The sequence below is a fragment of the Euleptes europaea genome, chromosome 11, assembly GCF_029931775.1.
Source record: "Euleptes europaea isolate rEulEur1 chromosome 11, rEulEur1.hap1, whole genome shotgun sequence".
In the NCBI taxonomy this organism is placed as follows: domain Eukaryota; kingdom Metazoa; phylum Chordata; class Lepidosauria; order Squamata; family Sphaerodactylidae; genus Euleptes; species Euleptes europaea.
This window is the reverse complement of record NC_079322.1, coordinates 18,147,029-18,219,117: the sequence shown is the minus strand read 5'-3', so window position 1 is coordinate 18,219,117 and position 72,089 is coordinate 18,147,029. Positions and strand designations below refer to the sequence as shown.

The 72,089-nt window shown below is 47.1% G+C and overlaps 1 protein-coding gene across 1 annotated transcript; it reads left to right on the top strand.

Annotated features, from left to right (window-relative positions):
- Window positions 1-28,393: 28,393 nt before the first annotated feature.
- BLVRA (biliverdin reductase A) lies at window positions 28,394-71,535 on the top strand. The gene is made up of 7 exons (XM_056857761.1): window positions 28,394-28,415; window positions 60,727-60,853; window positions 62,037-62,156; window positions 63,206-63,303; window positions 66,048-66,155; window positions 68,688-68,859; window positions 71,262-71,535. The coding sequence occupies exons 2-7, from the start codon at window positions 60,735-60,737 to the stop codon at window positions 71,533-71,535; spliced, it is 891 nt and encodes a 296-aa protein (XP_056713739.1). The 5' UTR covers window positions 28,394-28,415; window positions 60,727-60,734.
- The last annotated feature ends 554 nt before the right edge of the window (window positions 71,536-72,089 follow it).

The following is a 72,089-nucleotide window of genomic DNA, read 5'->3' as shown; positions in this document are numbered from 1 at the left end:
AAAAAAAAGTTGAGAATTTTCCCTCCGTCTCCCAAAATACTAGAACTTGAAGGCATCCAGTCAAACTGATGGGCAGTAAATTCGGGAAGGAGAAATACTTCTTTACTCAATAAGTTATTAAAATGTGGAATTCGCTGCCAGAGGACGTAGAGATGGCAACAGGCTTTAAAAGGGGATTAGACAGATTCATGGAGGAGAGGTTTGTCAGTAGCTACTAACAATGATGACTAAAGAGAACCTCCACATTTGAAACCTCTGAATACCAGTGTCAGGATTCATCATCAAGGGAAGGGCCTCGGCCTCTAGTCCCTCTTGTTGACCCTTCTGAATAACTGGTTGGCCACCATGTGAGACAGGATGCTGGACTAGATGGACCGCTGGTCTGATGCAGCTGGGCTCTTCTTACTGTCTTATGATTTCTCCTTCTAACAAGGAGTTATAGTCTCTTTTAGTTATCAGACACTTCCATCCATTATCTTCACCGCAAAAGCCCCTTTGGTAGGGTTGCCAGGTCCCTCTTCAACACCGGCGGGAGGTTTTGGGGGCAGAGCTTAAAGAGGGAGGGGTTTGGGGAGGGGAAGGACTTCAATGCCATGGAGTCCAATTGTCAAGGCGGCCATTTTCTCCAGGTGAACTGGAGAAATTACCTGGAGGTTGGCAACGCTACCCTTTGGAGATATAATGGCTTGGATCCAAGGGAGGATTTCCCTGAATGGAAGGAATTCCCTTCTTCTGCTGCAGACCTCCGACTCACTTCGCATGGTGCTCCTGAAGGTCCCATCATCCAAGAGCAGCATTTCCAAGGAGCGGGCACTCCCTGCCACTTAAGGGATCCCACGGCTAGTAAATTACAAGCTTACTTGCAATCCTATCTATCAGTTCGCTGTTTACTGAGGCTCTACTGCAGTACATTTCTTTATTGCTGCAGTCTGTGCTCCAGTAACATAGGGGTCCCCAACGTAGTGCCTGCAAGCGCCATGGTGACTGCCAACACCTTTTCTGGTGCCCGCCAAGGGTTTTGGTACAATCTTTTGAGACAGACCTTTGGACACTGGGTGTTCAGGAAGGTATACATTTTTGCAGGTCTTGCAAACATACATCTCCTGCTGCTGACTCACCGCACAGTGTTTTTTCCCCAAGCTTTAAAAAAAAATGAAATCATGATGACAATATAAGAATCTGTCCCCAGTTCCTCTAAATTCCCAGCTTACTTGCTTTCTTTTTTTTAACGTGATAAACAACCACACCACCTCTATGTACAACGTACTGCAATTACAAATATAATTCACATAGATGAGGCAACCTCATAAAATAACATTCACAAAATCACAAGGTATGTATGCCAAAATATAATATATCCAACCAATACATACAACAATCATGCATTTAAACACATACACTAACATCGACTGTGATCCTAAATAACTATCTGCTATACAATGAAAATCCTAAAGTTACAGAACAATTCCACACAAAGTAAGCTCAGTGCAGCTGTAGTGACTTAAATTCACCAGAACTCAGTTCATTGGCAAATAGCTCAATCACAAGCGTGAGCAAATGATTCCAGGCGAAATACGGTCCTCTAGAGGCAATCTTGCTGTTTCGTAGTCATACTTCATCATACTTCCTTTGCCCTCTGGTATATGTTCCTCCACTCCTATTATAATGTAGCATGCAGCTTATATAGCCAGAGTAATATGTTGCCAAGTAAACTGGGTATCCGGTTGGAAGTTGGCAACATATTACTCTGGCTATTTAAGCTGCATGTTACACTATAATGTATTGTTGTATGTATTGGTTGGATATATTATATTTTAGTATACATACATCATGATTTTGTGAATTTTTTTTTAAAGAAAGTCTCTAGCCCTTTCTGTTGTGGAGTTATACCTAGATGCTTATTCACCAATGCTCATTGATGCTTATTAACAGAGATTGATGCTTATTAATTGAGGTGGTACAAGGCAACCACAAACTCTGGAATGCACGAGATGTGCAGAAATCTTATTTTTGCTACTGAATGCCAAAAATCACACAATCTAAGCTGTCACCTTCATTCCCAAGTCCTTAGCCTTCACTGCTGTAGGAAAAGGTTTAGACATGTGTGGGTCATGACTATGGTTGCCAACCTCCAGGTGGAAGCTGGAGATCTCCCACTATTACAGCTGAATTCCAGGCGAGAGAGATCAGTTTGCCTGCAGAGAATGACCACTTTGGAAGGTGGACTTTATGGCATTATACCCCACTGAAGTTCCTCCCCTTCCCAAACCCCGCCCTCCTCAGGCTCCACCCCCCCCCCAATATCTCCAGGTATTTCCCAACCTGGAGCTGGCAACCTTAATCCTGACGCAACTGTCCTCCAAGTTTGGATGACAAGTGGACAAGAGCATTCGTTGTTTCAGATCACCGCACCACAGAATATAATAGAGATGCTTATGCCAGTCAACGGGTCTCAGCTCTCTTTTATACTTTGCAAGCCTGATTTCAACAGCTCCACCCTATCTTCTACACTGTAAACAGTCCAAAACAAGGCCTATAATTCAACTGGGGGGGGGGGCAGGGAGAAAACTAGGCGGTTAAACTGAACAGATTTCAGTCAGCACAGGATAAAGAGGATTAAGGTCTGCTATGCAAAAGTGCATTGTACCTGCCTCCGATACGGTTTCAGGTTCTACTCCTTCACTGATATGAAGGCATAATTTCATTGCAAGAAGGGAATCAGCACAACTCCATCTAAATTAATTTGGTCTAACATATGTCTGGTGCAGCACAACCTCTCCGGCAGAGGTTTCGGCTTTGCTTTCTTGCCTTGGTCCCCTTAGAGATGAAGGGCAATATATTTTCCATCACCGCAGAGGAAATGTAAACGTTATATTTAGTTGCCTACCAAACCTAGGGAGGGAGGGGGGAAGGTGGCGTGTATAGGAGGCGAGGAAAAATCCATTACGTTCAATTCACCTCCCCACCCCCGAAACAAAATCCAAAATGAGCTCCCCATTTTTCACAACCTTACATATATGAACTGCAAATGAACATTCAAGCCTTTAGTTTTTGTTCAGATCCTCATTGGAATCAGCAACGGAGGGATGTCTCTATGGGAGAAAACGCACGGTCGCTTTATCCTCCTTTAATCGCTGTTTTAGCCAGGATCGAACGCACATTAGGCGAAATGCATGTGTTCGATCCTGGCTGAATCATGGCTGAAACAGGGATTAAAGGAGGATAAAGCGACCGTGCGTTCTCGCCCTATGCCTCTAAACACAGCGCGATTATGTTCCAAGAGTGAATCAGAGCCTGGAGAGAGGATATACCTGCACTTACATAATTAAGCTTACCTAATGTGGGTTTTCTACTTTTTTAATTGTCAAGGCTTCCTCAACAGAATCCTAGGAATTTCAGAGTGAAAAAAGACAAGCATTCTGACTGTGGATGAAACCGTTTCAGCATCCCCTGCCCTTAAGAAATGCCTCAGGGATGAGTCAGCGCTCGGCTCTTCTGGCCCTTTCTTCGGTCCCCAGGGTAATGCTGATCGTTAATTTGGGGACAGAAAGGAATTCTCCTCCGGGCCAGATTGGCCAGGGATCTGTGCCCCGTGGCGCTGAGTGGTAAGCTGCAGTGCTGCAGTCCAAGCTCTGCTCACGACCTGAGTTCGATCCCGAAGGAAGTTGGTTTCAGGTAGCGGGCTGAAGATTGACTCAGCCTTCCATCTTTCTGAGGTCGGTAAAATGAGCACCCAGCTTGCTGGGGGTAAAGGGTAGACGACTGGGGATGCCAATGGCAAACCACCCTGTAAAACAAAATCTGCCTAGTAAACGTTGGGATGTGACGTCACCCCATGGGTCAGTAATGATCCGGTGCTTGCACAGGGGACTACCTTTACCTTTTGTTTTACCCTTGGTATTAGGGTTGGTTGCCAGCTCTGGGTTGGGAAATACCTGGATATTTTGGGGTGTGTGGCCTGAGGAGGGCAGGGTTTGGGGAGGGGAGGGACTTCAATGGGATATAATGCCATGGGGTCCAGTTGCCAAAGCGGCCTTTTTCTCCAGGTGAACTGATCTAATTTCCTGGAGATCAGTTGTAATAGTGGGAGATCTCCAGCCACCACCTGGAGGTTGGCAACCATACTCAGCATGGAGCAGGGGTCACTGGGGTTGTGACGGGAGGTAGCTGTGAATTTCCTGCATTAGGCAGGGGGTTGGACTAGATGACCTTGGAGGTAAAACTGATCTGTTATGTGCCCCGTGGCTCAGCCCTGGAACCCATTTTCAATGTCAAAGGTAACTTGGCAGAGGGCTTAAATCCGCCTAGCTTTCCGCCCCACAAAGATGTAAATTCACCATGTTGCCAGTTCTGCAGGTGTCCTCAGTGTTCAGCATCCTCAGACAGCACAACGAAAAGGTCAGAGCAGAGAATGTTTCGTTTTGCCTGGAGAACAGAAGAACACCATCTGCTTCTCTGGTCCAAGTTTGCTACAGATCTTTGGCTTCATGCCTTATTTTATTTTCAAGAAATTATTCCTGGCATTTGGGAAAGGGTGAGACATCTCTTCAGGAGGAGCAATGCCGTGAGGAAGGCAACCGCCATCCCAGTTACAAACGTCAGTTTTCACGTTACCATATTTGCGTGATAATTGCAGTGGACACCTGACAACCTGCATGTGTGTGAAACTGTGAGCACCAGTCATTCTGCACATGACGCACATTGTGCACATGATGCACAAAACACAGGCTAGCAGTTAATACAAACTCTTCTGGACTACTGATACACAGGCCTTCTTTCCTCCTGATAGGGCACCTAACAGTGCCATAGGGTTGCCAGTTCCGGGTTGGGAAATGCCTGGAGATTTTTGGGGTGGAGTCTGATGAGGGCGCGGTTTGGGGAGGGATTTCAACGCCACAGAGTACAGTTGCCAAAACAGCCATTTTCTCCAGGTAAACTGATCTCTATCGGCTGGAGATGAGTTGTAATAGCGGGAGATCTCCAGCTAGTACCTGGAGGTTGGCAACTCTACCGTGCCAAGAACAAAGAGGAAGTTAACAGGTTCTCTCCTCACTGCATGTTGGTTCGTGGACTGCACCTCTCTCTGTTGGGCTGCTGTTAAACACAAAAGAGACTGATGTGGAAAAAACGATTGTGACCTTTCTCAAACTTTGCTTATTGGGTACTGGAGAGAAGAAAAAGCCCTGCTGCTGATAGCCTTCCTCTGCGAGGTCTTGAATGGTGTACAGGAGCAGAAAGGGCATCGTGTGAACACTTTGTAATGGTTTTCCTGTTCCATCAATCAAAAATGGGCCACACCGCTGAAAATAAGTAGTAGTAGAAGAAGAGTTGTTTTTTATATGCCGACTTTCTCTACCACTTAAGGAAGAATCAAACCGGTTTACAATCACCTTCCCTTCCTCTCCCAACAGACACCCTGTGAGGTAGGTGCGGCTGAGAGAGCTCTAAGAGAGCTGTGACTATCCCAAGGTCACCCAGCTGGCTTCATGTCTGGGGGTGTGGAAACCAACCTGATTCACCAGATTAGTGTCCGCCGCTCATATGGAGGAGTGGGGAATCAAACCCAGTTCCCCATTAGGTAGGAACAGGTACCCCACAAAAGCTTAATCATCTAGCACATGAGGAAGAGGATCCCTTTATAGCAACCTGAGCACAGGTCCGGTTGTCGATATTTTGCTGCTCTGGGCAACTCATTCAACACTGCCACTTAGACACCCAGCTTGAAATTGAGGCAATTGTGAACAGGAGGCTTCTAACGTACTTTTAACTACTGTTTATATGCCACACAGGAATGTTATTAGATGATTATACATTAGAGAACATAGTTGGCTCCGGATACCTGACTTAAAAGCAGACTGTCCAACCTGAGCTGAGGACGAGTAGCACCTTTGGGAACAACGTTAAGTCATTTGGTAATTAAAAGGAGCCACTCTAATGCACACATGGAAGATGGTCAAATTAAGGTATTACGAGAACCGACAAGTCCATCGTTTCCTAACTTTACTCAATCTTGTGCCAAATTCTACCTTTAAAATGTTCTCATCATGTGCTGGGTTAAATAAAAGCAAACAACATCATCTCCACAATAATTGTTGCTCGATACCTACCCATCCGTAACATGTTTGTGGGGTGGAACCTAAGTTGCCTCTCTTGAGGCACGCCGAAAAGAATTCCAGTCCTCCAGGATTAGAAAGTTGGCGCTAGAAGGGCTGGTTAATGTTAACGTTGTGGTGTGTTCATTATGAAGCGCACAGTAATATCTAGGGCAAGGAGAAGGCATGGGCCCACTAGGCTGCTTAGGAGGGGTGTGCCATGTTAGCAATGAGGTGTAAGCCCTGACTTGGATGGCCCAGGCTAGCCTGATTGTGTCAGATCTCAGAAGCTAGGCAATGTCAGCCCTGGTTAGCAGGGTTGCCAACCTCCAGGTACTAGCTGGAAATCTCCCGCTATTACAACTGAGCTCCCGCTGATAGAGATCACATGAACACATGAAGCTGCCTTATAATGAATCAGACCCTTGGTTCATCAAAGTCAGTATTGTCCACTCAGACCGGCAGCAGCTCTCCAGGGTCTCAGGTAGAGGTCTTTCACATCACCTACTTGCCTAGTCCCTTTAACAGGAGATGCTGGGGATTGAACCTGGGACTTTTTGCATGCCAAGCAAATGCTCTACCACTGAGCCACGGACCCTCCCCTCAGTTCACTTGTTGAAAATGGCTGCTTTGGCAACTGAGCTCTATGGCATTGAGGTACCTCCCCTCCCCAAACCCTGCCCTCCTCAGGCTCTACCCCCCAAACCTCCAGGTATTTCCCAACCTGGAGCTGACAACCCTACTGGGTTAGTATTTGGATGGGAGACCACTAATGAAGTTCAGGGTTGCTACGCAGAGGCAGGCAACAGCAAACCACCTCTGGTCGCCTCTTGGCTTGAAAAACCTACAAGGTCATCAGAAGTCTGACGGCACTTTCCACCACCACAGACCAGCTTGCCCGAAAAGCAGCAGCTGCAAACTGAACATAATTGATGTTTTAGTGCCCCCAGCCAAGCCAAGAATGAACAAAGGTCTCGGCACAGACAACAATAGAGGGGAAATGCAAAAGATTAGCACACCAGCTTGGACTTTTTTCCCCCCCTGTCGCCCACAGTCAAGGCTATGAGTGGTGGGAGGGAGAGAATTAATAATGGAGAATTAACAACAAGCAGTGGGGAACGGAATGAGGAGATGAAACCTGATGAAAAGAATTCAGAATCAAGGAAGAGCCTTCGAACGAAGCATCTCATGAAACGATGACATACTGGTCAGGGCCGCATGCCGTGTCCTTTCTGCCAAAAACCCCTGACCCTGACGAAGACGGAAGTAAAAATTTTCAGTTTTAAGTCCAGATTTCATCAAGGGGTATTTAATAACAGGGCTGCCTAAAGTTAAAGATTTGTTGGAGTGAAACTCTAAATAATGGATCTCTTGCATTTCTTAGCAGGCCACCCTGACCACAAGGCATTTCAGAAGCCAAGCAACAAAACTTCTATTTCATGGGGGCGGGGGAGGCAAAGCCCTCCTATGCATCAAATAAAACTTTTGAAGAAGAAGAAGAGTTGGCTTTTATGTGCCGATTTTCTCTACCTTTCAAGGAGAATCAAACCAGCTTACAATTTCCTTCCCTTCCCCTCCCCGCAACAGACACCTTGTGAGATAGGTGGGGCTGAGAGCGCTCTAACTAGCCCAAGGTCACCCAGCTGGCTTCATGTGGAGGAGTGGGGAATCAAACCTTGTTCTCCAGATTAGAGTCTACTACTACACTCTACACTGTGCTCTTAACCACTACACCAAGCTGGTTCTACACGCTGGCTCTACATGTTCGGCTCTACAGTAAAGGTGAGAGACAATAGCCCACGGTACAGGGCAGCCAGGTACCCCATGGCAATTGGCAGAGAGCTGGGGACGACGACTAAGAGAGGCTTAGGCCAGTGCTGCTGGCAACGCAGCAATGTTACTTCTGGCACACACCGGAAGTGATGTCATCACATCGCCAGCAATGCAGGGACGCTGTGGTATTTGGGCAAAAACTCTATGGTAAAAGTCATTTTTACCATCGAGCTTTTGCCCAGATATCAGAGCGTCCTGCATCACCGGCGACGCAATAGCATCACTTCCGGTGCACACCAGAAGTGACATCTCTGCGTTGCTAGTGACATGGCCTAGGTCTCCCTTTGCTGCCTCACCCCAGCTGATTGGCACCTGGGGGAGGGGCTCCGGCATGGGCAGCCCTACTAAGGTGACAGATTTTGGGGAGAGGCACTCTCTGCTGCTGTCTTTGCACCAACCCCCCTCCGCCCCCCACCCTCCGGAGCAGAAGCAAATGAGGCTCCTTGCCTCCTCATTCTCTACCTGTCTTCAAACACACCCTGGCTAGCTGTGCATGCCCAATGGGGCAAGAACTCGGGAAGCCCCACTGGGAATTCGCAGCTTGCCCCACAGCTTTTCAAGAGCCAGTGTGGTGCAGTGGTTAAGAGCGGTGGTTTGGAGCGGTGGACTGATCTGGAGAACCGGATTGGATCCCCCACTCCTCCACATGAGCGGCGGACGCTGATCTGGTGAACTGGATTTCTTTCCCCATTCCTCCACATGAAGCCAGCTGGGTGACCTTGGGCTAGTCACAGTTCTCTCCTAACCCAGCCCCACCTACCTCACAGGGTGTCTGTGGTGGGGAGGGGAAGGGAAGGTGATTGTAAGCCGGTTTGATTCTTCCTTAAGCAGTAGAGAAAGTCGGCATATAAAAACCAACTCCAACTCCTCCTCCTCCTCCTTCTTCTGGGGCTTGAGCAATGTGGAGGAAAAGAGCAATTTTTAAAGAACTACAACTGGATGGACCTGTGGCTGCTGTCATGTTTAGTTTGGCTTCAAGATGCTGTCTGGGCTCTGCCTAACATTGGTTCTCCCCACCCCCAATCCCATTGTTAAAATATTGGCACAACCTTTTTGAGCAAAGAACAGCTTATCAAAAGAGCAAAAATTCAAACCGGTGAACTGGTTTGTTTTTCTGCAAATCCCAGGAGAACAGCATTTTCCACATTTCCCCCCTTGCAAACAATGTGACGCAAAAAGTGATGTTTTGGCCCCTGTTGCAAATGCTGTCAGAAGAGAAAGGGAATTCATGCAAACACCGTCTTGTCTTGTTTTTAAAACCCTATACGATGTGATAACAAAACTATAAAACAAACACATACAGTAATAATTTCAGAGCAAAAAGAAGAATTCCTACATCCCATCCCAATATCTACTAAGGGCTTTCTCTTTCTCATTGTCAGCTGTGCAAGAAAAGAAAAACAGGTGGCGTTTCTACATTTAGGAACCATCTGAATTGAAGCCGAAACTCTATTGTAAATGTAAATAGCAGTACAAAGAAAGAAAACAAAGACTTAATAGGGCAGACAGGGAGGAGGAATCCCTAAGGGACACAAGGAAAAATTCATAGTCAACATATGGTGCGTAACAGGCTTTACAAGATTAAAGGCTGGAATCCAAAACAGGCTTACAAGGCAGTAAGTCCTACCGAGTACAGTGGGACTTAGGTCCAAGCAAACATGTTTTAAGATTGGGCTGCAAAAAAATTGCAGGGGAAAAAGACCAGCTTCGGTTTTGCGGTGGAAATCTCCCTCTAGTGGTTATTTGCTGGAGTTTTAAGATACAAGCCAGGATCAAATACACTTCCTCTTCAGCCCAAAAAATAAACATAAACATATGTATTTGTTCCTACAGTGAAACTAATAGCAATCCACTGCAAAAACAATAACATGTCAAATTGAACTATGTTCTAGACCTGAAACTGAACTATTTTCTAGACCTGAAACTGAACTATTTTCTAGACCTGTTGCCAAGGGTTGTTTGTTTATTGTTGTTACAGCCAATGGCCAGCATAAACTGCCAAGGGTTGCCAACTCCAGGTAGAGAAAATTCTGGAGATTTGGGGATATATCCTGGGGAGGGGAGGGTTTGAGGAGGGGAGGGACTTCAATGAGGTATAATGCCATAGAGTCCACCTTCCAAAGCTGTCATTTTATCCAGGGCAACTGATCTCTATGTTCTGGAAATCAGTTGTAATTCCAAGAGAACTCCAGCCCCCACCTGAAGGATGGCAACCCTAGGATTTTGTGCAATGGCAGGTGATGGGTCTTTAGAATAATAAAGAGTATGCCCGAATCCAACACAGAACTTGAATGCATTTAAGACCATTGCTTTCAGCACCCAACATTTTCAGTTGTGGCTTCTTATTTTTAAAATAATGACATTTCTCTAATTTTTTTCTTTAGCTAAACATGTTTTTGGATTATGCACACACACAGAGTTAGTGTCACATACATATTTTGTTAAAGTCAGGAGGGTACACTTTTGCCACTTAATGAGGCTATGTATGATCACACAGACACAAAGAGCCAATGTGTTGTAGTGGTTAGGAGTGACGGACTCTAATCTGGTGAACCGGGTTTGATTCCCCACCCCTCCACATGAGCAGCAGACTGTTATCTGGTGAACTGAGATGGTTTCCCCACTCCTCCACATGAAGCCTGCTGGGTGACCTTGGGCTAGTCACAGTTCTCTCCGAACTCTCTCAGCCCCACCTACCTCACAAAGTGTCTGTTGTGGGGAGAGGAAGGGAAGGAGATTGTAAACTGGTTTGATTCTCCTTAAAATAAGTTAGAAAAAGTCAGCATATAAAACCTAACTTTTCTTCTTCTTAAGATCCCAAAATGTTTTATTTATTGATAATGAATCTTCTTTTATGAGAACTGAATACATGTGTAATTTAAAGCCCGATTTCAACGTGGTGCTGGTGAGGAAAAAGAACTTACTTATGTGCATCTCAATAAAGTGACACCTGCTAACAAGGTAACAGGTAAGCTAACTAAGCATGCCAGGCAGTAATGCCTGCTTACTTAGCTCACCTGTAGAACAGCAGGGGTCACTTGGGCCTGCTAACAAGGCATATATAGATGTTTGGAGAGAGTAGATCCCCTATCAACTGTCTGGCAGGGGAGGAGGGGGAGCTGGGAGTACCAGGCAGCAGCAACGGCACTAGGGTTGCCAGCCAGGTGCCCGCAAATAGCAGCAGCTTTCAGGGGGCAGAACCTTGGGGGGGGGGAGGTGACACACACAGCGTCACTTCCAGCAAAATAGGTGTAATAGCAATTCCTTGGTTTGGCTGGAAGTGATATTGCAACGCTGTACCCCCCCCTTTCCTCCTCCTCCTGCCTGGAGGAAAGCAGGTGGAGGGATGGCAGTATAACTGGGAGAATGCGTGCCACCGTCAGGTAAGAGGCCAGCCTAGGTGGTGCCCGGATCGGCTATCCAGCAGGCAGAGGAGGGAGCACAGAGCCGCTTTCCAGTGGGAAAGAAACATGGGAAATGGAGGCACCCTCCCAATCCTCCACTTGAGTGCAGCAGGAGGAAGCCAAGGGCTTCTCCTCAAAACTGGGGCAGGGAGTAAAGCAGAGAAGTGGTTGACTTCCTGTAGCTCCCAGATGGCTGCCAAGGAGACAGAGAGAGACAGATGTGGAGCAGGGAGTAAAGTACAATGATTCACTACGTGCCTCAGTGGTGTAGTGGTTAAGAGCAGTGGTTTGGAGCGGTGGACTCTAATCTGAAGAACTGGGTTCGATTCCCCACTCCTCCACATGAGCAGCTGACTCTAATCTGGTGAACCGGGTTGGTTTCCCCACGCCTCCACATGAAGCCAACTGGGTGACCTTGGGCTAGTCACAGCTCTCTTAGAGCTCTCTCAGCCTGACCTAGGGTTGTCAGGTCCCTCTTCCCCACCGGCAGGTTTTTGGGGCGGAGCCTAAGGTGGGCAGGGTTTGGGAGGGGAGGGACTTCAATGCCGTAAAGTCCAATAGCCGAAGTGGCCATTTTCTCCAGGTGAACTGATCTCTATTGGCTGGAGATCAGTTGTAATAGCAGATCTCCAGCTAGTACCTGGAGGCTGGCAAACCTACACCTACCTCACAGGGTATCTGTTATGGGGAGGGGAAGCGAAGGTGATTGTAAGCCGGTTCGATTCTTCCTTTAGTGGTAGAAAAAGTCGCCATATAAAAAAGCCAACTCTTCTTCTTTCTCGTTCTCCCCAGCAGCCAATTAGGCATAGCAAAAGCAAGTCAAGCACTTCTCAAGAGGTGCCTCTTCCTTGCTCTGCCTCTAAGGAGAAGAGCTTGACTTCCTCATGCTGCACCCAAGCATCTGCTGTGGGCAGTAAAACACTAAGATTTGTTTCTTCCCCCATCCCATTCCATCCCTCAGTCTTGGGTGCATGCATGTGTGTGTTTTATCCCCCTTAGTAGCCTTCTCTGTGTTGGTATGTTGTAACAGTACAAATCCGTAGCGTGCCTGTGCAAATAAGATTTGAGGCAAGCGCTGAGGGTACTTCAGGGCTAGCACTTCTCTATCAACTAACAAGTGTAGTAACACGTAGTTAATGGCAAGAAGTTTAATGGGGTGGAAAATAATAACTGGGTTCCAAGGGTGAGTCTTTAACTAGGCCTTTGGGCATGCCAGTTAAGTAGTAAGAGTCCACAGGTTCCAAGTCCTCTTTCCCAGGGATCTCCTGACGCAGTCAAAGTTCAACAAAGTGAACTTCAGCGGGACAGCAGAACTCCCCAAAAGGTTTTTGCTCCAACTTCTGCAACCACTTGGGTGCCCTCCCAGCAGAGTTGCTGACCTCCAGGTGGTGCTAGAAAAACAGGCACTTGGTACTTGTATGGAAATCAGGAGAAAATTAAGTACCAATCAACATCAATTTTAGAATGCAAACAAAGCTTTAGTGTAAGTGAAAACAGGTGCAAAAGTGAGACAACACAACAAATATCACATCACAACTCTAGAATGCATTGCTCCCAAAGGAGTCTCCAATGATTGCTAACGCTGGAGTCTTCAATGAAGTAGTCTATGTCTTATTGCAAAAAGTCCCAAAGACTTCATACATAGAATTTGAATCAGAAGACAATGGAAAAGAACAGGTCTGGTTGAAACGCAGTCCGGATTAACTTAACGTTTTCACCGCCGCAGCGGCGGCTTCATCAGCAACTCTGTTCAAAATATCAGGAGACAAGGCTCCTAAATAAAGCTCCTGAAAATGCAATAAATACTATAAATATTTTTAAACTGAGATACTGAGATCACAGGTGGTGTTAATTTATACAGTACTCTGATCTGATCTCCAGGCGACAGGGAACACATCACCTGGAGAAAATGGCCGCTTTGGAAGGTGGACTCTATGGCATTATACCCCACCAAAGTCCCTCCCCTCTCCAAACCCTGCCCTCCTCAGGCTCCACCTCAAAATCTCCAGGTATTTCCCAACCCCGAGATGGAAACCCTACCTTCCGGTTCCCCCTCAGAACTCATCTTTCTCTTCTCCACCCTTGCCTCCTCAGGAAAAAAGGTCAGAGTTCCTTAGATGCAGTCCCTTAGGGCCAAACTAGACATGACATCATCCTCATGTCTGACATGGGGACCCTGCTACCATTTTATAACCTGACATGCTGCGTCCAGATTGGGCTCACTGCCTGGTAGAACAAGATGTTGTTCCCCCCCTACACCTTTTCAAGCAGTGAAATGGCTCCCCCATGTGTTTTATCCTTCCTTCTATGTTTCTGTGTGTTTATATTCCCCATCTCCCTTTACCTCTCATTTGTATTTGAAAGCCAGCGTGGTGTAGTGGTTAGGAGAGGCGGACTCTAATCTGGAGAACCGGGTTTGATCCCCCACTCCTCCACGTGAGCAGCGGACTCTAATCTGGTGAACTGGGTTGGTTTCCCCACTCCTCTGCATGGAGCCAGCTGGGTGACCTTGGGCTAGTCTCAAGGTGTCTGTTGTGGGGAGATGACAGGAAGGAGATTGTAAGCCAGTTTGATTCTTCTTAAGAGATAGAGGAAATCGGCATATAAAAACCAACTCTTCTTCTGTGTGTGTGTTTGGCTATTCTTCCTGGAGTAGCCATTTTGTGCTTGGTTCCACTTCTTGAAATTATAGTTGCTATCTCTGGGTTGGGAAATTCCTGGGTTTGGGAACAGAGAGAAGAAGAAGAGTTGGTTTTTTATATGCCGACTTTCTCTACCGCTCAAGGGAGACTCAAGCTGGGTTGCAATCACCTTCGCTTCCCCTCCCCACAACAGACACCTTGTGAGGTAGGTGGGGCTGAGAGATTGTGACTTGCCCAAGGTCACCCAGCTGGCTCCATGTGTAGGAGTGGGGAAACCAATCCAGTTCACCAGATTAGCCTCTGCCGCTCATGCGGAGGAGTGGGGAATCAAACCCGGTTCTCCAGATCAGACTCCACCGCTCCAAACCACCGCTTTTAACCACTACACCACGCTGGCATACAGATCCTAGGGAAGGCAGAGTGTAGGGAAGTCAGGGAGCTCAGTAGGGATAAGATGCCATACAGTCCACCTTGTAAAACTGCAATTCTTTCCAGGGAAACTGACCTCTGGAGATCTCTTATCATTTCAGGAGTCCCCGCCTGGAGGCTGGCAACCCTACCAGCAATAGCCATTTTATGGCAGTGCCTGCCACTCTTTCTCAAAACTCGAAAGGTGCCCGCAGGCTTGCAAAACTTTGGGACTTTGTACATGTCCATTCGTAACCCATGCAGATCCTTCTGTCCCCTACATGTCTACAAAATGGATTACTGTAAACCTCACAGAGAATATTCCCTTGGTTACAATAACTGAGAAACAGCTCTACTACTTGGCAGGCTATCCACCAAGGCCAATATACTTGAAAATCATTCCTGGAGGTAAGAGTGGTGTAATGTTATGTCACAATTTTATCAGTTCTCATTCTGAATTATTGATTTGAAACATTTTTATGCCACCTTTCCACCTAACGTAGGGTCCCCAAGGTAGCAAACCATAAAAACCATAAAAGCGAGCTTTAAAAAAAATACCTATTATTAAAAAAATTAAAAACAACAATTAAGCAAAACAGGTAAACAATTCAACAAACAGACGGACAGGAAGGATAATCAATGAGGGTGTGACAATGAAGAAAGTTGGACAATGAAGAAAGTTAACAGGAAGAAAGTAGATTCCTTTGAAATGTGGTATTGGAGGAGAGCTTTACAAATACTGGGCCGCCAAAAAAGACAAATGAATGAGTTCTAGATCAAATCAAGCCTGAACTCCCCCTTGAAGCTAAAAGGACTAAACGGAGGCTATTGTACTTTGGTCACATCATGAGAAGAGTCACTGGAAAAGACAATAATGGTAGGAAAAGCTGAAGGCACCAGGAAAAGAGCAAGACCCAAAATGAGATGGATTGACTCTACAAAGAAAGCCACGACCCTCAGTTTGCAAGACCTGTTAACGATAGGACATTTTGGAGGACATCATCTTTTACTACTCTCCATTAACACCCCCCTAACATTTTAGGTTTCTAAACGTTTATATCCGAAACTCCTTTAATACTATAGAACATTTAGTAAAAGGTTGGAGAAAGGCATTCGCCAGTAAAGACTTCCATCTCAAGTAGGGTTGCCAACCTTCAGGGGCCACCTGGAAATCTCCCACTCTTAAAATTGATCTCCAGGTGACAACGATCAGTTTCCCTGGAGAAAATGGCTAGTTTGGAGGGTGGACTCTGTGGCATTATACCCTGCTGAGGTCCCTCCCCAAACCTTCAGGGTCCAACCCCAAAATCTCCAGGTATTTCCCAACCCACAGTTGGCAACCCTAATCTCAAAACCTAGGGTTGCCAATGCCAGCTCCAGGTTGGGAAATACCTGGAGATTTTGGGGGTGGAGCCTGAGGAGGGCAGGGTTTGGGGAGGGCAGGGACTTCGATGCCACAGAGCCCAATTGCCAAAGCTGCCATTTTCTCCAGGGGAACTGATCTCTGTCGCCTGGAGATCAGTTGTAATAGCGGGATATCTCCAGCCACCACCTGGAGGTTGGCAACCCTATCAATCTAACCCTCAGCTGCATTTTAATCTTGTTTAGATATGTATTTTACAGGATCCTCAGAAAGTATTGCCACCACCCCCGTTCATTCCCGTGTGTGTGTGTGTGTGTGTGTGTGTGTGTTAAGTGCCGTCAAGTTGCTTCCGACTCATGGCGACCCTATGAATGAAAGTCCTCCAAAATGTCCTATCTTTGACAGCCTTGCTCAGATCTTGCAAATTGAGGGCTGAGGCTTCCTTTATTGAGTCCATCCATCTCTTGTTGGGTCTTCCTCTTTTCCTGCTGCCCTCAACTGTTCCTAACATGACTGTCTTTTCCAGTGACTCTTGTCATCTCATGGCGTGACCAAAATACGATAGCCACAGTTTAGTCATTTTAGGTTCTAGGGTCAGTTCAGGCTTGATTTGATCTATAACCCTCTGATTGGGGTGGGTTTTTTTTTGGCCGTCCACGGTATCCGTCACCCTCTCCTCCAACACTACATTTCAAAGGAATCTATTTTCTTCCTATCAGCTTTCTTCACTGTCCAGCTTTCCCACCCATACATAGTAATAGGGATAATTCACAGTGGGTAGCCGTGTTAGTCTGTCTGCAGTAGTAGAAAAGGGCAAGAGTCCAGTAGCACCTTAAAGACTAACAAAAATATTTGCTGGTAGGGTATGAGCTTTCGTGAGCCACAGCTCACTTCTTCAGATACAGTAATAGGGATATAGTAATATCAGACATAGTAATAGGGAATACGATGGCATGAATTAATCTAGTCTTGGCATGAATTAACGGCATGAGAGACAGTAATAGGGAATATAGTATATTCCCTATTCAGATATAGTAATAGGGAATACGATGGCATGAATTAATCTAGTCTTGGCATGAATTAATGGCATGAGATACAGTAATAGGGAATATAGTATATTCCCTATTCAGATATAGTAATAGGGAATACGATGGAATGAATTAATCTAGTCTTGGCATGAATTAATGGCATGAGATACAGTAATAGGGAATATAGTATATTTCCTATTCAGATATAGTAATAGGGAATACGATGGCATGAATTAATCTAGTCTTGGCATGAATTAATGGCATGAGATACAGTAATAGGGAATATAGTATATTTCCTATTCAGATATAGTAATAGGGAATACGATGGCATGAATTAATCTAGTCTTGGCATGAATTAATGGCATGAGATACAGTAATAGGGAATATAGTATATTCCCTATTCAGATATAGTAATAGGGAATACGATGGCATGAATTAATCTAGTCTTGGCATGAATTAATGGCATGAGATACAGTAATAGGGAATATAGTATATTCCCTATTCAGATATAGTAATAGGGAATACGATGGCATGAATTAATCTAGTCTTGGCATGAATTAATGGCATGAGATACAGTAATAGGGAATATAGTATATTCCCTATTCAGATATAGTAATAGGGAATACGATGGCATGAATTAATCTAGTCTTGGCATGAATTAATGGCATGAGATACAGTAATAGGGAATATAGTATATTCCCTATTCAGATATAGTAATAGGGAATACGATGGCATGAATTAATCTAGTCTTGGCACGAATTAATGGCGTGAGATACAGTAATAGGGAATATAGTATATTCCCTATTCCGATATAGTAATAGGGAATACGATGGCATGAATTAATCTAGTCTTGGCACAAATTAATGGCGTGAGATACAGTAATAGGGAATATAGTATATTCCCTATTCAGATATAGTTATAGGGAATACGATGGCATGAATTAATCTAGTCTTGGCATGAATTAATGGCATGAGATACAGTAATAGGGAATACAGTATATTCCCTACTCAGATATAGTAATAGGGAATACGATGGCATGAATTAATCTAGTCTTGGCATGAATTAATAGCATGAGATACAGTAATAGGGAATATAGTATATTCCCTATTCAGATATAGTAATAGGGAATACGATGGCATGAATTAATCTAGTCTTGGCATGAATTAATGGCATGAGATACAGTAATAGGGAATATAGTATATTTCCTATTCAGATATAGTAATAGGGAATACGATGGCATGAATTAATCTAGTCTTGGCATGAATTAACGGCATGAGATACAGTAATAGGGAATATAGTATATTCCCTATTCAGATACAGCAATAGGGAATGCGATGGCATGAATTAATCTAGTCTTGGCATGAATTAATGGCATGAGATACAGTAATAGGGGATATAGTATATTCCCTATTCAGAATTAATGGCATGAGATACAGTATAGTATATAGTATATTCCCTATTCAGATATAGTAATAGGGAATACGATGGCATGAATTAATCTAGTCTTGGCATGAATTAATGGCGTGAGATACAGTAATAGGGAATATAGTATATTCCCTATTCAGATATAGTAATAGGGAATACGATGGCATGAATTAATCTAGTCTTGGCACGAATTAATGGCATGAGATACAGTAATAGGGAATATAGTATATTTCCTATTCAGATATAGTAATAGGGAATACGATGGCATGAATTAATCTAGTCTTGGCATGAATTAACGGCATGAGATACAGTAATAGGGAATATAGTATATTCCCTATTCAGATATAGCAATAGGGAATGCGATGGCATGAATTAATCTAGTCTTGGCATGAATTAATGGCATGAGATACAGTAATAGGGGATATAGTATATTCCCTATTCAGAATTAATGGCATGAGATACAGTATAGTATATAGTATATTCCCTATTCAGATATAGCAATAGGGAATACGATGGCATGAATTAATCTAGTCTTGGCATGAATTAATGGCATGAGATACAGTAATAGGGAATATAGTATATTCCCTATTCAGATATAGCAATAGGGAATACGATGGCATGAATTAATCTAGTCTTGGCATGAATTAATGGCATGAGATACAGTAATAGGGATTATAGTATATTCCCTATTCAGATATAGCAATAGGGAATACGATGGCATGAATTAATCTAGTCTTGGCATGAATCAATGGCATGAATTAATGGCATGAGATACAGTAATAGGGAATATAGTAATAGGGAATACGATGGCATGAATTAATCTAGTCTTGGCTTGAATCAATGGCATGAATTAATCTAGGCATTCCCTTAGGCATTCCCTAAATCCCAAACATCTTTAATACTGTAGAACATGTAGCTGTCGTAAACTGGTGACAAGCCTCGAAAGCAAAACGTGACTTTGCTCTTTTTTTTTTGTTGCAGGCCCGGTTGCTGCAAGCCGGAGCCCCCCCTCCAAACCTCCAGCCGCGAGCAGCCCCGCTCGGCGTGCAAAACACCACTGCGCGCGACGCTCACCGGATGCCTCGGACGTCCGGGCGGCCGCCGCAAAGTCACGGCGAGCAGAAGCACGCCTCTTCCCTGGGCGCTGCCATGTTGCAGTTGCAACCTCTCTTTGCAAACCAATGGAGACGGCTGGGTGCACAGGGAACCCCGGGCGGCCAACCCCGCCGGAAGGGCAGAGGCGGAGCAGAGGCGGTTCCTTGCACGCCCTGCGCCTTGGCCGCCCCTTTGCACGGCCCGGGCGTGCAGCGGACCCCTCGCCCCCTTGCTCGGAGAGCTGCTTTCAATGCGCGCTGCAATTAGCATGCAGCCAAAACCAGCAGCCCGGCTTTATGCATACCTACTCGGGAAAAGAGAAAGTGCCAAAGCAAGACTACAGCTGAACGTCAAGGAAACGAAAGTAATGACTACAGGAGAATTACGCAACTTTAAGGTTGACAATGAGGACGTTGAAATTGGTTCTTGCAGGTTATCCGGGCTGTGTGACCGTGGTCTTGGCATTTTCTTTCCTGACGTTTCGCCAGCAGCTGGCGAAACGTCAGGAAAGAAAATACCAAGACCACGGTTACACGGCCCGGATAACCTGCAAGAACCAGCTGCTGGCGAAACGTCAGGAAAGAAGATACCAAGACCACGGTTACACAGCCCGGATAACCTACAAGAACCAGCAGCTGGCGAAACGTCAGGAAAGAAGATACCAAGACCACGGTTACACAGCCCGGATAACCTGCAAGAACCAGCTGCTGGCGAAACGTCAGGAAAGAAAATACCAAGACCACGGTTACACAGCCCGGATAACCTGCAAGAACCAGCAGCTGGCGAAACGTCAGGAAAGAAAATACCAAGACCACGGTTACACAGCCCGGATAACATGCAAGAACCAGCAGCTAGCGAAACGTCAGGAAAGAAAATACCAAGACCACGGTTACACAGCCCGGATAACCTGCAAGAACCAGCAGCTGGCGAAACGTCAGGAAAGAAAATACCAAGACCACGGTTACACAGCCCGGATAACCTGCAAGAACCAGCTGCTGGCGAAACGTCAGGAAAGAAAATACCAAGACCACGGTTACACAGCCCGGATAACCTGCAAGAACCAGCAGCTGGCGAAACGTCAGGAAAGAAAATACCAAGACCACGGTTACACAGCCCGGATAACCTGCAAGAACCAGCTGCTGGCGAAACGTCAGGAAAGAAAATACCAAGACCACGGTTACACAGCCCGGATAACCTGCAAGAACCAGCTGCTGGCGAAACGTCAGGAAAGAAAATACCAAGACCACGGTCACACGGCCCGGATAACCTACAAGAACCAATGAACTCTGACCGTGAAAGCCTTCGACAGAAAATTGAAATTGTTCAAGACTTTCTATTCCTTGGCTCCGCCATCAACCAAAAGGGAGGCTGCAGCCGAGAAACCAGAAGGAGGTTGAGACTGGGAAGGGCGGCCATGAAGGAGCTAGACAAGAGTTTGAAGTGTAAGGATGTGTCACTGGCCACCAAGACGAGATTAATTCATGCCATCGGATTCCCGTTTACTATGTATGGGTGTGAAAGCTGGACGGTGAAGAAAGCTGATAGGAAGAAAATAGGTTCCTTTGAAATGGGGTGTTGGAGGAGAGTGTTACGGATTCCGTGGACGGCCAAAAAAATAAATCAGTGGGTTCTAGATCAAATCAAGCCTGAACTGACCCTAGAAGCTAAAATGACTAAACTGAGGCTGTCGTATTTTGGTCATGTCATGAGACGACAAGAGTCACTGGAAAAGACAGTCATGCTAGGAAAAGTTGAGGGCAGCAGGAAAAGAGGAAGACCCAACAAGAGATGGATGGACTCAATAAAGGAAGCCACAGCCTGCAGTTTGCAAGATCTGAACAAGGCTGTCAAAGATAGGACATTTTGGAGGACTTTCATTCATAGGGTCGCCATGAGTCGAAAGCGACTTGACAGCACGTAACACACACACACACTCGGGAACAAGCCTCAACGAACGGCATTGACCCATGGGTCAAGGCTTGTTCCCGAGTAGGTATGCATAAAATCGGGCTGTTGATTTCGGCTACATAATTTGTAGACCGCTTCCATGAAAATCCATGGTATCTGGTAGGGCAACCTGGGCCATTAACGCACGGGAGGTTTTGCCTTGGATTTGCCTCTCTCTAGATGCACATTTTCCCCATCCGAATTCTCAAAACTCTGCATGGGGGGGCTTATTGAGTTTGGGGGATTTGGATGGGGGAAATGTGCATCTGTGTGTGGGTGTTGAGTGCCGTCAAGTCGCTTCCGACTCATGGCGACTCTAAGAATGAAAGAGCAAGAGTCCAGTAGCACCTTAAAGACTAACAAAAATATTTTCTGGCAGGTATCTGAAGAAGTGAGCTGTGACTCACGAAAGCTCCTACCCTGCCAGAAAATATTTTTGTTAGTCTTTAAGGTGCTACTGGACTCTTGCTCTTTTCTACTACTGCAGACAGACTAATACGGCTACCCACTGTGAACTATGAATGAAAGTCCTCCAAAATGTCCTATCTTTGACAGCCTTGCTCAGGTCTTGCAAATTGAAGGCTGTGGCTTCCTTTATTGAGTCAATCCATCTATTGTTGGGTCTTCCTCTTTTCCTGCTGCCCTCAACTTTTCCTAGCATGACTGTCTTTTCCAGTGACTCTTGTCGTCTCATGGCGTGACCAAAATACGATAGCCGCAGTTTAGTCATTTTAGCTTCTAGGGTCAGTTCAGGCTTGATTTGATCTATAACCCACTGATTTGTTTTTTGCATCTAGAGAGCAGCGAATCCAAGGCACAACCTCCCGTACATAGTCACTGAGGAAGAACCTTGAGATGCCATCCGATAATTATTTTTAATTTGCTATAATTTTGACTTTTGCTGCATACACCTGAAAGTATGCAAAGCTTAAAGCACATACACTGGCCAGTGAAAAGGGTGCCATTTTTTATCTATCCCATAGCTGCATCTACACTACAAATGTAAATAAATTGTGTTTTCTTCAAGACTCCCAAGGGTGCTGTGAGTGAATTTTAACTCGGCATAAGTGGAGCCATCTTTATTTTCTGCTAGGTCCCTCTCTGCCTAAAAAAATGAGCCTCTGAACCCTGACAAGTTTTTCTGCTGGCGTTGCTATTGTAAAAAGACTCATTATCTAAGAAGACAAGGCGTCCGGTCTTGAGTGCTGATAAGATAGTACAGAGAGTTTCGAACTCACTCTCCCTGCAGCTATAATAAGCTGGATACAATTTTTAAGCTGCATGAATACATCAATACTTGCTTGTGTTTAATTGGATGGGATAATTTTTCTTTTCTAGTTCTTCCCTAGTAATGCTGTGGTGTCATTAAAAACTGTAAAAGTTGTATGCATTAGAACTTCCCTATCTTCAAGTGACTTAGACTAGGTGAACTTCTCAGCTCGAGCTTTTAATAAAGAATTACTTTAACTGCTCTGTTTTGTTTGGAATGCATAATTGGGCAACCCTCATTGGAACCTGCAATAAATTCCCCCTCGCTGCGATTCCCTACATTGTAAATTTTCCAGTAAGAAAGGAACTTTCATTCAGTTCCAAGTTCTGCTGTAACAGACTAATATGGCTACCCCTGGGGGACCCATTCAACTCAGACTTTTGGGCGTAAGCATGCATCCCAATGTGTACATACTAGCAAGCAATTCTCATTTTCAGAGTACATCTACTTGGGAGAGCATGCATACTGCAAGCCTAAGCCCATTGACTTGGAAATTAAGTTTCACTGAAATCAATTGCATTTACTGAGAAGCAGAAACTGTATTACCAGCTGTCAAGTAGATCAGTCAATTGCATGAGAGATGCACCAACTTTTCTCTTGATAGTGTCAAGAAAAATTAATTTTTATTTGTCCCTTTTAAAAGTGTGAAATGGTTGATGAATAGCCGATGGCTGCTAAATCTAGGGAAAGAGACTTACATTTACTTATGCATAAGCATGGGTCAGATCAGACCGAAAGGCTGGAAGTGGTAGAGGGGCACCCCATCCAAAAGTATTTTTTGCTGTGCTTTCTGCTATCTTACACATCTGAGCAGAAAAAAGCACATCTTTATGAATCACAACAAATTATCAGATTAAATTTGTTAAAAGACTACACATTTTTTCACATGCCTCCATCTCTTTCCCTACTTCCAATATAGCGTAGGATTCCTACTTTCCAACCAATATGCTTGAGGCCAGACTCTCCCGCCCCCCAACTCAGATACATAAAGCTACCTTATTCCAAATCAAACCACTGGTCCATCAAAGTAAGTACTGTCTACTCAGATTGGCAACAGCTCTTCAGGGTCTCAGGCAGAAGTCTTTCACATCACCTACTCCCTGGTCTTTTCTACTGTAGATGCTGGGGGTTGAACCTGGGACCTTCTGCATACCAAGCAGATGCTCTGCCATTGAGACATGGCCCCTCCCCTCCAACAAAACTGTCTTGCCCAAAATAGCAAAATGCATACACCCCCCCTTTAATGATCTTTGCAACCCCTTCCCTTCCACAAACGAATTCTTCTGAAGTCACCCCCTGAGCCTGAAGCACGGTTTCTGGGGAGTAATGGGATTTACTTCCAAATAAACTTGAGAGGACTGGGCTGCCTGATAATTTGGCACCAAGCTATATAGCATTTATGTATTTATTTAGAGAAATTGTATGCTACATTTCCGGAGGTGGCTCACAAAGTTTTTAAAAAGTGTATTGTAATAAAGCTCTGACCTGGATGGCCCAGGCTAGCCTGATCTCATTAGATCTCAGAAGCTAAGCAGGGTCAGCCCTGGTTAGTATTTGCATGGGAGACCACCAAGGAATACCAGGGTTGCTGTGCAGAGGAAGGCACTGGCAAACCACCTCTGTTAGTCTCTTGCCATGAAAACCCCCAAAAGGGGTCGCCATAAGTTGGCTGTGACTTGACGGCACATTACACACACACACACACACACTGTAATAAAACCATAAAAAACAACAATATTGTACTATAATTATGCATGGTAAAAACAAGCCATTAAAATCTTCATAAGATACAATGTAAAAAGTACAAAGAGGAAGGTATTCAGGGATGCTGATGCTATTGGACAGGTGCACCTCTGTCTTAGGTTCCTGGGGTACATGGTGTGCAACACTAAAACTCCATCTGGCTGCCCATTTGCAGGTAACTGGAAAAATAGCCACAAACTGGGAATTGGAAATATGAAAAAATAAATAAACGAGTGTCGAAGCTTGTAGTATCCAGTAAGCAGAGATTTGGATCATAGGGACATTTTTAAAATATTAATTCCAACCACAATCCTTTATGAGCGTCCCATTCTTCCCCTCTAACAGCAAAATCCCAAAACAAGGTCTCCAGCATTCTTCATCAGAGGGGGGCTTTTTGCTTTAAAAATCCTACCTGGGAAACTTGGGAAGTGTTTGTGTTAGTTCAATTGGACCAAATAAGATGAATTACTGGGAATTAGGCTTTGGGGATATTGCTTTGGACGAATGCAGGACCCTGCAATCTCTGTGTAATAGCAATTTTCATAGATTGTGAAGCCTGGGAAAGCGACAGTTTTTCTACATACCCAGCTTATGCAAAAACAAACAATTGTTTGTAAAATTAAGAAAACAGAAACCTCCTCTGCAAAACTGGCCTGATGAATACTGAGCATGTTCATTGACCTAGGAATGCTGAGTAACATTGAAAGGGGTATGGGAAAAGTAGCCTTTTCAAAACCCCATGAGTGCATAGCATCCTGGAGGAAGAGATTTATTCATTCATTATTATGATTTTATTTCATTCATAAGGAACTGAGAGAGGCTTCAATGATCTCCCCTTGTCCATTTAATCTTCACGACCTGCCCTGCGAGGCTGTCTGTGACTTGCTCTGTGTCAGCTAGCCAAAAGACAATACAGGTAGAGTATCCCTTATCCGGACATCCCATATCCGGACTGATCCAAAAACTGGACTGGACCCTTTGAGCCGCCATGCTGGCAGATCCGTGCTGCCTGCTTTCAATGTTTCCTCTCGCCTAAAAACATAAAATGCATCGTAGGTGGAGACTGAAAGCCTGTCGTTGTTTGTTTGTTTGTTGTTGCTCTTAACAGCTGATAGTTACACCTTTGCTTTCCGATGGTTCAATGTACACAAAATTATTTAAAATCTTATTTAAAATTACATTCAGGCTATATGTATAAAGTATATATAAACCATAAATGAATTTGGGTCCCATCCCCAAGATATCTCATGATGTATATGCAAAAATTCCAAAATATTCCAGTATACTGAAAGATCCGAAATGCAGACCACTTCTGGTCCCAAGCGGTCTGGATAAGATGCTCAACCTGCATTATCACTATATTTCAACAGTAACCATGATGGTATGCAGATGCTGAATCGCATGCAAAGGGCCCAGGGATTGCTACATATGCTGGGGTTGCTCCACCACTGCAAAAAAATGTAACCTTATAATTCACCAAAAGAAAACCAGCCCTCCCCAAACATGGCTGATAAGGACTAAACATATTCCAGAAAGGGTAGATTTTGACAGCCAGTTAAAAGGGAGGAAAATATGCCTGCTCTAGCCCTCAAAGGTTTACAGATTCCTAGAGGGGGAGATTTCCAAATTGTTTCCTTCTTCCACAGATTCCTCAGGGACTCTGTTGTATCCTGAATACTAAATCAGGAGGCAGCGCGGTCTGAAAAGGCCCCCAATTTAATAAGAAGGTTTCTTCTCTTTAACCACCCCCCATCCCCAGTAGATCCAACCAGCGTCACCTGCACTACAATGTCATAAATGGTTTCTCCATCTCCTCCAATGTACCCAGCAAGACAGTGAATAGCGGAGAGAGGAGGACAACGCTCCGGTAGCAGTATTGCCTCAGAGGGGCACAGAACTGGCCTCAGGGGCACAGTTTAAAACAGATTAATTTCTTGAAAAAGATGCAACTGACAAATTTACTTTTTTATTTTAAGGTAAGTACCATAACAGTGCCCTGACCTGGATGGGCCAGGCTAGCCTGATCTTGTCAGATCTCAGAAGCTAAGCAGGGGGTCAGCCCTGGTTAGCGTTTGGATGGGAGACCCCCAAGGAAGACCAGGGTTGCCGTGCAGAGGAAAGGCACTGGCAAACCACCTCTGCTAGTCTCTTGCCATGAAAACCCCAAAAGGGGTCGCCATACGTCGGCTGCGACTTGAAGGCACTTTACACACACACGATAGACCTGTCCTTTTTCCCTGCCAGTTTTAATAGCAGCTTGGATAGGGCCACAAGCGGAATGGTGCCTTCGTTCAAGTAAATGGCATGGGACAAAAAGTTTTGCCACATATTACACGCATTTGGGTGGGAGGGTTCCACTGGAGCGTTTCCATAGAGCAGTGATGGCGAACCTTTTAGAGGCCGAGTGCCCAAACTGCAACCCCAAACCCACTTATTTATCGCAAAGTGCCAACACGGCAATTCAACCTGAATACTGAGGTTTTCGTTTAGAAAATACAACGCATACATTAACATCTTTTGCCTTAAAAGAAAAACACAATAACAGAGCGTTCAATGATACAAACAACTTTTTATTGAAAGGTAAAAGTTTGCATTTGGCATGCTTTTGAACAATTAATGTTTGTTCAAAGCCCCTAAGCTGGGCGGCGGGGAGTCCAGGGAAGGCAGACGCGAGGGCTGCTCAACTTACCCGTGGGCACAAGTCCGGCACTCGTGCCATAGGTTCGCCAACACGGCCATAGAGGGTTCCACTGGAGCATTTCCAAATCCCCAAATTTGCAGTCCCAAATTCCCCCCACATACACACACAAAAATGTGAGGACTACCAAACTGCAGAAGAGGAGAAAGTCACACTCCATGGATGGAAAGTCACACTTCATGGCAGCACTTCAGTGGATTCAGAAACCTGATCTGGAACCTGGCAAACCACCTGTTAGTCTCTCTCGCCATGAAAACCCCCAAAAGGGGCCGCCATAAGCCGGCTGCGACTTGACGCCACTTTACACCCCCCCCAAACAGTGCTATGGAATGTAATTAATTCAGAAATAATAATCAACCTTGAACGGCATATAATAATTATAACGTCTTATACAAAGTTTGGTGCTTTTGTTTTTTGTCTGCATCTGTTTTTGAAAATTGGTTCGCCGTGGGGGTGGGCACAAGCCTTGCCTAGGGCACAGAAACGAGTGGCACCGGCCCTGCGTGCCAGCTGCGGTTGTCTTTTGGCGCAACGGACGAACGCGACTCCTCCTGAGCCATGCAGGAGCCGGCTTGCAAAGGCCGGAGCAGGGCGATTGCAAAATCTCGCGGCCAGCCGGTTGCAGCCTTGCACGGGGCGTCTTATCGCGCTTTTCCAGCCGCCTCGCCTCCGCCCAGGCCAAGCGGCCTGGGCGGAGGCGAGGCGGCTGGAAAAGCGCGATAAGACGTCCCGTGCAAGGCTGCAACCCTATCCCGTGCAAGGATGCAATCCCGTGCAAGTCTGCAACCCTATCCCGTGCAAGGATGCAATCCCGTGCAAGGATGCAACCCTATCCCGTGCAAGGATGCAACCCTATCCTGTGCAAGGATGCAACCCTATCCCGTGCAAGGATGCAATCCCGTGCAAGGATGCAACCCTATCCTGTGCAAGGATGCAACCCCATCCCGTGCAAGGATGCAATCCCGTGCAAGGATGCAACCCTATCCCGTGCAAGGATTCAACCCTATCCCGTGCAAGGATGCAATCCCGTGCAAGGATGCAACCCTATCCTGTGCAAGGATGCAACCCCATCCCGTGCAAGGATGCAATCCCGTGCAAGGATGCAACCCTATCCTGTGCAAGGATGCAACCCTATCCCGCAGCGCAGGCGTCTCCGCGCGCCGCCGCCTCCTCCGCTCTCCTGCGCACGCCCGGCCGCTTCTCCGCTGCCCTCTACCAAGATGGCCCCCTTGGCTTCGGCCGCCGAGCCTGCAAACCCCGCCTTCCCCCCCCCTCCCAACAGCTAAGACTGCCATTGGAGGGCCCGGACAAAAGGGCGGGGCCTCGTGGGCAGCCGTGGAACCCTCGCCGGGAGTTGCGCAACGGGCGGCGCGCGCGGTCAGTCGGAGAGCCGGGGCGCTGCTGCTGCTGCTGCGGAGAGGTCTGGGGGGGTCGCGTGGACAGGCTCGGCGGAGCTCCCGGGCCCGGGTAAGCGGGCTCGCCCTTCTTTCCCTCCCCGCCTTAAACCCAAGACACGACTCCTCGTCTCTGTAGAGCGGTGGTTCCCAGCCTTTTCAAGTTTGAGAGCCCCTTCTTAACCTTTTGCAGACCCCCATACGATAGTAACTGCCCTGTTAGAATCTGCTGATGGAGAAAATACGTAACGAGAAAAAGATCACAATGACACTGCTTTGTGCGCATCTGGTTTCGCGGACCCCTTGCAAAAATTCTGCACACGCACACCCCAGCGGTCCCCAGATCCCAGGTTGGGAACCACTGCTGTAGAGCTTTTTGCTTGGCTAGATTGAATGCTAACCCTTCTATGGTAATGCAGGGCAGAATTCCGAATATCCCATCCTCAGACAGGATCTGCCCTTGCTCTTCTGGCTCTATTGACTCATTAGCCCATGCCCTTTGGGAATGCCGCCTTTATGAGGAACTTCGATCGCACTATATTTCCCCCCTTTTAACATACAAATCCAATGCCTCTGTGACTGACAGAATGCCTTTTTTACTAAGGGACCCCAAGGCTACATTGTCAGTGGCAAGATTTGTTTCAGTCCTTATATCCCTCCAACACTAGATGTATGCTGCTCAAGATAAATGGATCAAGGAGCTTCTAAGGGATAAAAGGAAAAGGAAGGTAAACCAAAGACGTGGTTTTGCTCACTTGTGGCGCAGATGCGCTTGTTCATCGGGAAGGTCTTTGCAGCGGACTTACATGCCATCCATCAGGGGACTTAGTTTTATTTACTTATTTATTATTGGTAATTCACAGTGGGTAGCCGTGTTAGTCTGTCTGCAGTAGTAGAAAAGGGCAAGAGTCCTGTAGCACCTTAAAGACTAACAAAAATATTTTCTGGTAGGGTATGAGCTTTCATGAGCCACAGCTCACTTCTTCAGAAAGCTCATACCCTACCAGAAAATATTTTTGTTAGTCTTTAAGGTGCTACTGGACTCTTGCCCTTTTCTACTCATACCCTACCAGAAAATATTTTTGTTAGTCTTTAAGGTGCTACTGGACTCTTGCCCTTTTCTATTATTATTGGTAGTCCGCCTTGCTCGGTGGGACTGGAGGTGGACTGCACAGAGTTCTGAGCCGACAGGCATGGGATTGGGCTGTAAAGAGACAAGAAAATCCTTGCTGGATCAGACCCAGGCCCATCAAGTCCAGCAATCGGTTTACACAGAGGCCAACCAGGTGCCCTTAGGAAGCCCCACAAACAAGACAACTGCGGGATGTACTAAAACAAATGACAAGTCAGCCCATTGGAAGCAATGGGAGAGGCTGCACAGCCCAATTCTGGGGGTCTCCGGGGCCTTCAGTCCCCTCCAGGGTCTGTCATCACCTACTCAGAACACTTCTGGGGGTCTCGGGCTGTCATCCCCACCCTATAACACTTCTGGGGGTCCCAGGGGCTTTCAATCCCCTTGGGGGTTTGTCATCCCCACCTCAGGACAGTTTAGAAACCTTACTGGGAGATCCATTCCACGTTTTCTTTGCAACCGTGTTTGTGCTGTAATGTCTTTCAATGGAGTCAATGGAAGTCTACAGACACTCTTCCCGCATTATCTTCAATGGGCTGTGCAGCCTCTCCCATTGCTTCCTATGGGCTGACTTGTCATTCGTTTTAGTACATCCCGACAACTGCAGCAGCATTATCCTCCTTGTGTTCCACAGCACCTAATATCATAGGCCTGCTCCTCTGATGCTGGAGAGAATAGGTATGCACCATGACTTGTAGCCATGGATAGCCCTCTCCTCCATGAACATGTCCACTCCCCTCTTAAAGCCTTCCAAGTTGGCAGCCACCACCACATCCTGGGGCAGGGAGTTCCACAGTTTCACCGTGCGTTGTGTGAAGTAATACTTCATGACTACTCCACCCAAAATACCAAGGCATATCTGTGAGAGTCCCCAACCTAGCTGGGCAAACTTCGCCAAATCAATTGCTCAGACTTGGATGCAGAAACAAAAGATTTATTGAAGGCTTCAGATAGAGAAGACAGGCTCATGGATTCAAAGTTGCGAGTGACTAGCCTATCGGGGTTACAGTATTTATCTACTACAGGGCACGAAGGTTCACACGCTTGGGAGGCATGGGAGGTTACAAGGCAAATCGGTGCAGCACAAAACATCAAACAGTCCTAGAGAGACAGTGAGGGCTATCTGCATTTCAAGGCCGGACTCGGCCCGAGGGAGTGAAGGCTGAAAGCACAGCAGGGGAGGAGAGGTGGCACCTGGGCAAGATGGACGAGGCGGGGGACTCAGGAAGACACAGAGAGGTGCGAACTGCTCGTACGAGTTCAAAGGGGTAGAGATAGCAACGGATAAGGGCTAAAACCAGATGGCCCTCACATTCTGCCCCCCTTAAGGCCCCCCTCCCGCGAGTTCAGGAGGTCGAGGCTTCTCGGGATAGGCGCAATGGAATTCGTGTACGAGCCGGGGGGCTGCCATATGGGGGGCTGCTACCCATTCATCGTGCGCAGCGCCCAGATGCTTCCACCGTACAAAGTAAAACAGTTTCCCCTTCTTCCACGTGGAGTCCAAGACCTTGGATACTTCCATGTGGGTATCCCCTCCCACAACAGTGGGCACTTCTGGCTTGGAAGGGGGGTGAAACAGGGGAGCGGAGACGAACGGTTTGAGCAGACTAATGTGAAAAACGGGGTGTACTCCCCGAAGAGTTTTGGGTAGATCCAGCTCCGCAGTTACCTCGTTTATCACCCGGGTAATGGGGAAGGGGCCCACATAACGATCATTGAGTTTTTTACAGGGTCGAAGGGAACGCAGGTTTTTCGTGGAAAGATAAACCTGTTCTCCCACCCGAAGTTCCCACCCCTGCGACCGGTGTTTGTCAGCCTGTTCCTTGTATTTCCGCTTGGCCCGTTCAAGGTTCTTTTGTAGCCAGGGCCAAGTGGAACTGACTGCCTGTACCCATTCCTGCATCTCGGGCACTGCCTCGAGTTCGGGGGTGACGGGGGCGGCACCGAAAGGGCCGAAATCGGTTCCGTATACCACTCGGAAAGGACTAAACCCCGTGGAGGAGTGGGGGGCATTGTTGTATGCGTATTCGGCGAAAGGTAACAGGTCTACCCAGTCATCCTGATGGTAATTGACATAGCATCGGAGGTAGCACTCGATCACGGCATTCACTCGTTCGGTTTGACCATCGGTTTGAGGGTGGTAGGCAGACGAGAGACCCTGTTCCCCTACCCCCATAAGTTTCAGGAAGGCCCGCCAGAATTTGGCAACGAACTGAGCCCCCCTGTCGGAGAGGACCTTCCTAGGGATCGAGTGAAGCCTGAGGACATGGGTGACAAACATTTTGGCCAACCCCTGCGCTGACGGGAGTCCAGTGCAGGGGACAAAGTGGACCTGCTTGGAGAAGAGATCAGTAACAACCCATAGTACAGTTTTGCCCCTGCTGGGGGGTAGATTGGTGACGAAATCCATGGCGATCACCTCCCATGGCCGGGTGGGGATCTCCAGAGGTTTCAGAAGCCCTGGGGTTTTGCCCCCCCTGTTTTTGGCAGTGGCGCATATGGGACAACTGCGAACGTACAATTCTACATCCCCTCTCATGCCCGGCCACCAGAACTGCCGTCGTACCAAATGCAACGTCTTGACAAATCCAAAGTGACCGGCCAGCTTGGCTCCGTGGACCAGTCCCAAAACCTCCTTGCGAAGGGGGGCTGGGACATAGAGTTTCCCTCCCTGCACCCACCAGGACTCTCGCTGTTCCATACCGGATGGGAGCGTCTGCTGCTCCGCTTCCTGTAGGGACGCTTCCCGGAGGCGTTGCTGAAAAGCCTCCGGGATTCCCCTGAGCGAGGGACCACTGGGGAGGCGGGTTTGAGACCGGGTAGAGACCGCCAAGCCAGGGATCTCTCCCCTTTGCTCAGGAGTGAATAGAGAGTCTACAGGTCGGTCAAAATCGTTGCGGTACTGGGGCAGTCTGGACAAAGCGTCCGCTAGGGCGTTTTCCTTGCCGGGCACGTGTTTGAGGGTGAACCGAAATTTGGCAAAGAACTGAGCCCAACGGATTTGCTTGGCGTTGAGCTTTCTAGCCCCTTTGAGGGCCTCTAGATTTTTGTGATCGGTACACACCTCAAACGGGAATTCTGCCCCCTCTAGAAAATGCCTCCACACGGTGAGGGCGTGCTTAACTGCCGCGGCTTCTTTCTCCCAGATGGCCCAGTTGATTTCGGACTGGGTAAACTTCTTGGAGAAATAGGCACACGGCCTTAAAGCGCCACTTTCGTCCCGCTGCAGGAGGGCCCCTCCCATAGCCACATCGGAGGCGTCCACCTGGACCACGAACGGTTTGGTGCAGTCCGGATGGGCCAGGACCGGTTCGGACGAGAAGAGGAGCTTCAAGTCCTCAAAAGCCCGTTGGCAGGGGGGGGACCACTGCAACCGGGCCGAAGGCAAAGCGGCACTGGCACCCTTTCCCTTAGTGCGCAGAAGGGAGGTAAGGGGAAGAGCCACTTGCGCAAAGTTAGGAATGAAATTGCGGTAGAAGTTGGCGAACCCCAGGAACTGCTGCAGTTGCTTGCGCGTAGTAGGGGGTTCCCAATCCCGCACTGCCTGAACCTTTCCGGGGTCCATCTCCAACCCCTGGTGGGAGATTACGTAGCCTAAAAAGGTAATGGAAGGCTGGTGGAATTCACACTTAGATACTTTGGCATATAACTTGTGGTCCCGTAACCGCTGAAGGACCTCCCGCACCAGCCGGACATGCTCTTCCATGGTTTCAGAATAAATGAGTATGTCGTCCAAAAATACCACCACCCCCCGAAACAGTAAATCATGTAACACCTCATTGATTAACTGCATGAACACACTCGGAGCCCCAGAAAGTCCGAACGGCATTACTAAATACTCAAACATGCCAAAACAGCTCGAAAAAGCCGTTTTTGGTTCGTCCCCCTCTTTTATGCGGATGCGGTGATAGGCTTCCACTAAATCCAGTTTGGTGAAAATCCGGCCCTCCTTCAATTGTGCTAGCAGGTCTGGAATGAGAGGGAGGGGGTAAGCGTTAGACTGCGTGACAGCGTTGAGTCTCCGAAAGTCAATACACAGTTGTAAGTCACCCGTTTTCTTTTTGACAAAAAAGGCGGGGGCGGAGTACGGAGCTTTGGAGGGGCGGATGAAGCCCCTCGCCAAGTTGGTGTCCAAATAGTCCCGCAACACTGCTTTTTCACTGGGGCTCATGGGGTACACCTTTCCCTTGGATAACTTGCCGTCCCCAACAATTTCAATCGCACAGTCGGTCTCCCGGTGCGGTGGCAGTTCGTCACACTCCCGCACATCAAACACGTCCGAATATTGGGAGTATTCCGAGGGCAGGTTGGGGGTATTGGAAAAGGGTTCTGGGGAACCCACTAGGGCGGCCGCCGGGGTGCTGGTCATGCGGTCCCTGTCATGCATGGCGCAGGGATCCTCTGGGAAGGTAAGGGTCCGCTTGACCCAATCAATGGAAGGGTTGTGCCCCCGCAGCCAGTTCATCCCCAGAACTACAGGGGCAACTATGGGGGCAATGGTAAAGTACAGCTGTTCCCAATGCTCCCCTACAGTCATGACTACCGCGGTAGTTCGGTGAGTGACAGGCCCCTTTTTAAAGTCACTCCCGTCCATCTGGGAGAAGCGGAGGGGACCCGGGAGGCGCTTGCGGCGGACTTGCAATCTCCGGGCCGCCTCCTCACTAATTAAAGTACGGGCGCACCCCGAGTCCACGAGCGCGGGGAACTCTAAAACTGGACCCCCCTTGGGTAGGGATAGGTGAACCCGGATATAAACATTATCTTCCTGGGCGCTTACCATCGGTGGAGCTCCTTGCACAACGGACGGTGCGGTCTGCTGAGGAGCCCCCCTTACAGCAGACCGACGGCGTTTTTTGCCGGCACATCCCACTCTTCCTCCTCGCTGGACGAGGGGGACGAGGTATTTGTAATCCGTGACTCGGCAGAGTCAGAGACTGCGCTGGTAATCCGGGGTCCCGATGGACCGGTCGAGGTGGCGGTCCCATCCAGGGCGTGCGCGTGTAGTGCCGAGGGAGTGCTCCGTCGTCCTGGAGCGTTGCTTCGGCGTCGCGGTTGACCCTCTGCGGGGGCTTTCTCAGGTTCGCTCGGAACGGGACGAACGGAAGCCGGGCGTCCGGAGCGGGATGGGCATTGGGAGGCGAAGTGACCCTTTCCTCCACAGACCAGGCACACCCCTGCCTCGAAGCGCTTGCGGCGCTCCGCTGACGTGGGGCCGGCACCGCCTTGGGTGCGGGGGTCTCGGATCCCACTTGACTTGTCTCCTCTTGGTTTAAAGTCACGGCCGGAACGTTGCTTGGACAGGTTCAGGAGCTGCTTCCTATTTTCGATATCGGCGGCGTGGCGCACCCAACCCTCGACGTCAGGGGGGTTACCTTGCATAAAGGCCCAATGCTGCAGGTCCGGGTTTAGGCCCTCCCTGAACAACTGCACCCGGGTAGCCTCACTCCAGTCCAGAATCCGACTCGATAAGGACTGGAACTCGCTCGCATACTGCGCCACTGACTTGGTCCCTTGGCGCAGTTGCATCAGAGCGGCTTTGGCCCGCTCCCCCAGATTCGGGTCCTCGAACCGGTTACGGAGTGCGATCATAAAGTCATCCAGACTCCGTAACACAGGGGAGCGGAGCTCGTACTGTAACACCATCCACGCGGCCGCTTCACCTTGCAGGAGGGAGGCCACATACTGGACCTGGGACTCCTCGGAGGTAAAGGTCCTGCCCTGCTCCCGCATGAAAATGTCCACTTGGACCATGAAAAAGGTCAACTGGTCCCCCGACCCATCATACGTGATTTTCAAGTCCCGGCGGGCCGGGGTGCTGGGAGGAGGCGCGGGGGGAGCCGCCGGTGTCCCACCCGGAGGGTTACCCGCCGGGGGCTGTACCTTCAGCGCGTCCATGGCTGCGGCCATCTCCTCCATCACAAGCTGCATGGCATCTATGCGCTCCACCATCGCTTGGCGTTCCTCCTGCCACTGTCTCCGCTCCTCATCCATCAGAGCGTCCCGACGAGCGGGGTCGTCCTCGAACCCCGTACCAGTTAAGGCCAAGCGGCGGTGCTTTGCCTCAGTCCGGGAAAGCGACCAACCTTTCGGCGAATCCAGCCAAGTGTTAAAGGTGGTCTTGGGACGTGTGCCCGGACCCGGTCCCGGGTGGGGCACGCCTGGCACCTTCTGGTCCGGTTTGTCCTTCGGGGCCGGCTTGTCCGGTGCACCGCTTCCGTCCGGCGAGGCCGGAGGGGTAGTTTTTTCCTCGTCGGCTGACATGGCTGTCCCTCGTAGGGTACAGGTGCAGAACGAAGAGGCAAGGACTCGCAACTTAATGTGAGAGTCCCCAACCTAGCTGGGCAAACTTCGCCAAATCAATTGCTCAGACTTGGATGCAGAAACAAAAGATTTATTGAAGGCTTCAGATAGAGAAGACAGGCTCATGGATTCAAAGTTGCGAGTGACTAGCCTATCGGGGTTACAGTATTTATCTACTACAGGGCACGAAGGTTCACACGCTTGGGAGGCATGGGAGGTTACAAGGCAAATCGGTGCAGCACAAAACATCAAACAGTCCTAGAGAGACAGTGAGGGCTATCTGCATTTCAAGGCCGGACTCGGCCCGAGGGAGTGAAGGCTGAAAGCACAGCAGGGGAGGAGAGGTGGCACCTGGGCAAGATGGACGAGGCGGGGGACTCAGGAAGACACAGAGAGGTGCGAACTGCTCGTACGAGTTCAAAGGGGTAGAGATAGCAACGGATAAGGGCTAAAACCAGATGGCCCTCACAATATCTCTCAAAGCATGGCTGCTTTTCACTGAGCAAAATTAAAGCATTCTGCTTGGTTGACCTTGTTATGTGTGTGTGTGTGTAAAGTGCCCTCAAGTCGCAGCCAACTTATGGTGACCCCTTTTTGGGGTTTTCATGGCAAGAGACTAACAGAGGTGGTTTGCCAGTGCCTTCCTCTGCACAGCAACCCTGGTATTCCTTGATGGTCTCCCATCCAAATACTAACCAGGGCTGACCCTGCTTAGCTTCTGAGATCTGACAAGATCAGGCTAGCCTGGGCCATCCAGGTCAGGGCCTGACCTTTTTATACTGAGGTCAAAATCCACACTGCATTTGACACTAGATGGCTCAGACCCATTGGGATCCTGAATCCAAAGAAGAGCTGGTTTTTATATGCCGACTTTCTCTACCACTTAAGGAAGAATCAAACAGGCTAACAATCGCCTTCCCTCCCTCTCCCCATGACAAACACATTGTGAGGTAGGTGAGGCTGAGAGAGCTCTAAGAGAACTGTGACTGGCCCAAGGTTACCCAGCTGGCTTTATGTGTAGGAGTGGGGAAACCAACCCGGTTCACCAGATTAGAGTCTGCCACTCATGTGGAGGAGCGGGGAATCAAACCCCGTTCTCCAGATTAGAGTCCACCGCTCTTAACCACTACACCACACTGGCTCTTCAGAGATGCACTTCATCCTCACCCCCTTTCACTTGAACACTTTACATCAGTAATTGCTAGGCTTACCAGTTGCCCAGATCCAGGGGACAAAGTCCCACCTTGGTCTTTGTTCCCCGTGCTTGGAGGGGTGGTGGTGAGCGGAGTCATTATACAGACTGTGTAGGAAACAGAAAAATCTGACCCATGGGTACACAGTTAGGGTTGACAACCTCCGAGCGGGATCTGGAGATCTCCTGGAATTGCAACTGATCTCCAGGCTTCAGAGACCTGTATCCCCGGGGAGAATGGCTGCTTCAGAGGGTGGAATCTATGACAATATATCCTGCTGAGGTCCCTCCCCAAGCCCTGCCCTCCCCCATGTTCCACCCCCAAATCTCCAGGAATTTCTCAACCCAGCTTTGGCAACCCTACTTCCATTTTATCCTCGCAACATCCCAATTTCAGCTAAAAGAGAATGATTGGTCCAGAACTGCCAAGAGAGCTTCATATCTGAGTAGAAATTTGAACCCAGGTCTCCCAAAATCAGCAGTGCTCTAACCACTGCACAACATTTGTTTAAATAAAATGGTTTTCAAACAGCTATGGAACAATTAAAACTGATGCTGTTTCCACAAAAGTGGATGGGACTCATGGTATTAGCAATAATCACATTCCCTACTTTTTAGGTAGGCCATCTAAGTTATAAAACCAAAGTATTTGAGCGTAAGCTGGTTATGCCGCTGTGTGCTGGCACCGTTCACCCAGGTTCTTGTCCTAGTGAAATGAATCTCTTTGAGGATAATTAAGTTGGCTTAACCCCTTTCTTTAAATGCAGCTGGGCATAGGATACAGCCCTGCAGCCAGATCTTACGTTACTTTCCTCAGGCCATATAGAGTAACAGCATATGCTTTGTATGTGTAAGATCCCAGTTCAATCCCCAACAATTCCAGTTTAAAAAACAATTCCTCTTAGACGGGGCCGGGAAAGACCGCTGCTTGAAAATTTGTCAAGCGGCTGTCAGTCAGAGTGGGCAATACTGGGTTAGATAGACTGGGGGTCTGATTTGGTGTATGTTCATTTCCCTTCCTTTGCTGGAAAAGTTCCATGTTGCCTCTGTATGTATGATTGCATTGCCAATCTGAGATTATGTTTTGCCTATTCTGGTATTCTGGTTCTCGATCTGGGATTATGTTTATATATCTTCCTACCTCTGATGTAGTGGTTAGGAGTTTTGGACCCTAATCTGGTGAACGGGGTTGGTTTCCCCAGTCCTACACATGAAGCCAGCTGGGTGACCTTGGGCTAATCTCAGTTCTCTTAGAGCTCTCTCAGCCTCTCCTACCTTACAAAGTGTCTGTTGTGGGGAGGGGAAGGGAAGGCGATTGTAAGTCGGTTTGATTCTCCTTAAAAGTTAGAGAAAATCGGCAAATGGAAAATGGGAGACTTCAACTTCCCTCATATTGATTGGATAAATGTATGCTCCAGTCAAGCCAAAGAGATAAAAATTTTAGACATCCTAAATGACTGTGCCCTCGAACATTTGGTCATAGATCCAACCAGAGGGGAGGCGATCCTGGATTTAATACTCTGTGGTGCTGCCAGTGATTTAGTGCGGGACGTGGATGTAATTGAGCCAGTTGGCAATAGTGATCACAATGGCATCAAATTTAATTTATATGTAAGTGGGAAAGTGACTGGGAAATCTCACACAATTACCTTTGACTTTAAAAGAGGGAACTTCTCTAAAATGAGAAAACTGGTAAAGAGGAAGTTGAAAGGAACAGTTAGGAGGGTTAAATCTCTTGAAAAGGCTTGGGGGTTACTCAAGTCCACATTACTAGAGGCTCAGCTAGCTTGTATACTGGAGGTCAGGAAAGGTAGTAATAAGTCCAAGAGGTCACTACCATGGCTAACAGGTAAGGTGAAGGAAGCAATTAGAGAAAAAAAGTCTTCCTTCCGAGACTGGAAGGTTTGCCCAAACGAGGCGAACAGAAGCAAACACAAACTTGCACAAAGGAAATGCAAGCAGATCATTAGAGATGCAAAAAAAGATTCTGAGGAATTCTTTAAGTATATTAGGAGTAGGAAACCAGCTAGGGAAGCGGTTGGACCATTGGATGACAATGGGAGTAAAGGAACTCTAAGGGAGGATAAAGAGATTGCTGAAAAACTGGACCCCCCTTGGGTAGGGATAGGTGAACCCGGATATAAACATTATCTTCCTGGGCGCTTACCATCGGTGGAGCTCCTTGCACAACGGACGGTGCGGTCTGCTGAGGAGCCCCCCTTACAGCAGACCGACGGCGTTTTTTGCCGGCACATCCCACTCTTCCTCCTCGCTGGACGAGGGGGACGAGGTATTTGTAATCCGTGACTCGGCAGAGTCAGAGACTGCGCTGGTAATCCGGGGTCCCGATGGACCGGTCGAGGTGGCGGTCCCATCCAGGGCGTGCGCGTGTAGTGCCGAGGGAGTGCTCCGTGGTCCTGGAGCGTTGCTTCGGCGTCGCGGTTGACCCTCTGCGGGGGCTTTCTCAGGTTCGCTCGGAACGGGACGAACGGAAGCCGGGCGTCCGGAGCGGGATGGGCATTGGGAGGCGAAGTGACCCTTTCCTCCACAGACCAGGCACACCCCTGCCTCGAAGCGCTTGCGGCGCTTCGCTGACGTGGGGCCGGCACCGCCTTGGGTGCGGGGGTCTCGGATCCCACTTGACTTGTCTCCTCTTGGTTTAAAGTCACGGCCGGAACGTTGCTTGGACAGGTTCAGGAGCTGCTTCCTATTTTCGATATCGGCGGCGTGGCGCACCCAACCCTCGACGTCAGGGGGGTTACCTTGCATAAAGGCCCAATGCTGCAGGTCCGGGTTTAGGCCCTCCCTGAACAACTGCACCCGGGTAGCCTCACTCCAGTCCAGAATCCGACTCGATAAGGACTGGAACTCGCTCGCATACTGCGCCACTGACTTGGTCCCTTGGCGCAGTTGCATCAGAGCGGCTTTGGCCCGCTCCCCCAGATTCGGGTCCTCGAACCGGTTACGGAGTGCGATCATAAAGTCATCCAGACTCCGTAACACAGGGGAGCGGAGCTCGTACTGTAACACCATCCACGCGGCCGCTTCACCTTGCAGGAGGGAGGCCACATACTGGACCTGGGACTCCTCGGAGGTAAAGGTCCTGCCCTGCTCCCGCATGAAAATGTCCACTTGGACCATGAAAAAGGTCAACTGGTCCCCCGACCCATCATACGTGATTTTCAAGTCCCGGCGGGCCGGGGTGCTGGGAGGAGGCGCGGGGGGAGCCGCCGGTGTCCCACCCGGAGGGTTACCCGCCGGGGGCTGTACCTTCAGCGCGTCCATGGCTGCGGCCATCTCCTCCATCACAAGCTGCATGGCATCTATGCGCTCCACCATCGCTTGGCGTTCCTCCTGCCACTGTCTCCGCTCCTCATCCATCAGAGCGTCCCGACGAGCGGGGTCGTCCTCGAACCCCGTACCAGTTAAGGCCAAGCGGCGGTGCTTTGCCTCAGTCCGGGAAAGCGACCAACCTTTCGGCGAATCCAGCCAAGTGTTAAAGGTGGTCTTGGGACGTGTGCCCGGACCCGGTTTGCCCAAACGAGGCGAACAGAAGCAAACACAAACTTGCACAAAGGAAATGCAAGCAGATCATTAGAGATGCAAAAAAAGATTCTGAGGAATTCTTTAAGTATATTAGGAGTAGGAAACCAGCTAGGGAAGCGGTTGGACCATTGGATGACAATGGGAGTAAAGGAACTCTAAGGGAGGATAAAGAGATTGCTGAAAAACTAAATGAATTCTTCTCATCTGTCTTCACTGTTGAAGATACAGGGCAGATTCCTTCTCCTGAACAGAGATTTTGGAGAGGGGAAAATGTGGAACTGAGGCAAATAGTGGTAACAAGGCAGTAAGTCCTAGAACATCTAGACAAACTGCAAACTAACAAGTCACAGGGACCAGACGGTATTCATCCTAGAGTTCTTCAAGAACTCAAATGGGAAATTGCTGAACTTCCAACAAAGATATGTAATATGTCCCTTCGATCAGCCTCTGAACCAGAGGACTGGAGAATGGCCAATGTAACACCCATTTATAAAAAAAGGTTCCAGGGGGGACCCAGGAAATTACAGGCCAGTTAGCTTAACGTCTGTTCCACCTCTGTTCCGGGTAAATTAGTGGAAAGCATTATTAAAGATAGAATTGTCAAGCATATAGAAGGGCAAGGTCTGCTGGGCAAAACCCAACATGGCTTCTGTAAGGGTAGGTCCTGTCTCACTAACCTACTAGAGTTTTTTGATAGCGTCAATAAGCATGTGGACAGGAATGAGCCTGTGGATATTGTGTATTTGGATTTCCAAAAAGCTTTTGACAAAGTCCCCCACCAAAGACTGCTAAGCAAACTTCATAGTCATGGGATAAGAGGACAAGTCCTCTTATGGATTGAGAGCTGGCTGAAAAATAGGAAGCAGAGAGTAGGAATCAATGGTCAGTTCTCACAATGGTGGGATGCGAGCAGTGGGGTGCCTCAGGGATCTGTGTTGGGACCAGTGCTTCTCAACCTGTTCATCAATGACCTGGAGTTGGGGTTAAACAGTGAAGTAGTCAAGTTTGCAGATGACACCAAATTATTTAGGGTGGTTAAAACAAAATCGGACTGTGAAGAGCTCCAGAAGGATCTCTGCATACTGGAAGAATGGGCATTAAAATGGCAAATGAGATTCAATGTGAGTAAGTGTAAAGTGATGCATATTGGGACAAAAAATCCCAACTTCACATATACACTGATGGGATCTGTGCTGGCCTCGACAGACCAAGAAAGGGATCTTGGGGTGGTGGTGGATAGCTCAATGAAGATGTCAACCCAGTGTGCGGCTGCTGTAAAAAAGGCAAATTCCATGCTGGCCATAATTAGACGAGGAATAGAGAATAAAACTGCTGATATCATACTGCCCTTGTACAAATCTATGGTGAGACCACACTTGGAATACTGTGTACAGTTCTGGTCACCACACCTAAAAAAGGATATTACAGAGCTTGAGAAGGTGCAGAGAAGAGCAACCAAAATGATTAAGGGACTAGAGCAACTGTCCTATGGGGAGCGGTTAAGACGCTTAGGGCTGTTTAGCTTGGAAAGAAGGCGGCTGAGGGGAGACATGATAGAGGTCTATAAAATTATGCATGGTTTGGAGAGAGTGGACAGGGAGAAGTTTTTCTCCCTCTCCCATAATACTAAAACACGGGGTCATCTGCTGAAGCTGGAGGGTGAGAGTATCAAAACAGATAAAAGGAAGTATTTTTTCACACAACGCATAAATTGTGGCACTCTCTGCCCCAGGATGGGGTGATGGCTGCCAGCTTGGAGGGCTTTAAGAGGGGAGTGGACATATTCATGGAGGAGAGGGGTATTCACGGCTGTTAGTTAGAATGGATATTAGTCATTCTGCATATCTATTCTCTCTAGTATCAGAGGAGTATGCCTATAATTTTGGGTGCGGTGGAACACAGGCAGGATGGTGCTGCTGCAGTCGTCTTGTTTGTGGCTTCCTAGAGGCACCTGGTTGGCCACTGTGTGAACAGACTGCTGGACTTGATGGGCCTTGGTCTGATCCAGCGTGGCTTTTCTTATGTTCTTATGTTCTTAAATAAAAACTGACTCTTCTTTTCATCCTCATCCTCCTTCTAGTAAAAGTAATGTGAGAACCTCCCCAAGAGAAGTCAGGTCAGCGTGCACTTGCAACATGGCTCCAGGTGACTCATGCTGCAACCTTACACCTCATGGGTTTTGGCCTTCATTTCCGTGGAGCTCCCATGAACACATTCTTCCACTTGCTGTAATTGCTACAGCATTTCCCAGAGTTATCCCAGTCAAGATATTACACTTATCAGTATGTGACCTGTGTCTGTGTGTATGAGGTTGTGGCTAAATGGTTTAAGTCTGGCTTTAATTGGATTGTTCACCAGATTAGTGTCCGCCGCTCATGGAGGAGTGGGGAATCAAACCTGGTTCTCCAGATCAGAGTCCACCACTTCTAACCACCGCTCTTAACCGCTACACCATGCTGGCTCCCCATTGTACATTTTGTTCTATAGGCTATCAAATTCTGGGATGAGGGATAATGTCTTGGAGAGCTGCCAATCCTATTCCTGTCTCAGTGTTTCCTGTGCAAGCAACCGGAGGCACATAGCCAGCTCTACAATGAATTGCTTCAGGTGGGAAACCCTGGGAGCAAGCAAGGACACCAAAGTGGGAGATAGACAAATCTGACCCATGGGACACAGTTAGGGATCATAGCCTCCAGGTAGGATGTGGAGATGCCCTGAAACTGCAACTGATGTCCAGACTACAGAAATCAGTTCCCCCGGAGAAAATAGCAGCTTCGGAGGGTGGACTCTATGGAATCAGATCCCTGCTGAGGTCCCTCCCTCCCGCACCCAACTCTGCCCTCCTCATATTCCACCGACAAATCTCCAGGAATTTTCCAACCTCATGCACAGGGAATTTCATCTGCATACACCATTAAAATAAACAACAACAAGAAGAGTTAGTTTTTATATGCTGATCTTCTCTACCATTTAAAGAGGAATCAAACCGGCTTGCAATCGCCTTCCCTTCCTCTCCCCACAACAGGCACCTTGTAAAGTAGGTGGGGCTGAGAGAGTTCTAAGAGAGCTGTGACTAGCGCAAGGTCACCCAGCTGGCTTCATGTGGAGGAGTGGGGAAACCAACCCGGTTCACCAGATTAGAGTCCACTACTCCTAACCACTGCCCTTAACTACTACACCACGCTGGCTTTCAAGGAGGTGCATCAGATCGTCGAGGAATACTCCTGTGCTCCCACTGGCTTCCATTTCCTGGTGGATTATGGCCTATATCGAGTAATTGGATGGGTGCCGTTTGGATTTTCCATCAGACACTGAAACATCTTTGGCATGTGCTGCTTCTGTTCACGGCTAACAGGCATTAAGCCCACAAAACACACCGGGGCCAAAGTTTAATCCTCCAAATTCCTTTGCCTTGAGATAGGGTCCATTGGGTTTGCGAACGGCTGCTTCTGTCAGCCTTTTCCTTGGAAGCGTTTATGCATACCATCCATTGGGAACATTTGGATTTTTAAAATTAAATTATAGGCCTAAGCAAGTCTATTCAGAAACAGGCCCCATTTTGTTCAATGGCTTTTGCTCCCAGGAAAGTGGATTGCACCCTATGCACTTAGATTTCATAAATATGTCAAAAAATATACAATTTTTCATATTAACTGAGCTATAAATGATGCATTTTATGTAACGGAAATAGTAAAAAAAAAAAGAAAAAGTGGTAAGTTGTCCCCCTTCCCCCCACCGTAGGGTTGCCAACTATGGGGTGGAAAATTCCTGGAGATCTGGAGGGGGAGCCTGGGGAAGGACACCAGCGCGGTATAATAGTCATAGATTCCTCCCTCCAATGCAGCCATTTTCTCCGGGGGGATGGATCTCCGTAGTATGGAGATCAGTTGTAATTCCGGGATGTGGCCAGCCCTACTACAAAGCAAGGCCAAATCCAAATTGAGCCTCGTTTCCCTTTGAAGGACGCGATCACCCTCCCCTGGACAATCTCTGGCCTTTCCACTTTTAACTTCAATAAAGGAAAAAGTGAATAAACTTTCATCACCCTATGCAGCACGTTTAAACAAATCTGTTTCAGAATCAGGGCTAGAGCGAAAGTAGTACAGCATGGTGAAGTAGTTAAGAGCGGTGGTTTGGAGCAGTGGACTCTAATCTGGTGAACAGGGTTGGTTTCCCCACTCCTACACCTGAAGCCAGCTGGGTGACCTTGGGCTAGTCACAGCTCTTAGAGCTCTCTCAGCCCCACCTACCTCACAGGGTGTCTGTTGTGAGGAGGGGGAGGGAAGGTGATTGTAAGCGGGTCTGGTTTTTCCTTAAGTGGTAGAGAAATTCGGCATATAAAACACAACTCCTCCTATTCCTCCTCCTAGTATAGAAAGGGAAATGATGTACATTGCTCCTAAAACTAAATTATCTCCGCAAGCCCTAAAAATCCAAATCCAATTAAAAAGCTATAGACACAGGAATGCACATTTTAAATGCTGTAACCCAAGATAGGTATGGCCTTTCGTTTCATCCTTAAATATCAGCATAAGCACCACAGTCATAGAGATGCCTAAACTTTTTTTCAGTTCTAGGGTGTTCACTTCGTCTGGGACAAGGAAATGTACTGCAGGTGCCAAGGACTAGGGTTACAGGACTGGCCGTTTTTGAGGCTAAGGTGGCTTGAAAGCCTCACACTATTGCCCCCCCCCCAGTTGTTCAAAGATCACATGCAAGACCATGACAATTAAGTTAAATAATTTACTTGGAAGTCCCTTTTAGCAAAGCAGCCGCCATCGGCTTTTAGAGGACATATGGAGGTCGCACGGCCCTTGCTTCCAACACAGCCATGAAGTCTTGTCCTAAAAATGCCAGAGAGTTTGTTTTTAAAAATGCCTGACAAGTAGGGTTGCCAGCTTTGGGTTGGGAATAGGGTTGCCAGGTTCCCCCTCTCGATTGAAGGGAGATTTAAGGGGTGGGGCAGCTGCGTGCACGCATGGCCACGCACACGCAATGACGTCACTTCCGGCCTTCTGGAAGTCTGCAAAATCTGCCCCCTCAATCTCCATCCCCAAAATCTCCAGGAATGCCCCTTAATTGGCATTGGCAACCCTCCCTATGGGTATACAATGGTATACATGCAGGGTTCTGGGCACAACCAGGAACTGAGCGAGCCAGTGCTCATCCATGCACGGATTCTAGAGTATAATCCAATTAAAGCCAGACTTAAACCCTACCAGGCTAGCCCAAACTTGTCAGATCTCGGAAGCTAAGCAGGACTGGCCCTGGTTAGTACTTGGATGGGAGACCACCCAGGAAGTTCAAGGTTGCTACGCAGAGACAGGCAATGGCAAACCACACCTCTGAACATCTCTTGCCACGAAAACCCTACAGGGTTGCCGTGAGTGGGCTGCAACGCGATGCAGTTTTCCAACTCCAAAACAGAACTCAGTTGTTCTTCAGCCTTAGAAACCAGGGCGTTTTTCTCCAAGCTGTTTGCCTGACAGAAGAAACTGTAAATAAACCTCTACAAATTATTGCTCTGTGTCTCATCAAACCTGTTTTATACAAGAGGAATATGGGTATTGTTGCTTGTCTTTAAACCAATGGAATAATAAAGCGGTCTAAGGAATTTTTACCTAGTGTAACAGAAAGTTAATTCATGTTAATTTCACGTTAATTTAGACCAAGCTTGAGAGGGTGTGAATGAGCAATCGGACAGTTTGCCAAATACAGACAGACCATTTAAGAGATCATCAATGCAATCCTCCGCAGATCTTCCACTCTAAATCCACTGATTTAACTGGGTTTAGACTGGAGTAAATCTGCATAAGAACAGACTTGTTTTGGAACGTACATGCTTGGTGCTGTTTGAAAGTGAAGGGTTAGCTCCCCGTGCTGACCTAGGGACCCACTACCAATTCTTATTCCATGCTAGGAAATAAATACATTTGTGCTCGGTCAGCTGTGAATCTGGAGCCGTTGAGAGCATATTTCTCAAGCAAAAAAACAACTACTTTTTTTTCTTACCTTGTCATCTTTTTAAGGTTTCAAAAAAGATTTCAAATATGTTGGTCTGTTTTCAACCCTAGAACATTTCTCTTAAATTATATACTACTTTTTAAAACAGGGCCATCCTAAGCAGGACTTTTCAGAATCCTACTCAAGCCAGTTCAGTGGCGCTTACTCCCAGGAAAGCATTTTTAGGCTGGCACCGTGACCCCTGCAAATAAACCTGCAGATAGGGTTGCCAACCTCCAGGTACTAGCTGGAGATCTGCTATTACAACTGATCTCCAGCCGATAGAGATCAGTTCCCCTGGAGAAAATGGCCGCTTTGGCAATTGGACTCTATGGCATTGAAGTCCCTCCCCTCCCCAAACCCCACCCCCCCTGAGGCTCCACCCCAAAGCCTCCCATCGGTGGCAAAGAGGGACCTGGCAACCTACCTGCAGATGATATTAGGCATGCCCATGATCGACATTGCTGGCATCAAAAGAAGAAAACAGCTGTGGGAAAGCATCTTTGGCTACATAGATCCTTGGAGTTTCAAACTAGGATTTGGGAGAGCCAGGTTCAGATCCCCACTCTGCCATAGAAGCTCGCTGGGTGACCTTGAGCCAATCACACTCTCAGCCTAACCTACCTCGCAGGGTTGTTGTGAGGATAAAAAATGGAGGAGAAAAGTCACTTTGGATTCCCATTAGCATGCAGAAAGTCCCAGGTTCAATCCCAGGCATCTCTAGCTAAAAGATCTGGGTAGCAACTTGTGTGAATGATCTCTATGAGGCTCCTGAGAGCCAATCAGAGCAGACAGTACTGATCCTGATTGACCAATGGTCTGACTCAGTATAACCTATGTGCGTTCAATAGGGTTGCCAACCTCCAGGTACTAGCTAGAGATCTCCCGCTTTTACAACTGCTCTCCAACGGATAGAGATCAATTTACCTGAAGAAAATGGCCGCTTTGGCAATTGGACTCTATGGCATTGATGTCCCTCCCCCTCCAAACCATGCCCTCCTCAGGCTCCGCCCCAAAATCTCCAGGTATTTCCCAACCCGGAGCTGGCAACCCTAGCGTACAACATGGCAAAGAATTAAATCATACAGTTCTCCACCTGCATTCTTGAAGTGGTATAGTCACCGGGGAGACTATACCACATGCCTTCCCAGAAACTGTGGCTTGGCTGCAGCTTGATCCCACAAGCAGCCCTGGTAGTTCAGTCCTCCTTCTTAAATGGGTTTAAGACTCTTGAATGGACACGCCCTTAAACCCTGAGCCCAGAGCTTCAGGCAGCTGGATACACGTGCGCTTTGTGGGGCACTGCAATCGGATCAGCTTCTGAGCACATGCGCGTCGGACGGGGCTGGCTGCGCATTCAGAGCTTATTAAAATGACATTGATTTATGGACGCCAGCCAGTTTCCACACGCCATGGGTACAATTGCGGTGCTAAGTTACGCCATCCGGCATTCATATTCCCCGTTGCTAGTGATCCCTGTAATAAATATAAAAAGGCATAGCCTGTGAAGTGTAGCTCGGGCAGGCGAGAAATGGTAGTTGGTCCAGGGTCTCTGCACGGATATGCATGACTTAAATAGTATAATACAATTTCATTGTCACGTACAGTGCTTGTAAATTGTGTTGCCAAGTGCTTTGTTAAAAGAGTCCACTTATAAACCAAAAGAAGGGGAGGGGAGGAAAAGAAGTCCAGTTAACTGTGAAGGATTTGAGCAGGCAACAAGCTAGGACTGTTTCCACATTTTAAGCAACCCTGTGTTTTTACCTAGGACTCGAAACTTTGCTTTGTTGAGAGAACAATGAGCACTTTTGGTGTTTTGCAAATCTGTCTGCCCAGAGGATGTCTTTTTATTATTATTTTTAAGCCATTATGGTTATGGGCAAAAAATGGGGAACGATAATTCGCAAAATTAAGTTTCCATAAATTTAAACCCACGCATGTAATTAGCAACCTCCTAGGATCTGCAGCAAGTGTAAACATGTAGGGTAATCATGTAGTGTAATCATACAGAAAACCAACATTTTGCAACAGACTGGTGACTTCAAGATGGAAACCTGACTCCAGACGGTGTTATGGTGCAGGAATAATGAATGGTGGTTTGCATTCTTGGCTTGGAGGGAGTGTGCAAACCAGGGTTTAGTAATATCAAGCTGGGATTTGCACTAAAACAGAAGACATTAACTGATGAGGTGGGGTCCAAATAAGAACATAAGAAAAGCCATGCCAGATCAGACCAAGGCCCATCAAGTCCAGCAGTCTGTTCACACAGGGGCCAACCAGGTGCCTCCAGGAAGCCCCCAAACAAGACTACTGCAGCACCATCCTTCCTAGGATACTGGAGAGAATGCATCATGACTAGTATTCATTTTGACTAGTAGCCATGGATAGCTCTATCCTCCATGAACATGTCCACTCCCCTCTTAAAGCCTTCCAAGTTAGCAGCCCTCACCACATCCAGGGGCAGGGAGTTCCACAATTTAACCATGCATTGTTTGAAGAAATACTACCTTTTATGTGTTTTGAATCTCTCACCCTCCAGCTTCAGCAGATGACCCTGCGTTCTAGTAGCATGAGAGAGGGAGAAAAGCTTCTCCCTGTCCACTCCATGCATGATAATGAGCATAGACAGAGAATCAGCTCATTATTTAGTGTTAGATCTGAACCATGTCATGGTTTCTCCTGGTTTCAGTAGCAATAAGATACCGTCTTTTTCTGTGTATAAGACGACCCTTTTTTCGGGGGGGAAAATGGGGGGTCGTCTTATACACAGAAGGTCGCTGTCTTCCCTGTCCATCAGCTGACAGGCGGGGAAGAGAGCGGAAGGGGAAGACCCGGTCACCCTGGCCGGCCAGCGACCGGCCTTCCCATGGTCCTCACTCTCTTCCCCGCCGGTATTTTCCCCATGTATAAGACGACCCCGGATTTCTTAATTTTAACGTCAAAAAAATAGGGGTCTTATACATATGGGCGTCTTATAGACGGAAAAATACGGTGGCTGTTTTATGGACTAGTAAATAATAAAGTCAGTTCCTTGCCCTGCCGGGTCCATGTAATCCATAATGGTGGTCCTTTGTCATTTTTGTCGTCGTCCCCCCACCCGCTAATTTTGAGTGAGCGCCGCCTTCATCTGAGCAAAGCCTTCTGAAATTGCTGCCCGGCAAATGGGTCAGATCGACATGCACGTTCCCTGTTTGAGCCCCCCACCTTGGGGAATAAATAGGCTTGTCCTCAGTCCCAAACTGAGGAGCAGGAGGGGGGAAATGGCCACAGAATAGTCTCCGTAGCGGGGTTGCCAACCTCCAGGTACTGTAAATAGAGCAAAAAAGCTTGAGCTGTGATAGTCTATTGACAAAAAATCAATACAATTTGAGCCTAAGCTAGAATGGCAAAGATCAGGTTTATGGCATTAACAGGCATGTGATATTGTAAATAGGGTTGCCAACCTCCAGGTACTGGAGAACCAAAACAGCACAGAAACAATATAAGAAATGCTTAATTTTATAAGTGAGTAAAGTGCAAAAGTGACAATAAATATATACAATATTATACAACAAGATACAGGTAAGTAATATATCTCAATCCAGCATGTCAAGGACTTGGAAACCTCTCAAGTCCATTTGGATGTAAGTCCAATAAATCCAGTCGTTATATAGGAAGAATATTTCCTTTATGGGGAACAGTTGTATGTCTTTTCAGACTATATTTCAGTACGCTGGAAATCAAACAACATTTGCAAAGCCACAATACAGGATGACAGGACGTGTTGTCTAGATCATAATCAGTCACGTTTCGCATATGGCTTCGTCAGCTACATGTATCCAAAATGTACAATTTCAAAGCACCTCAGTAGGTAACATCTCTTTAGGGACCACCAACAGTGTCTATTCAGGTCTCCATTAGGACAGATGCTGAAGTGGGACCTGGCAACCCTCCTCTATAGTGATGCTCTAGCTATTTCCCCATGTCTCTATGGTCTTTGATGGTGGAAAGCGCTGCCAAATCGCAGCCGACTTATGGTGACCCAATAGGGTTTTCATGGCAAGAGACTAACAGAGGTGGTTTGCCAGTGCCTTCCTCCTTGTAGCGACCCTGGACTTCCTTGGTGGTCTCCCATCCATGTCCTAACCTGGGCTGACCCCCTGCTTCGCTTCTGAGATCTGACGAGATCAGGCTGTCCTGGGCCATCCAGGTCAGGGTCTCTATAGTTTTTACCGTATGGAAATTCTCACAGCATCACCCAAGCATGACGCCACATCCTCCCCAAACTCTACCCTTCTCAAAATCTGGCATTTGCCGAGGCAGTGCTGGCAACCCAATCAGGAAGGCACCCACTAGGGTTGCCAACCTCCAGGTGGTGGCTGGAGATCTCCTGCTATTCCAACTGATCTCCAGCCGATAGAGATCAGTTCACCTGGAGAAAATGGCCGCTTTGGCCATTGGACTCTATGGCATTGAAGTCCCTCCCCTTCCCCAAACCCCGCCCTCCTCAGGCTCCACCCCCAAAACCTCCCGCCAGTGGCGAAGAGGGAACTGGCAACCTTGGCTCCCATACTCTTATCATTCAGCAGAATGTGCCAGGCAGAAATGTCCTGGAGGCTGCCATATAATGGGGTGGTTCAAGAGGGAACTTCTACAAGGGAATAGGATCGGGCAGCCCATTCCTGAAGGGGGGTGGTGGACGCGCGGCGGCAGGAGCAGCGCAGGCGCGGCACCTCCACGGAGGCTTCACGGCTGCCAAAACTAAAATAAAAGGCATTCTGAAGTGTTAAAAGGGAAACTGTTCCCATTGAAAAGAGAGAGGCTACGCCACCAAAAAAGGTGGCATGGCCACGCCACAGCTCAAGGGGGCATTCCTGGGTTGAAAGGGGTTAGGAAGCTGCCTAAAGGCAGCTCTGCCCCCAGGTACACACACACGCCCCGCCAGCGGCCGCTGCCTCTTCCAGGATTTTGCTCCTGGCGCAGCTCCACGGTTCCCAGGCGCCGCCGTGTGTGCCACCTGGGACGGCGTAAGTGCCCATTATCCCGGGATATATGGGCACTTACGCCGGCACAAGATCACGCCAGCTGCACAAGATCACGCCAGCTACAAGATCAGCCCCCACCCCCTGTTCAGGATTGCGCTCTTAGTCTATCACACTGATCCTTACAGGTATCACCTTGCTTTGACTTTGTCTTCTGCCTTTGCAGTCCAGTTTTGTCACTGTTTATGGTCTGTCATGCCCTAGACAGGTTTTTTGGCACTGTTTTCTGATGTGGCAGCCCTGGTCCTACAATCAATACAAAGGACAAACCTGTGCTGATATAATGTGTATGCTACTCAAATGACAGCACGGTGGCTCTGAAAATACCAACGTGTACTCTATGCAAGCTGCTTATACATTACGCAGAACATATTTACTATACATGAAAGGGCAAGTGAAATTATATACTGAACACAACACTGTTACAGTAAGGCAGTGGTTCTCAACTTTTTTTGCTCCATTCCCCCCTTTCACCATTGTTCAGAATATAATCCCCCCCCAAAAACAAACTACAATTTTACAGATTGTACATAATCTACAGGACACCACACTTTGCTGAATAGTGGTCCCAATTCCCCCCCCCCCGAAACCCTAAAATTCCCCCCTTGTTGAGAACCCATGCAATACGGGATACATATATACATAAAAATCAAGAAAATCAACCAGTGATGTGACCAAAAGTGAAAAATACATGGTGTTATAGTCCACTGGTGATAATGCTGCTCAAAAGGAAAACTCCAAAGTAGCAGTAGTTGTAATATTTCCAAACAGTTAAACACAGGAGACCTTGCTGAGAAGTGGGAAGAATCGCAGGTACGTGTTTTCCGGATCTAAGTACGCGTTTCGAAAAGATGATTTCTTCCGCCTGCATCTACGGAGCTTATTGTTCATACGGCGTGCGACCGCAAAGGTTCAATTCGCAGCAGACGCTTGCCCGATTGGTCCTACTGCATTATTTATTAGGAGAAAAGAGCCAGAGCCCAGCAGCACCTTAAAGACTAACAAAAATATTTTCTGGCAGGGTAGGAGCTTTCGTGAGCCGCGGCTCACGAAAGCTCCTACCCTGCCAGAAAATATTTTTGTTAAGTCTACTACTGCAGACAGACTAAGACGGACACCCACTGTGCATTATTTATTGGGTGTCTTACGCTGTCTGATGGCACTGTTTTAATATTTTGCAATCTTCCCTGGGCCTCAGTGAGAAAGGCACTCTATATATAACTCAGGGAACAGGATGCAGAGGCAAGCCACTCTCCATGGGCCTCTTCAAATTGGAAGAGGTAGGGCCTGCAATTCTTTTATATAACTTCTGGCTTGTTTGGGACGCATCGGGCAGATTGAGGATTGAGGCACTGTCGGGGTGGTTGACCCGATGCCAGTCTTGCGGCCCCAAACAAGCTGCCCGACCTACCCACTGACGGGCACCGTCCAAATTAGGGTTGCCAGCTCTGGGTTGAGAAATACCTGGAGATTTTAGGGGTGGTGCCTGAGGAGGGTGGGGTTTGCAGAGGGGAGGGACTTCAGTATAATGCCATAGAGACCACCTTCTAAAGTGGCAATTTTCTCGGGTGAAGTGATCTCTGTCGCATGGAGCTCATATGTATTAGCAGGAGATCCCTTGTGGAACGGTTACATTTGCAATGACTTCTGTTTATTCTAACTATATCCTCTATAGCACTGGTTCCCAACCAGGGGTCCATGGACCCCCAAGGGTCCGCGAGAACTAAATTAAGGTCCACGAAACAAAGTTATAAACCCATAATAAATTAATATTTTCAATTAAAAGTTCTCTATTATAAAATATATATATTCAACTATAATTCTAAGTTTAATGTTTAACTAACAGTTATGATTAAAGTTTATTTTCAAATTCCTGGAATTTTTATTTTGAACCTTGGGGTCCCTGCACCGAACAAAAAAGTCCTAGTGGTCCCTGGTCAAAAAAAGGTTGGGAACCACTGCTCTATAGATTTTAAGTCATATGGACTATTGCAATTGCCAATGGATATAGTTATAAGATTTATCCCTAAGGGGAAGAAATGAATTTTTGAATTTTGTGTATACCTTTTGAACTGCATGAATTGAATGGAACAGATGAAGAATGAAACGACCGTTTTCCTTTCATAATAGTCTTTTACACATTTGCTGAGTTCTTGTGACCTACTGTTGGAATCTTCTTGGATCTATGTACCCTTATGGACTATTGAAGAAAATATATTTATACATACCTTTGTGGATTATTGAAATACTATTGTATATAGTTGTATGTTTGTCCTTTTCCACTATTGTATGCATTGATTACATTTTGATGTTTCACTCATTTGTGTTGTATTAATTATAGCCTAAGATTCCTGCACCACCTGAGGGTTGGCAAGCCTAGTCCAAATAGGTGTTGCTGCTCTTACGGAGGAACCGTATAACTTTCAGCTGTTTGTGAGCGGCTGCTTTGGGGACTGTAATTCATGTGACTGACTCAAGGCCGGCCGTACCAGTCACTTGTTACAAAATAATCTGTCTCTGAGGACGCTGCCACTTTGAGACGGGGGAAACGCCACCCCGCCCATGCGCCACATGAACAGATGGCATAAATTAAATCAGAATAATTGTGTTATGCACTCTGGGAAACAGTGATCAGAAATACACATTGTGCAAGGGCCACAAATAGGAACAATTAAAGGAGAGTTTAATTGGCGGTGGCTGGAGATCTCCCGCTATTACAACTGATCTCCAGCCGATAACGATCAGTTCACCTGGAGAAAGTGGCCATTGGACTCTATGGCGTTGAAGTCTCTCCCATCTCCAGACCCCACCCTCCTCAGGCTCCGCCCCCAAAATCTCCAGGTATTTCCCAAGCCAGAGCTGGCAACCCTATATATTGACCAAAGCAATCCTATAATAGGCCTTTCTAGCCAAATTGAAAGAAGACCGTTCCGGTTTGCAAGGCATAGCTTGATGGGGGGTTGGTTCATTTGGAGAACTAACAAGGAGAAATAAAAGGACTGCACCAGTCACAGGAGGGCCATGTTGCAAAATAAGGTAAAAATATATTTTATTACTCAGTTAACATTCCCAAAATTTCTTACGCGTTTCGGCATGAGGCTTCTTCAGGGGAATCTGTTAGTCTTGCAGTGATTTTTCCAAAAAGAGTACAAGACCAGTAGGGAATTTTGAGAATTTTAACTGAGTAATAAAATGTATGTTAACATCTTTTGCATCCTCATCCTTGGCCTTATTTTTTTTTTATCTCACTTCGAGAAGTGCAGTCAGTCTGCAATCTGTGGAGCTTTATCTGTTGTGTTTTGTGCATACATTTTTTCCATGGAATTGCCCCCTTCTCTCGTTTATTTGTATGGCTGGCTACCACATGCCTTTCTTTTCTTGGCTGACTTGCAGCAATAGCTCAGAATGTTAAAAAACATCCAAACTGCTCAGGGCAAAGATGTCAACTGACAACCCGTGCAGCCTGCCTGGAATCCCCCTCCGTCCATATTAGCTCAGCTGGGCAGGGGAAAATGCTTCCCATAACTCTTTGGAATATATCTGTGCTTTTGGCAGGAAGCAAAGGGCAAAGGCATGGTTGCTGGCAAGGCGAAGGAGTAGAAGGCTAGTAAGGAAAACCAGAATATAGAGAATAAAAGGGACCCTGCAGAGTGCCTGAAAAAACAGGCTGGGAACCTGGAGCCTGAGCGAACAAGTGGAGGAAGCAGATGCCTGGCAGAAGAAAGTACTGATTTATGTAAAGCAGTGGTTCCCAACCTTTTTTTGACCAGGGACCACTAGGACTTTTTTGTTCGGCGCAGGGACCCCAAGGTTCAAAATAAAAATTCTGAGAATTTGAAAATAAACTTTAATCATAACTGTTAGTTAAACATTAAACTTAGAATTATAGTTGAATATATATATTTTATAATAGAGAACTTTTAATTGAAAATATTAATTTATGATGGGTTTATAACTTTGTTTCACGGACCTTAATTTAGTTCTTGCGGACCCCTGGGGGTCCACGGACCCCTGGTTGGGAACCAGTGATGTAAAGGGAACCCCAAGAAGTTTTAAAGGGGGAAATCATACTCATCCTGTGGACAGGAGAAACTGTAGGCGTAGGGTTGCCAGCTCCAGGTTGGGAAATACCTGGAGATTTTGGGGGTGGAGTCTGAGGAGGGTGGGGTTTGGAGAGGGGAGTAGGGTTGCCAACCTCCAGGTACTAGCTGGAGATCTCCTGCTATTACAACTAGAGTTGCCAGCTCTGGGATGGGAAATACCTGGAGAGTTTTGGGGCGGAGCCTGAAGAGGGCGGGGTTTGGGGAGGAGAGGGACTTCAATGCCATACAGTCCAGTTGCCAACGGGGCCATTTTCTCCAGGGGAACTGATCTCTATCATCTGGAGCACTGGTTCCCAACCAGGGGTCCATGGACCCCCAGGGGTCCGCGAGAACTAAATTAAGGTCCGCGAAACAAAGTTATAAACCCATAATAAATTAATATTTTCGATTAAAAGTTCTCTATTATAAAAATATATATTCAAATATTCTTCTAAGTTTAATGTTTAACTAACAGTTATGATTAAAGTTTATTTTCAAATTCTCTGCATTTTTATTTTGAACCTTGGGGTCCCTGCACCGAACAAAAAAGTCCTAGTGGTCCCTGGTCAAAAAAAGGTTGGGAACCACTGATCTGGAGATCAGTTGGCAACCCTAATTACAGCTGATATGTTCAAAAAGGATTCCAAATACTTTGCCAAAGGTTCTAAGATCGACGCAATTCCTGCCACGATTGGTCTGCCTAAAAGAGGTCGGGTTGGTTTGTGGATCTTGAGTAAAATGTGCAATCTTGGAATTTTAGGGAACTGGTTGTAAAGATACTCTGCAGTTTCCTTAGAAATCTGCTCCAAGGGTGACGCCTCATTAATTACGGTCCGGATGATAAACTGTATGTCATCCGTTGGGTCATTTGTGAGACGCCGGTAAAATGCTGTGTTACTTAACTGCCGTCGCACCTCGTAATCATAGTCATTTTTAGACAAAATCACAATTGCCCCGCCCTTGTCCACTTGTTTAATCACTGTTTCAGGGCGTTTGGCTAACTTACAAAGCGTCTCCCAATCTTCCTTTGAGGTGTTATTTCTTTTGTGCATTTCATGCCATTCTAAAGTGGCAATATCACGATTTACAATCTCCTGAAAAGTTGCAATGAAATGATTGGAAGATGAGGGGATGAATTTAGATTTTGGTTCAAACCTCATAATAGGTAATTCAACATTATCACCACCAAATTTCTCCTTGAGTTTTAATGTGCCTACCAATTTAAAGATGTCCATCTTCGTTTGTAAAGGGGAGTAAGAGGGTGTGGGGACAAAGCCCAAACCATATTGCAATATTTTAGATTCTTGTGGGGTGAGTAGATAGTTTGACAAGTTAACCACTATCTCCTCTCCTTTCCACCCCCTCGTCTCCGAAAAGGACAAGAATTGCCACACCCTCTAACATATCTTGAACGCAAGTTATAATCCCTATCAGACGTGCAACTGGATAAACTGGATGATTCACTGTCGTATTCTCTTTGTCTGCCTCTATTGGAACTTCTAAAAGTAGAGGCATTACTACTGAAATCATTATACCAAGGATAAACTACATCTTGGCTATAATCATTTGAATCCCTCTCATATTTCTTTGTTTTATATGATTTTATGTTGTCTTGGTATGCCTTTAATTCCAATTCCATTTGTTTTTGGGGGTTTTTTTGTTATCAAAGGCTGCAGTTGACATAGAGGGTTTTAATTCCCCTTTCCATTTTTGTACATCATTAATCATTTCAACCTCATGATTTCTTAGACAAGAATCACACCGACGAAGACTTGTCATTCTGTGTATTATGGCGTTTTAATAGACAGAATTATGATAAATCAGATGTGGATCTCATACTAAGACGCCAAGAATCTAAATATATTCATTTGTTTGACACTTTATATCCAAAAGGATTGAATACCTCGATGGATTTGGCATGCTATTTGTAATAAGGCTTGTGTATCAGCTGTCTCTTTAATTGGTATCAGATCTCTTTCAATGCAATATGTAACTGTCTCTTTAATGTTTGACTTTTACATGTGACTGCACCACTTAAAATTAGGTGTAGCACCTCTTGGAAATTGCCAGCGCATAGGCTTGTTAATAACAGCCAGCGTGTGAGTATGATTCTCTGTTTTCTTCCTCTTATGTTTTTGCCAAGTTGCTAGAATGTATTTGTTAATTATGAATTTTGTATTATGAATTATTTTATGATATAGTGGTCCCTGAGGAAGGCTTCTACAGCCGAAACAGAAAGATTACCGGGCTTCTGTTGAATTACTACTCTCAAGAAGCATACCTCTAGAAGAAAGGGAGGTGCTGTACCCCCTTTAATGGACTTACTTCTAACGCTGTTACTTGATTGTAAAAAGGCATAGCCTTATTTTTGGTGTTGTATATTGAAGGCTATAACCAGTATCAGTTGTTTTTGTCTATATAGTATTAGTGGTGGTTATGAAATTAAATACCACTACAATTTTGAAAAATTATGGTACTCCTTTTGAACATTTGTATATTTATATATAGCTTTTGTAGGACCTTTTGTGTACATTTTGTCTTGTATTGTCTCTGTATCTATGTAGTAGCTCATAAACATTTTTGCACTTTGTTTAAATCATTCTCGCTCCTGTACTGATTTCCAAATCTCCCGATACCTGTACAGTGGTGTCTATTTTTTCTCCCACCACCTGGAGGCTTGGAACCCTGTGTAGGCAGGAGGCACAGCCAAATTAGGGAAGGTCATGGGGCAGGGAGGTCAACTCTGCTGCCGTGTGTGTTTCCTCCATTTCCACTATTGATCAAATTAAGCAGAAGTCGTTTGCTTCCAAGTCTCTGGGATGACCTGTAATGGATGCTTTCTGGCTGCTAAACTTCCATGGTTCCATAGGAAATTTGCCTTGGCGTTCCAGTATCAGGGGGGTTATGGAACAGGACTGTCAGATTTTAAGTCATTTCCCAGCTTACACATTTTTCCATATTGTTCCACAGAGGCGCTGTTATCTTGGGGTTGGTGGTTCAAGGAAGATGGGCCATACCGCTAAAGTTCTCTGTATGAGTGAATCCCTGTCTCTGTTAACTGTGCAGCCCACTCCTCTGTAAGGTTGCTTAGAAGTCCTGCTAACTTCAGTAGGGCTTAGTCCTTAGTAACTGAGCTTAGGACCTAGGGTTGCCAGTCCCGGGTTGGGAAATACCTGGAGATTTTGGGAGGTTCTGCAACAGGACCATACAACTGATCTCCAGGTGACGGAAATCAATTCACCTGGAGGAAATGGCTGCCGTGGCAATTGAATGGGAGATCCCCAAGGAATACCAGGGTTGTTTTGCAGAGGAAGGCACAGGCAAACCACTTCTGGGCGTCTCTTGCCTTGAAAACCCACCCTCAGGCTCCAGCCCCCAAATCTCCAGGTATTTCCCAATCCAGAGCTGGCAACTGTACTTATCCTTAAAGAATTTGTCTAAACTCTACTGTAATCTGAAAGGATAACTAAAGATATTCCTTCATTGTTCATGGTGATTAGGGTTGCCAGGTCCCTCTTAATAGCCGGTGGGAGATTTTAGGGGCAGAGCCTGAGGAGGGTAGTGTTTGGGGAGGGACTTCAATGCCATAGAGTCCAATTGCAAAAGAGGCAATTTTCTCCAGATGAATTGATCTCTGTCGGCTGGAGATCAGCTGTAATAGCAGGAGATCTCCAGCTGGTACCTGGAGGTTGGCAACCCTAATGGTGATCCATATAAACCGGTGTGTGTGTGTGTGCGTGTGTGCGCCATGAGACAAATTGTGCCTTAATTATCAGGGCTTGCAGGTAGCCACATTAGTCCAAAGCGAAATCCCCAAATAAAACCCATGAAATTGCATTTGTTGGCCTATGTAAGCGTTGGAGAATCTAAGGGCTCCCTCTGGTGGCTGATGTGGCACACAGCAAATATCTTTGGATTCAATATGGACTTCCTTTTAAGTCATGCAACCATTGGCCTTGCCCCGACCTGGATGGCCCAGGCTAGCCTGATCTCGTCAGATCTCAGAAACTAAGCAGGGTCAGCCCTGGTGAAGCCTAAGGAAGGCAGGGTTTGGGGAGGGGAGGGACTTCAGTGGAGTATAATGCCATAAAGTCAACCTTCCAAAGTGGGTTTTTTCTCCAGGGGAACTGATCTCTATCACCTGCAGATCAGCTGTAATAGGGGGAGATCTCCAGCCATCACCTATGCATATTTACTCAGAAGTAAGTCCCGCTGTGCTCAATAGGGCTTGCTAGTTCTGGGGGTCCCCTACTGAGCCTCTGAGCTGAGGCCCTGGGCATCTGCCCCAAAGTCAGGTCCTGATAGCCCCAGAGGCAGGATGACACTAACTATTATCTAGACCCATTTCAGTCCAGTTCTCTCCGAACTCTCAGCCCCACCTACCTCACAAGGTGTCTGTTGTGGGGAGGGGAGGGAGGGTGATTGTAAGCTGCTTTGAGACTCCTTTTGGTAGAGAAAATCAGGGTATAAATCAGCTCTTCTTCATTCTTTTGCTCCCTTTGGACTCCCTCGTTCCCTACCTTCTCTCTTCTGCCATTTCTAACAGGGTGGCCATATGGGCTGCAGAAAAAACTACCCTGTCCCTTTCATAGAGGCTTAACGGGATGTTATTTACCTGGCGATGTTATTTATCTCCATGTCATGAAAAGCTTCCACTGTGCATTTCCACACACACAAGGATACATTAAAGACACAGGACATCCCCCCTCCTTCAGGCCTGTTGGCAACCCTATGATCTAGAGAAACGGAATATTACAGAGGGTGAATAGAGCCATTTCCTTAAGGGGTCATTTATCTCCTTGTATGTACATGAGGCTGTTTTGCCGCAAGCTGGGCATCTGCACCCAGCATGTGGCATAAATCTCCGTATCACTTAGCAGGGTAAGACTGGCTTCTAAGACAGACCTGAGAAAGGAAGGGGCATGCAGGAAACCTTTGTGTCTGACAATCCTGCTGGGTGGCAAGGAGTCTCGAATGGACTGAAGGGGTGTGGCTCTATCCAAAGTGAGACCTATGGGTCATGAGTGCACATTCTGCAGCAATGTAAAAGCCATGGCAGAAAAGAGTCATGTTCCTGACATCTCTCCTGTTTCTTCCCTTGCGTGCAGGCTTGGCGATGTTTGGGACTGTGGTCGTCGGGGTTGGGATTGCTGGATCGGTGCGGATCAGAGACTTGCTGAATCCTTTGCCTTCCAGTCCTGCAGAGCAGCTTAAACTTGTGGGCTTTGTATCTAGGTAAGACAGGCTTCATCCCAGAAGTTCAACAAGCGTTTTTTAATATCGTCTAGTTTGGAGAATTCCAGCATTAGCTCAACTGGCTGATTAAAGTGCCTGCTTGAATGCTTCATGTAGCCCCGTGGTGCAGAGTGGTTAGCTGCAGTACTTCAGTCAGAGCTCTGCTCCCGACCTGAGTTCGATCCCAACAGAAGTTGGGTTCAGGTAGCCGGATCAAGGTGGACTCAGGCCATTTATGCAGGGCTGTTTCCCTCACAGTCAACCCGCCGACTGCTCCTGTGCTTCGTTTTGACTACACGTGCCTTTCCCGACCATCAAAGGTCGCCTCGCTCTCTCCACGCGTTTCTGTGTGTTTTGCCTGCGTTTTCCGAATTCTCACTAAAACAGCATCTGGAAAACACAGGCAAAATGCGTGGACGCATGTGGGGAGAGCAAGGTGACCTCTGATGGTCAAGAAAGGCATGCATAATCAAAACGAAGCACCGGAGCAGTCGGCATAAATGACCCACGTCTTCCATCCTTCCGAGGTTGGTAAAACGAGGACCCAGCTTGCTGAGGGTAAAGTGTAGTTGACTGGGGAAGGCACTGGCAAACCACCCCGTAAACACTCTTCCTAGTAAGCATCTTGATGTGGCGTCACTCCATGTGTCAGTAATGACCCGGTGCTTGCACAGGGGGCTATCTTTACCTTTATTAATGCTTTGCCATGTTGAACACACCTTGACGTGGATAGCCCAGGTGAGCCTGATCTCATCAGATGTAAGAAGCTAAGTGGGGTTGGCCCTGGTCAGTCCTTGGATGGGAGACCCCCAAAGAATGCCAGGGTTGAATGCAAAGGCAAACCACTTCCGAACGTGTCTTGCCTTGAAAACCCCACAGGATCCCCATAAACTGTCTGTGACTTGACAGCACTTCCCACCACACCATTCCATCTAGGAGCCAAGGTTTGAACTGCAGAAGTGCGCTGGGCGAGAAAGCCGGAGCCCAGAGGCGTACGGTTCCATATTTTGTGCCAACCTAGCAAAAAGCAAACAATATGACTATCGAGCAGTCAGTCTCTTGCTCCTGAATTCCTCACTCCACCCACAGAACAACGTTCTCTTGTAAATGTGTTTCATCTGTTTCCTATGGAAAAATATCTCAAGCAAAATTTACTAACTCCTTTGCTTTTTGCTAAACCTAGGAGATCGCTAAGCAATGTTCACAACGTCGATCAAATCAGCTTACAAGAAGCTCTCGACAGCAAGGAGATCCACGCTGCTGTCATCAGCACCGATAACAGAAACCATGAGGAGAGCATTCGGTATCACCTCTTAGTTTCCCTTCGCGTTAGAGTGTTGCTAGAGTGTGCATGCGGTCTCCAACATTCCAGCGAATATCTTATTTTTATTTTATTTACTGTGTTATACCCTCCTGCTCTACCCAATGGGGACAAGGCCGCTTACATCATTCTCCTCTTTCCCATTTGGTTCTCACAACAATCCTGTGAGGTAGGTTGGGCTTAGAGTATGTGACTGGCCCAAGGGCATCCAGTGCACGCTTCCATGGAAGGGTGGGGGTTGGAACCTGGGTCTCCAGTGTGGTGTAGTGGTTAAGAAGGGTGGACTCTAATCTGGAGAACCGGGTTTGATTCCCCACTCCTCCACATGAAGCCTGCTGGGTGATCCTGGGCTAGTCATAGTTCTCTCCAAACTCTCTCAGCCCCACCTACACCTTACAGGGTGTCTGTTGTGGGAAGGGGAAGGGAAGATGGTTGTAAGCCGGTTTGAGACTCCTTTCGGTAGAGAAAATTGGGGTATAAAACAACTCTTCTTCCTCCTCCTCTTCTTCCTCCTCTTCTTCTTCTTCTCCCAGATCCTAGTCGGCTACACTACATCTGAAACACTTAGAACAAAAGCAGATACCCAACTGCAAAAGACACGACTCCCTCATCAATTGTTATGGTGCATTTAAATTGTCCCTTTCTTCTGCTTCCAGAAACATGGAAGCTTGAACTTACTCTGATCACCATTTCTGTATATTTCACCTAACACCCCCCCCCCCGCCTGCCCGAAATACGTGCGTGTGCCTTTCTCAATTTGTTGAGGAGCTTATATTTCTTGGGCACTAGAATATCAAATGTGAAATGGTCCTTAGTGCCTAAAACCATGCCCTACTTTCAGCTAAAGGCATTCTGAATTGTAAACCAATTGGAAAATTGTGTACCATAATGACTGTGCACACAATATGCTGGGGACTGTAGTTTTTGGAGAGCTGCTAAGAATCATTTGGGATCCCCCATCTTTGAGCTCTGAGCACTTCAAAAGAAAGGCAAGGAATAAATGTGATATGTATCCACTTCTCTCCTGTAAGGATGTTCCTGGAGGCTGGAAAACACGTCCTTGTGGAGTACCCGATGGCATTATCCGCAAAGGCAGCACATAAGCTCGGGGAGATGGCAGAGCAGAAAGGTAATCCGCTTAAAATCAAATTTATGGTTAGTTTTTTTTAAAGGGGGGGTTGCTACCCTGGTTTTGCTTCTATGTCGTTTGAAGTGCCTACCTCAAGGCATCACAGATGCCTTCATGTTGTGCTATTTGGGTGGAAAAGAGAATTTTGACAGGTATTGCTGCTTCTACCACTGCAGCACTGAGATGGGAGATGCTGTACCTGCCCAAGTACTTTTTAAAATAACTCTTTATTTTAAGTTTCGTTTAAAATAACAACAACAACAAAAATACAACAGCAGTAGGTTAAACATCCTTCTACAGTTGAGATATATTCCAATACTTGGTCTATTATATGTCGGAGCTTTTTACAGAAATCATACTATTTGTTGTTTTCGCTTAGCAGGACTTAATAAATGCAAATTCTACAATAGTTTCGTGGGCATTGTTTACTTCGTGATACCCCCTTCTCCACACATTCTAGAAAGGGTAGCCATAAAAGTTCGTAGAGTAAGAGAAGTTATTTGCTACTCTGCCCAAGTACTTTTTAGGGTTGCAACTATTAAAGGTACAGGTATCATAGAATCATAGACTTGGAAGGGACCACCAGGGTCCTGTCCCATACAATGTCATTAGGTAAAGGTCAAGGTAGTCCCCTGTGCAAGCACCGGGTCATTACTGACCCATTGAACACATGAAGCTGCCTTCTACTGAATCAGACCCTTGATCCATCAAATCAGTATTGTCTGCTCAGACCGGCAGCAGCTCTCCAGGGTCTCAGGCAGGGTCTCAGACAGGGGTCTTTCACATCGCCTACTTGCCTAGTCCTTTTACTGGAGGTGCCGGGGATTGAACCTGGGACCTTCTGCAGGCCAAGCAGATGCTCTACCATTGAGCCACAGCCCCTCCCCATGGGGTGACATCACATCCTGACGTTTACTAGGCAGACTAGACAGCATGGCATAGTGGTTAAGAGCGGTGGTTTGGAGCTATGGACTCTAATCTGGAGAACTGGGTTTGATTTCCCACTCCTACACATGAAGCCAGGTGGGTGACCTTAGGCTAGTCACACTCTCTCAGCCCCACCTACCTCACAGGGTGCCTGTTGTGGGGAGGGGAAGGGAAGACGATTGTAAGCCGGTTTGATTCTTCCTTAAGTGGTAGAAAAAGTCGACATATAAAAACCAACTCTTATTCTTCTTTACGGGGTGGTTTGCCAGTGCCTTCCCCAGTTGCCTACACTTTACCCCCAGCAAGCTGGGTACTCATTTTACCGACCTCGGAAGGACGGAAGGCTGAGTCAACCTTGAGCCGGGTACCTGAAACTGACTTCTTTCAGGATCGAACTCAGGTCATGAGCAGAGCTTCTGACCACAGTCCTGCAGCTTTCTACTCTGCACCACGGGGCTCTCTTGATGATGTCCTATCACCTTATTTCCATGGAATGGAAACCTGGAGCTTTCAAAATGGGATGAGGTGTGTGGCCAGGAGGGGCTGCAGATGGGGCCCCTCCCAGTCAGCTGGTGGCCCGGAAGGACTGAAAGGCAAAGGAACCCTATTCGTGAGGGGCCTGACGCCCACCAGCAAGCCTGGGCCGAAGAACCAGCATAGAGGAGGAAAGCTTTGGGGCGATTGTGGCCAGGGACTTCTGCAGTTGGGTGTGGCTGGTTGGCTGGGGCAGCTGCTGTTGGGGAAGATTGCATTCTCCTAGGGCTGCAAAGGGGGCAAGAATGCTGGGGAGGGGGCGTTCCCAGGCCAAGGGGGCAGGTCCATATGTTGGGTGGGCCAGAGGATCCTGGGGTGCTCAGAGTATGGATGGATGTGTGTGAGACAGACGGGTGTGGATGATGGAGTGAAGTAACTTCCCCAGGAGCCAAACGCTGAAGAAAAGTTGTTCACCACCCACCAACAGGCAAATGGCAACCCTAGCTACAAGGGGTTGCCTGAGGTTATATATATATATATCCCTGTAGTCCCAGGATGCCCTCAACTGGATAGCCCCAGGCTAGCCTGATCTCGTCATGTCTCAGAAGCTAAGCAGGGTCAGCCCTGGCAAGTATTTGGATGGGAGACCACCAAGGAATACCAGAGTCATGACGCAGAGGCAGGCAGTGGCAAACCACTTCTGAAGGTCTCTTGCCTTGAAAACCCCACCAGGTGTTGCCATAAGTCAGATGTGACTTGACAGCAAAAAAAAAAAGAAAGTCCCAGGGTAAGGAGGACCCCCTGATTAGTTTCCAGCGTGGTGTGGTGGTTAAGAGCGGCGGATTCTAATCTGGGGAACTGGGTTGGTTTCCCCACTCCTCCACATGAAGCCAGCTGGGTGACCTTGGGCTAGTCTCAGTTCTCTCCGAACTCTCTCAGCCTCACCTGCCTCACAAAGTGTCTGTTGTGGGGGAGGGGAAGGGAAAGAGATTGTACGCTGGTTTGGTTCTCTTTGAAAGGTAGAGAAAGTCAGCGTATCTTCTTCCCGCCAGCCCAGAAAGGTGGAGCAGGGGAAGACAGGTGGGAGGAGGAGGAGAAGGAGGCCATGGGTGAAGTAAGCCTTCATGAGCTTGCAATTTGGTCTTCGTGGCTTTAAGACTTGCAGTGGAAGAAAAAGTTCAGGACAGACACTGTCACTTACTCGTGCACTAGAGCGTGCATCAAAACTAAAGTCTGGCTCTCTGCGCTACCAGCTGCTCCTAAGTATTGCTCGTTTTTTCATCCTCCTTTGGCACACGGTGTAAATCCATTAAACATCTGATCTTGCTCCTCTTCAATGGCAGGTAAAGTTCTCCACGTGGAGCATATCGAACTCCTGACAGAGGAGTACAAGCAACTGAAGAAGGAGGTGGAGGGGAAGGAGCTTGTGAAGGGAACGCTGCACTTCACAGGTCAGTTGCTCAAGGGACCTTGCGCGACAGAAGGGATGGGCTGTCAGATTCATGGCCAGTGATTTCATTCATCCTGTTTGCTCCTGGAAGGAGTTAATAGCTAGTCCCTGATTACCTGGGTGTTCCTCTGTTCAGCCTGCATCGTAGGATTGTTGTGTTCCAGGTAAGAACTGGAGATCTCCTGGCATTACAACTTATCTTCAAACTATATAGAGCTGTTCCCATGGAGAAAATGGCTGCTTTGGAGGGTCAACCCTATGGCAGGATACCCTGCTGAGGTCCTCTCTTCCCCAAACCCCACCCTCTCCAGGCACCACCCCCAAAATCTCCAGGAATTTCTAACCCAGACATGGCAATCCTACTACTTCCTGAGGATGTTTCTATTGGGGGGGGGCTATGTATCAAAACTGCCTGTGGTGTAGCCACAGCGAGCCACCGTGGTGTAGTGGTTAAGAGCGGCGGACTCTAATCTGGAGAACCGGGTTGGTTTCCCCACTCCTACACATGAAGCCTGCTGGGTGACCTTGGGCTAGTCACAGCTCTCTCAGAACTCTCTCATCCCCACTTACCTCACCAAGGTGTCTGTTGTAGGGAGAGGAAAGGAAGAAGATTGTAAACCGATTTGATTCTCCTTAAAAGGGAAAGGAAGTTGGCATATAAAAACCGGTTCTTCTTCTTCTTTGGATGAACAAGCTAGGCTGTTTTATTCGGGGCTAAGGAGCTTATTATCATATTCATGGGCCCTTCTGTGTGATACATTTGGTAGGTAAAACCCAGCTAGCAGCTAGAGAGCTGAAAGAGAATCACAGAAGGCCTGCAGTTGAGTACTAGAGCTTGCACAAGTTTGCTATAAAGTCTTCGGCAAGCCACTGTTAAGACCTTTAATATGGTTTAGTATAAGGAGAATGATGAATCCTGTGGTTGAAGTTTGTCTGTAGAACAGGACATGAAACAATGGCTTGAAGTATGTGGCTTCGTCTGGACATAATATGAAACCATTCTTTATTTTCACTATGGTTTGCAAAACCAGCTCGCAGACAATCATTCAAATATTGGTTTGCTTTGACAAATGCCAGTTCCATCCCCTTTTCTCTTCCTCCGTCGTAACAAGGGAGTGTGTATACAACTGAATGTGCGAGATGTCCGTCACTTGGAACCATAGCATTGGCAACCCGGATCCCTGCTTCGTTTTTAGCATTTTAAAGGAGCTTTCTCCTATAATGTGATTATAGCAGAGCTGGGAAGCTGGTTTCAGAGAGTGAGACCCAATGGAGGTTGAAGAGTTAAATGTCCTCCCCTTTCTCTGGATAACCACGGGGCAAACTGAGGCTGCAAGATCTTGTACTTTGCATTTGATAGTTGAAAGGATATGCAGAAACTTTGTCTTGTCTGTTGGCACCCTAACTAACCATAGTTAGTTTACTAGCCTGTGTTTGGACAATCACACGGTTAACTTAATTAAAACCATGGCTTTGTGTGAGGCCTGGATTGAAACTGCGTGTGTGATCCATAGTTAGCATTATCCATGCTCAAGTGTTATATCTGCACCAAGCAAACCATGGTTAAATCAGTTTCTCCACCTGAGGTTACTAGGAGGCAAGCAGATATTGCTAATACACACATCCTCTAGTGGACAGGGTCTCTGCAAGGTCACTGTATGTTTTTTATTTTAACCAGGGTTAGCCAATGAGCAAACCATGGTTAATCGTTATATCTGCCCCCGGTCTACCTTTCATTCTTAAATGGAGAACTGTTATAAGGGCAAAGGCAGTAGAGATGGCAAAACATTTGGCAAATAAAAAGTTCTGTACCAGGAGGGGCAGCAGCTCTGCTTTTGATGAGATTATTTTAAAAAGGTAAGATGCCCTATTCGCTAACACTTGGCAGAGGAGCCTGTAGGCTAGATCTACATGTGCATCAAATTGAGACAGTAGAATGGCCTGCAGCTCTTCAAACTGCTGGTGGAAAATGACATTTGAATGCCCCCCAGTGTTAAAAAAAAAACTCCCTGCCAATTGCAGAGTAGCACATGGAGAACAAAGGTTCTAGAAGAAGAAGAAGAGTTGGTTTTTACATGCCAACTTTCTCCACGCTTAAGGAAGAATCAAACCGGCTTACAATCTCCTTCCCTTCCCCTCCCCACAACAGACACCCTGTGAGGTAGGTGGGGCTGAGAGAGCTCTAAGAGAACTGTGACCAGCCCAAGGTCATCCAGCTGGCTTCATGTGGAAGGGTGGGGAATCAAACCCGGTTCTCTAGGTTAGAGTCCACCGCTCCAAACCACCGCTCTTAACCACGCTGACTCTCTAGGTTAAGCCCATTGCCTACTCTGCAGGCTTTCTGCTTGCAGGGAATTTTAAAGAGACTGGGAATTGGATAACTCTTCCCCCTCCTGGCACTTCAGCATTGTACTACTTCCTTCTGCTGCGTGAGTAGAGCAGAACTCAGAAGTTCTTCTGGCCACCCAAAGATATTCCGAAAAACATTCTTCCCGCCACATATTATAACTCCTCTCTTTCTCATCCGTAAAAGGCGGTCCATTGGACGAAGAGCGTTCAGGGTTTCCAGCTTTCAGCGGGATCGCTCGCCTGACTTGGCTGGTTGACCTTTTTGGGGACCTCACTGTCATGTCTGCTGTGAGGGAAGAGGAAAAAGAGAGGAATTACTCCAGGATGACTGTGCACTTTCAGACGGCAAACAAGAGGTTGGTTGCCTTAAAGTTCTGGAATGTGCTGATCGACCGCATCTGTACAGCTTGTATGGGATCCTTCTAAAAAGATCTCCAGTGTTTCCACAGCAACCTACTGGGATCGTGTGCAGAGCTGTGTGTCTGTTAAAAAACATTAAAATTCTGTGCTTAGGCAATCCAAGTTGTACGCCAAAAAAAGCTGAATTCTGCAACCTGTATATATTATACAAACAGAGAAAAATTGCTTAGTTTCTCATTCTTGACACAGCGCGTGGTTGCTCTTTTACAAGATTTATTCTAGTTTCTCACATTGGGGAGGAGTTGATGTTCAAGTGCGCAGGCCAGGGCTAAAAGCCCCAAAGCTGCATGGGTTTAGAGGGGCTTTCAGAAGCCTTGCGGACGCTGAATGGCTCGCGGAATGATCGTCTCCTTGCTCGAAACTGGCAAGTGGGACGTGAGCCGAAACGGCAGGTCCTCAAACATCTCCACTGGCAAGAGTTCCTGGGCAAAACTACACATGGGTGCTCAGCTTAGGCGGGTACTGTTGGCCAGGAGGAAGTGGGTGGGCAAGAGGGAGTTTGGAAATGTTGGTCAGGGTGCCAACTCATTTTCTTTGGTAACGGGCAAATGTTTGACAAACTCTTTATAAGAGGTGAAGAACTACCAGTAGGTGGCACTAAGCAATGGCAGCAAACATCCAATGTACCCTTTTCGTTCTCGCTTCGGCAGCACATATACTAAAATAAATCAATGTACCCTTTATTCTGTGCATTTCAATCCACAATAAAAGATTTTACAGGGGTCGTCTTGAAAAAATGAGCTATTGCACACAGGTCCACATCGGGTTTTTTTCTCTTCCTAGAGAAGCAAGCCAATGTGGACTTTTCTTAGCCTATACAGATAGATCTGTTCAAACAGTTGGTGAACGCTTGGCTTACCCCTTTAGCATTTGGCCGACGTGGGAAATGACCGGTTCTGTGACTTGGCTCTGGGGCAGAAAGTTACATACGTAGTGTTCCAGGGCTATACTGTCACTGGGCCAGGATTCCCACCGGCTGAATTCCATCGACGTCAGTCGAGTTCACCAGCTGAGTTTTTGGCCTTCCTCTCCCCCGTTTGAGTATAGTTTTAAATGCCTGGCGGTGACAGAGCCTCGGATTCAGACCAGCTCAGCAGGGGTGTCTTTGATGTGACGGGGGGGGAGCATTTCTGGAGTCACCCTCCGCACTTCCAAGCATGGAATTAATTGCACGGAAGCATTTTGAACTTTGGGGGAAAGCTGATGGTTTTGTGCTCATGCCATGGTATCTCAAAGGGACAGGAAGGCATTCTGGTTGTCGCGCGGGGTTTGGTGCCCTGGCTCCCAGTTTCTGTCTGGTTTGGAATGGGAATGTTCTGTTGTTAGTCTTGTGTGTCCTCTCCCATGCCAAGCTGGCTAAGGTGACCAGATACTTTTAGTTACAGCTGTCTTCAGGATTCATTGCAGCTCAGTTCTTTACTCTTTGTGTGTTTTGCTGTTGTTTTTTGGACGCCAGCAGCACTTCAGTTTTGGCTCTGGTGTCATTAAACTCCCAGTTGCATTTAAAAGAAGGGGAGGATACCATATATATCAAGTGCCGTCAAGTCGCAGCCAACTTCTGGCAACCCCAGCAAGGAGCTTACTTCCTTGGGGGGGTCTTACTTCCGAGTACTGACCCAGATTAGCTTCTGAAATCTGACAAGATTGGGCTATACCTTTTCCTTTTGTTCCTTTTCTATCTGAGCCTTACAGCATGGTTCCACTGGGCAAGGTATGAAAAAGGGGGGTGGGTTGTAGGGCCTGGTGTGATCTCTATTGTATCTGTACTTATGCACAGAAGCAACAGAGGAAAAAGGAGGGTGGGGGTATCACAAGCAGCGTGGGTATAGGGCACACTCCCATATTGCTTCCTGCTGTGGTGGCGAATTTTTGCTCCCCTGTATGGAAGCAGCCTCAGTGAAGAAACCTGGACTAGCTGACCTGCCACGTTTCTTCCATCTCTGCTTTACCACGGTGTCTTATTAAAACACCTTTCTTTTGAATGAGTATTTTGGAACTTCATGGCCAATTATGCAGGGCCGTTTCCCCGCGATCACCCCCGTCGATTGCTCCGGTGCTTCATCTTGACTATGCATGCCTTTCCCGACTGTCAAGAGGTCGCTTTGTTCTCCCTGCGCATTTGCGTGAATATTGCCCGTGTTTTCCAGATGCTGTTTTAGCGAGAATCCGGAAAACACACGGGGAGAGCGAGGCGACCTCCAACGGTTGGGAAAGGCATTCATAATCGAAACGCAGCACCAGAGCAGTTGGCGGGGGGGACTGCGGGGAAACGTCTCTGCATAAAAGGCCCAAGTGTCTTCATCGTTTTTCTGAACTCTTTCCTTTTCTTTAAATGTAGGCCTCTGACTTGGATTGAAGAGAGGGCGCCGGGAATGAAACGTGATAAGACCATCAACTTCTGCTTCAAAAGCGGGTGCTTAGAACGCCTCCCTGAAGCCCCCCATGCGGCTGTTGGCCTCTTCATGCAAGATCTCATCCTCTTTGCCAAAAAACTCTTGGGCCAGGTTTCCAAAGAGAAACTGGCAGCAGAGAAGAGGCGGGTTCTGCGGTGCCTTGATCTGGCAGAGGAAATTCAAACACACTGTGAGCAGACACCCAAAATCTACTCTTGAAACCTTTGGGCTTTGCTATATAGAGCTACTGCTGCTTGCACTCCCCAAAAGGTTTTATCTTTACAGCACTCCTCTAATTGGTCAGACTTCATTAAAACCCGGAAGGGTTTTCAAACAAATTCAGGCCCGTCCAAGCATACAGTGTTTTTAAAACAGCCTGTGCTAGCCTTTATATTGTATAATGTTGTTTATCTGTTACACATTTCTAAATCTATTGTGAACGCTGATCTAAGATTAACCGAAAGTGACTCCGAGTTTTATAGGCTATCCTCCATTTACTTACTTTAATGATACTGTTCATACAGCCAATTCGTCCCTGAACAATGTCATACTAAGATCAAAATTTTAAAACGAACTATATATATAAACAGATACCTAAATAAACAATAAAAGAATTAGTATTTTTTTAACTTGATTGAGCTAACCTCCATTTAAGATAGAGTGCAGTGCAGACCTCAGAACACTCCTTGGGGTAACCCCCTTGAGTTGCGTCCAGTAGGATTGTGAATAGACCTGCTTCGGGTGGCACTGATGAAGCTTTCCTGCAAGTCATT

Bases quoted from the DNA above. Each gene is read 5' to 3' on its own strand.
- BLVRA (XM_056857761.1), top strand. From the start codon at position 60,735: ATGTTTGGGACTGTGGTCGTCGGGGTTGGGATTGCTGGATCGGTGCGG. The intron at 66,156-68,687 runs GTCAGTTGCTCA...CATCCGTAAAAG, and splicing joins GGGAACGCTGCACTTCACAG to GCGGTCCATTGGACGAAGAG. The intron at 68,860-71,261 runs GTTGGTTGCCTT...CTTTAAATGTAG, and splicing joins TTTCAGACGGCAAACAAGAG to GCCTCTGACTTGGATTGAAG.